Below are 70,865 nucleotides of genomic sequence, written 5' to 3'. Positions count from 1 at the left end.
TTGTTTCTTGGAACTTTGACATCTTCGTCAGCTTTTAGGAACGCGCTTCGTGACTTTGGACAGTTGTTTTCCAAACGCACTAAACAAAGTAGCAATTGGACATAATAATAACGGACACTTAGTCGAACAAATCAGCATTTATTGTGACCTGGGTTTCCTGGGAGTGTATTCTGATGAAGATTCATCAAGTAAGGAAACACTTTATCAATGTATATTCTGGTTTCTGTTTACTCCAAAATGGCAGCTAATTTGACTATTGTTCTGAGCCGCCGTCTCGATTATTGCATGGTTTGCTTTTTCCGTAAAGTTTTGAAATCTGACACAGGTGGTTGCATTAAGGAGAGATATCTATAATTCCATGTGTTAACTTGTATTAATACTCGACATTTATGATGAGTATTTCTGTTGAAACGATGTGGCATGCAAATATCCTGGATGTTTTTGGAACTAGTGAATGTAACCCGCAATGTAAACTCAGATTTATTTATATAATCAATATGAACTTATCAAACAAAAACATAAGCATGTATTGTGTACATGACGCCTATGAATGCATCTGATGAAGTATCATCAAAGGTTGTGATTAATTTTATCTCTATTTGTGCTTTTTTGTGCTCCTATCTTTGGCTGGAAAAATGTCTTTGCTTACTGTGGGTTTGATGTGACCTACCATAATCGTTTGTGGTGCTTTCGGCTGAAAAGCAAATTTGAAATCGGACACGTTGGTGGGATTAAACAAGATTACTTTGTATAAAAACACATGTATGCCTGAGGATTTTAATTATGATTTCTGTTTTTGAATTGGCGCCCTGCACTTTCACTGGCTGTTGTCATATCGATCCCGTTACCAGGATTGCAGCCCTAAGAAGTTTTAAACAGCCACCACTACATTGAGTGGGCTGCCCACATACGACTCATCTCCAGCCACTTTAATAATGGAAAATGTAATGTAAAAATGTATCATAGCCACTTAACAATGCCATTAATATAATTTTACATAGCCTACATTACTCATCCATATGTATATACTGTACTCTATAACCATCTACTGCATCTTGCCTGTGCCGTTCTGTACAGTCACTCATTCATATATTTTTATGTACTATTCTTCCATCCCTTTACACGTGTGTGTTTAAGGTAGTTGTTGTGAAATTGTAGGTTAGAATTACCGTTGGTTATTACTGCATTGTCGGAATAGAAGACAAGCATTTCGCTACACTCGCATTAACATCTGCTACCATGTGTATGTGACAATAAAATTGATTTGAACTTTGGGAATACCCATTTTTTTTGCACTCTAGTGCAGTAGGAACTGTTTTCAACAGCATTGCAAACACAAATGTGTGGTTAATTTGACATACTTTTACTTTGAATGTTGTTATTATTTATACCAGTATGTCTTTAGAAAGTTTATACCAATACTGGTATGTTGAAAGCTATTGTGTGAGCTATATTTAAAGAAAAATACACTATCACTACAATTCTTGTAGGGTCTGTAGAATCTAATTTGGTGTTCATTTCATGGGGACTGTGGTCTAAAATAACCAGCAGCACCTTCTACTCCACCCATTCCATTCAATCCAATGCAATACATTGTGATATGAAGTACATATTGGTTTATAGAGAAAAAAGCTATTCTATGTGCCAAAGTAAAAGTGGGGTTTGGGATTATTCAGTAGGGTCCTGTAGAATCTACAGTGGCAAGAAAGAGTAGTGAACCCTTTGGATTTCTGCATAAATGTGTCATAAAATTTGATCTAATCTTCATACGGTCAAACAAGACGAACACGAGTACTGCCTACACTAATAACCACCCAATTATCATATTCATGTCTTTATTGAACACACCGTGTAAACATTCACAGTGCAGGGTGGGAAAAGTATGTGAACCCTTTGATTTAATAACTGGTTGACCCTCCTTTTTGCAGCAATAACCTCAACCAAAAATGTTTTCTAGCTGCGGATCAGACCTGCACAACAGTCAGGAGGAATTTTGGGCCATTCCTCTTTACAAAACTGTTTCAGTTCAGCAATATTATTTGGATGTTTGGTGTGAACCTCTCTCTTGAGGTCATGCCACAGCATCTCAATCGGGTTGAGGTCGGGACTATGACGGATCCACTCCAGAAGGTGTATTTTCTTCTGTTGAAGCCATTCTGTTGTTGATTTACTTCTGTGTTTTGGGTTGTTGTCCTGTTGCATCACACATAGTGTTACACTCTCCTGCAAAATGTCTTGATACACTTGGGAATTCATTTTCCCATCAATGATAGCAAGCTGTCCAGGTACTGAGGCAGAAAAGCAACCTCAAACCATGATGCTCCCTCCACCATACTTCACAGTGAGAATGAGGTTTTGATGTTGGTGTGCTGTGTCTTTTTTCCCCCCACACATAGTGTTATGTGTTCCTTCCAAACAACTCAACTGTAGATTCATCTGTCCACAGAATATTTTGTGTGGACATCCAGGTGCTCTTTTGCGAACTTCAGACGTGCAGCAATGTTTTTTTGGGACAGCAGTGGCTTCTTCCGTGGTGTCCTCCCATGAACACCATTCTTGTTTAGTGTTTTACGAATCGTAGACTCGTCAACAGAGATGTTAGCATGTTCCAGAGATTTCTGTAAGTCTTATATATTGGGTGTTATTTGAAGGGGACTGAGGTATTTGTATTCATTATGGATCCCCATTAGCTGCTGCCAAAGCAGTAACTACTCTTCCTGGGGTCCAGCAAAATTAACCTGTCTGGCGCAGGCGTTACGCTAGCGACGCACRTCGACAACATCCTGTGAAATTGCAGAGCGCCAAATTCAAAATACAGAAATAGTCATAATAAACATTCATAACAAATACAAGTGTTATACATCGGCTTAAAGATGAACTTCTTGTTAATCCAGCCGCTTTGTCAGATTTCAAAAAGGCTTTACGGCGAAAGCATACCATGCGATTATCTGAGGACAGCGCCCCGCTTACAAAAGCATACAAACATTTTACAACCAAGTAAAGGAATTACAAAAGTCAGAAATAGCAATAAAATTAATCACTTACCTTTGAAGATCTTCATATGGTTGCAGTCACAAGAGTCCCAGCAACACAATAAATGTTAGTTTCGTTCAATAAAGTCCCTCTTTATATCCCAAAAACTCAGTTTTGTTGGCGCGTTTTGTTCAGTAATCCACTGGCTCAAAGGCGGTCAAAACATGCAGACGAATACATCCTAATAGTACCGGTAAAGTTCGTTGAAACATGTCAAACGATGTTTATAATTAATCCTCAGGTTGTCAATTGTCTAAATAATCGATAATATTTTAACCGGACAATAGCATATTCAATAGAAAGAGAAAAACAACGAAGGCGCGCAATCGGTCACCGTGCGCAAACCAGCTCTGCGTTCTTCCTCAGTCCACTGAGAGAAAATTCTCATTCTTCTTCATTTTTCAGAAAACAATCCTGAAACAATGTCTAAAGACTCTTGACATCTAGTGGAAGCCATAGGAACTGCAATCTGGGTCCTAACCCATTGGAAACTCTATAGGCATTCAATTGAAAAGTACCCACATCAAAAAAAAAATCCTGGATGGATTTTTCTCAGATTTTCGCCTGCCATATCAGTTCTGTTATACTCACAGACATTATTTTAACAGTTTTCGAAAACTTTATAGTGTTTTCTATCCAATACTACCAATTATATGCATATCCTAGCTTCTGGGCCTGAGTAACAGGCAGTTTACTTTGGGAACCTCAGTCATCCAAACTTCCGAATACTGCCCCTATCCCTAAGAAGTTTTTAATTTCAATGGGATAAATCCGCACTGCTGCAACTCATCTGCCATACATCTGCTGGACTAGGCTGCCGCCTGCGTGCATGCTGGATATTTCCACTTGTACAGTGGCCTTTCAATTTACCACAGGTGGACTCCAATCAAGTTGTAGCATGTAGTCCATAGCAAAGGTCTGAATACTTTATGTAAATAAGGTATTATTTTTATATTATTTATCCATTTTAGAATAAGCTGTAACTAGGGGTTCTGAGTACTTTCGCAGGCACTGTATGTTGCTTTGCCATGTGGTCACAGAACTGAAGTAGATAAACCACTGAAGAAGTGGCTTATGTGTAGCTTTCACGCTTTGTGTTTATGGATGGCTACAAATTTTTTAACGGTAAATATAATTAATATTTTGCGTATTTAGGGTATTTGAGAAGGACATTTTCACAGGAAATGTATATATAGGCTATTTCGCTGAAAAGTTTTCATTCATTACCACATAGCTAGGTTTCCATCCAATTGGTGACAGGTTTTCATGCTAATAATCTAATACTGCATAAAAATAATATGCACATTTTCCACCAGAGATGTTCCACTGACTTGGTGATGTGTAGTCTGTCATGAATACATGCATCATAACTTATTTCATCTGTAACCTAAAAACTGCATGCTTTAGTGGAGGACCACACAACATGTCATCGCATGTCTCCAATTTACTTAGCCTGTCAGTCAAAGATGGGCATTAAAACATTTCCACTGACATTTATTTAATTTTACCGACCAAAAAATCCACCTTTTCAGGTGATTTTGTTTTTTTCAACATCTGGAAAGAAATGTTTCCATCGGTCCTGTCATGACATTTTTTATCCGACATGTAGGCCTACTTTACTCACATAAAAAGGTTGGATGGAAACTTGGTTAGTTGAGACGCAAGTTTAGGAGCCACTGCTCCTTGTTTGAGGACAAAAACGCCCGTCGGCGCCCTAGGTCTTTCTGGGTCCAGCTGCTGCTGCAGACCAGAAAGCAGCATGGGGAGTCAAATCGGCTGGTCATGGAACTACGCCTTTTTGGAGAGGAATTAAAAGGTACTTTTGACTTGACAGGGCCAGTTTGACATACTCAACAAGATAGGAGAGACAGCATTGGGTAAATGTGTACACTCATTATGTATTTACTTAATTAATAGTTGGCTGCTGATTACAAAATTGCCAATTGTAAATGAAACTATTGACATTGGAAGCTGAAATCTAACCAGCCTATAATGAGTTTGGTATAGCCTATACAAACAATACAGAAGAAACAATATTTTGCCCATAGTACATGAAACTATCAATGGTTGGAAGCTGAAATTGAATAGCCATAATTTGGTATAGCCTACAATACAATACAATGGATTAAACAATTATTTGCCAAATATTACATCAGTAATCCAGGGCAGTGTCAGAAAGGTACCGAACGGCAGGCAGCTCAGGTCAGGGCAGACAGAATGGTCAAAACTGGAAAGAACTAGAAAACAGAGACTAGCGCGAAAAGGAGTACGGGGAAAAAACACGCTGGTAGGTGACGAGACGAGACGAACTGGCAACAGACATACAGAAAACAGGTATAAATGCACAGGGATAATGGGGGAAATGGGCGACAACTAGAGGGGGTGGAGATTTGCGATGGGTCCTGAGATCCTCAAAAGGTTCTACAGCTGCAACATCGAGAGCATCCTGACCGGGTGCATCACTGCCTGGTACGGCAATTGCTCGGGCTCCGACCACAAGGCACTTCAGAGGGTAGTGCTTACGGGCCCAGTACATCACTGGGCAAAGTAGCCTGCCATCCAGGACCTCTACACCAGGCGGTGTCAGAGGAAGGCCCTAAAAATTGTCAGACCCCAGCCACCCCAGTCTTCGACTGTCTCTCTACTACCGCATGGCAACAAGGTACCGGAGTGCCAAGTCTAGGACAAAAAGGCTTCTCAACAGTTTTTACCCCCAAACCATAAGACTCCTGAACAGGTAACCAACGGTTACCCGGACTATTTGCATTGTGTGGCCCCCCCCAACCCCCTCTTTTACGCTTCTGCTACTCACTGTTCATCATATATGACATAGTCACTTTAACGATACCTACATGTACATACTACCTCAATAGGCCTGACTAACAGGTGTCTATTATAGCCTTGCTACTCTTTTTTCAAATGTCTTTTTACTGTTGTTTTTTTCTTTACTTACCCACACAAACAACCCACAGCACACACACACACACACACACACACACACACACACACACACACACACACACACACCTTCTTTTCCGCACCATTGGTTAGAGCCTGTAAGTAAATATTTCACTGTAAGGTCTACCTGTTGTATTCGGCGCACGTGACAAATAGACTTTGATTTAATTTGAGACAAGCACAAGACAGGTGAAACAGATCAGGGTGTGAAACATTTGGTCTATAAACCTTTTTTCCATAACGTTATGGAGCGAATTAAGAAGGAATTTTGATTTAACTTCTAACGACCTAAGAATCAAAATTCGGTTTTCCATTAAAYTAATAATTATTGCAGGCTAATGTGCCTAATAAAGGAATTTGAATATGTCGTAAGAGAAAATATCATTCGCCCTTAAGTAATGTTAGGCTATTTTCTGGCAATTGTGCCATTATTATGTGTAAGATGTTAAGTCTACAAACCGTTATGAAAGGCCTATTTGCGAGATTGAATTGTCGTTTCAATAAGCATAGGCTAGGCCAACAGACTAAAATGTGGGTTTATGATTGTAATTAAACTTTGCCATGGTTTGGTTAACTAGATGCAGGTAGCCTTCGGAAAGTATTCAGACCCCTTGACTTTTTACACATTTTGTTAGGTTACAGCCTTATGATAAAATTGATTTWAAAAAATGGTTTTCCTCATCAATCTACACACACTTGAGTCTTCTTGGGTATGACGCCACAAGCTTGGCACACCTGTATTTGGAGAGTTTCTCCCATTCTTCTCTGCAGATCCTCTCAAGCTCTGTCAGGWTGGATGGGGAGTGTTGCTGCACAGCTAATTTTAGGTCTCTCCACAGATGTTTGATTGGGTTAAAGTCTGGGCTCTGGCTGGGCCACTCAAGGACATTCAGAGACTTGTCCCGAAGCCACTCCTGCATTGTCTTGGCTGTGTGCTTATGGTTGTTGTCCTTTCGGAAGGTGATCCTTCGCACCAGTCTGAGGTCCCGAGTGCTCTGGAGCAGGTTTTCATCAAGGATCTCTCTGTACTTTGCTCCGTTCATCGTTCTCTCGATCCTGACTAGTTTCCCAGTCCATGCCGCTGAAAAACATCCCCAAAGCAAGATGCTGCCACCCCCATGCTTCACCCTAGGGATGGTACCAGGTTTCTTCCAGATGTGATGCTTGGCATTCAGGCCAAAGAGTAAAATCTTGGAATGTTGTTTCTCATGGTCTGAGAGTCTTTAGGTGCCTTTTGGCAAACTCCAAGTGGGCTGCCATGTGCCTTTTACTGAGGAGTGGCTTCCATCTGGCCACTCTACCATAAAGGCCTGATTGATGGACTGCTGCAGAGATGGTTGTCCTTATGGAAGGTTCTGCCATCTCCACAGAGGAACTCTGGAGCTCTATCAGAGAGACCATCAGGTTCTTGGTCACCTCCCTGACCAAGGCCCTTCTCCTCCGATTGCTCAGTTAGGCCGGGCGGCCAGCTCTAGGAAGAGTCTTGGTGGTTCCAAACTTCTTCCATTTAAGAATTATGGAGACCACTGTGTTCTTGGGGACATTCAATGCTGCAGAAATGTTTTGGTACCCTCCCCCAGATCTGTGCCTCGACACAATCCTGTCTCGGAGCTCTAAATCAAATCAAATTTTATTTGTCACATACACATGGTTAGCAGATGTTAATGCGAGTGTAGCGAAATGCTTGTGCTTCTAGTTCCGACCATGCAGTAATATCTAACAAGTAATCTAACAATTTCACAACAACTACCTTATACACACAAGTGTAAAGGAATGAATAAGAACATGTACAGAAAAATATATATGGATGAGCGATGGCCGAWRGGCATAGGCAAGATGCAGTAGATGGTATAGAGTACAGTATATACATATGAGATGATGTAAGCATTATATAAAGTGACATAGTTTAAAGTGAGTAGTGATACATTTATTACATCCAATCTTTAATTATTAAAGTGGCTAGAGATTGAGTCAGTATGTTCGCAGCAGCCACTCAATGTTAGTGATGGKTGTTTAACAGTCTGATGGCCTTGAGATAGAAGCTGTTTTTCAGTCTCTCGGTCCCAGCTTTGATGCACCTGTACTGACCTCGCCTTCTGGATGATAGCAGGGTGAACAGGCAGTGGCTCGGGTGGTTGTTGTCCTTGATGATCTTTTTGGCCTTCCTGTGACATTGGGTGGTGTAGGTGTCCTGGAGAGCAGGTAGTTTGTGGGCGGAGCAGTTGCCGTACCAGGCGGTGTTTTTGGTGACAAGCCAAATTTCTTCAGCCTCCTGAGGTTGAAGAGGCGGTGTTGCGCCTTCTTCACCACGCTGTCTGTGTGGGTGGACCATTTCAGTTTGTCCGTGATGTGTAAGCCGAGGAACTTAAAACTTTCCACCTTCTCCACAACTGTTCCGTCGATGTGGATAGGGGGGTGCTCCCTCTGCTGTTTCCTGAAGTCCACGATCATCTCCTTTGTTTTGTTGATGTTGAGTGTGAGGTTATTTTCCCGACACCACACTCCGAGGGCCCTAACCTCCTCCCTGTAGGCCGTCTCGTCGTCGTTGATAATCAGGCCTACCACTGTAGTGTCGTCTGCAAACGTGATGATTGAGTTGGAGGCGTGCATGCCACAAAGTCATGGGTGAACAGGGAGTACAGGAGTACGGACAATTCCTTCGACCTCATGGCTTGGTTTTTGCTCTGACATGCACTCTCAATTGTGGGACATTATATAGACAGGTGTTTGCCTTTCCAAATCATGTCCAATCAATTTAATTTACCACAGGTGAACTCCAATCAAGTTGTAGAAACATCTAAAGGATGATCAATGGAAACAAGATGCACCCGAGCTCAATTTCGAGTCTCATAGCAAAGGGTCTGAATACTTATGTAAATAAGGTATTTCATTTATTCTGTTTATTTTTTGGCAAAAATTCCAATATCTGTTTTTGCTTTGTCATTATGGGGTATTGTGTGTAAATTGCTAAAGATTTCTTATTTTTTTAATCCATTTTAGAATAAGGCTGTAACCGAACAAAATGTGGAAAAAGTCAATTGGTCTGAATACTTTCCGAAGTAATTTCAGATAGCCTACAGTAAGTAGCCTTGGTAAAATGAACAATTTCGCAGCTTGCTTAGTTCAAATTGACGGACTCATTTATTCAACATGAACWGCGAGGCGATTTCAAGGTAAGAAACACTTCCGTTGCCCAACAGCCTACTYGAATAGGCTACTAAGGATGGGGTCGTAATTTCAAATCACTGGATCAAATATTAAAATGTGGATATGAACTGAATCGGCCTAAGCTTGTCAACAACAACCAGGTTGTTGTTTTTTTACCTGTAGCCTAATCTGATTGACTGTTACCTTCAATCTAATGCATTCGAACAACAGCTGATCGGCAATTGCAATAGAACTGTGACCATGATCACAATTGATAACTTCCCATTTCATTAACTTAACATGGCCAGTAATAATTGCATAATAACACAAGGCTAAAACAACAATACACTGAAGTTATAGGCTAATTGATGGCCACCAGATGCAAATGTATCATTCTCCACATTTAATATCAGTTTCATTGAGGACTTTTCCCCATAACAGAAGCACTTGAGGGAGTTCCATAACTTCCATTTRAAATGTCCATTTCATGCGTAAAACCTTTTGCTTGATATGGTTTTCCATAAGCAAAGTCGACATTAGAATGCAAATTAAACCCCCTCCAAGCGAATTTAGCCTAAATTCGTTTTCCTGTGCATTGTCACCATTATTTCTTGAGTTCTAGAGCGTTAATATGTTTTATGGAAAAAGGGTTGGAAATATGTGTCTCCATAATGACAATCTTAATAACCTACCCACAACTGGTAAAAAGTTGTTACTACATGCTTGTATGCTGCTCTGTCTCCTTTCACTCACTAGACTCACTTACGTGTACTGTATGGGGGGTGATAGAGGCCTAAATTCAGCCTAGGCAACAGTACCACCGTGTGGCTGTTGCCTACCATTGAACATCTGACTGACATAAAATGATACCAACGCCTTACTAACGTCTGCGTGACGCCTGCATGTTAATTAAAGTCATAAGGTGCATAGTTTATATTTATATTAATTCAATCTAAACCATAAATGTTAGAAACTTACCGTTTTCCCCAATATACATTACTTTTACCCATTTTATAAGAGAATCACTGAAAGTGAAAAATCCAGGCATTTATAAATAAAATCCAGTCTTACTTTATCAAATTCCTTTTCAAAATCTCTATAAATACCAGGCCTGGCTTCTTAGATGTTTCGTGATGTTCTATTATTTCTAGTAGTTATAGTATATTATCTCCAATGTATCATCCATGTAAAAAAAAACAGTCTGATCAGGAAGAACAATACCTGGTAAAAAACCTTTTAATTCTGAGTGCTATGCACTTCGCTAGTATTTTTGCATTGAAGTGTAAGGGGCCTCCAGTTTTTTAGATAGACTGGATCTTTATATTTGCCATCTGGGTCTTGTTTAATTAATAGTGAAATCAGTCCTTCCTGCTGATTACCTGACAGACTACCATTTCTATAGGAGTATTTAAAACAATCTAATAATGGAGATTTTAGTATATCAAAAAAGGCTTGATATAACTCTACCGGTATGCCATCAAGCCCTGACTGAAAGGATTTAATAGCCTCAAAAAGTTATTTATCTATAATTTGGCCTTCGCACTGATCTTTCTGTACATTTGTTAATTTTCCAATTGTTGTATTATTTGGAAAGAATTCCTTACTGTAATCTACATTCAGTGGGAGAAGATGAGTTGGAAAAGAGAACATCTGCTTAAAATATGCWAATTATTTTTGTTAGCATTCCTGTGTTGGAGATTCAGGAAGAATTTTGTGCATTTTTCTCCATATTCCATCCAGTTTGCTTTATTTTTGTAATAGATTACATTAGATCGTTCTTGAATAAGTTCCTCAAGTTCTTTTAGTTATTTATTTTGTATCTCTGGAGTATTGTTTATTTGCTACGTACCTGTACTATTAGTTCATGGATTTCCCTTGTTAGTCTTGTCTCTTTAGCCAGAAACGTATTTTTTATTATTGATGAATATTGAATTGAATGACCTCTGAAGGTACATTTAAAAGGTATCCCAAACAAGTAGTGGATTTTCTGTTCCTATATTATACTGGGAAAATGCAGTTATATATTATTTTGTCTTAGTGAAAAATAAGTTGTCCTCCAGTAAACTTTGATAAAATTTCCAATATCCCCGTCCACGAGGAAATTCTATAAGAGTTATGTGAAGGCCAATTAGATGATAATCCGATCGCATTCTGTCTCCTATTGAAACTTTTTTAACCTTTGATGCAAGAGCGAAAGAGACAAGAATGTAGTCAAGATGATTGATTTCCTTAAAAGGGCACGGTGATGATAGTTTGTAGAGTGATTTCATTTACAGTCCATTGAAGTACTTAACACTGTGTTATAGTCTCCTACCATAATGATTTGATAATTTGTTGCCTGTAGGTTCAATAAATTGGTATAAATATTTGAAGAAGTATGGATCATCCTGATTTTGACCATATACTGTAGATTAAGGAAGCAGGGAGTTTAGTGTCACGTGTCATTTCCGGTCAAACTTGCAGACTTGTTTACGTGCTGCTGTGCGTTTTGTTGCTAACCTTACTTTGCTACGACAACTTTACGGTGTTTACTTTTAATTACGTTTATATTTTTAGTTTTTCCCTCACTCAACTTTTTTTTCATTCAACTTTTTCACTCCGGACGCTTTATCTGGACATGGTTCGTCAGGACCTCCACCAGCCGAAGCTAAGTAGTAACATTAACATGATGCCTTCTAATTGCAGTCGCTGTACTCATAATATACAGGAGAACYATGTGTCGGCATCAAGTAATTGTCTCTGGCCCCCTCCCAGTTAGGGAGAGTGATGAGCTCTACAGCAGAGTCTCACAACTCAATCGCTGGTTGAAAACTGTTTTCTGCCCCTCCCAAAATATAGAATTTGTACATAATTGGCCCTCTTTCTGGGACTCACCCACAAACAGGACCAAGCCTGACCTGTTGAGGAGTGACGGACTCCATCCTAGCTGGAGGGGTGCTCTCATCTTATCTATGAACATAGACAGGGCTCGAACTCCCCTAGCTCCACAATGAAATAGGGTGCAGGCCAGGCAGCAGGCTGTTAGCCAGCCTGCCAGCTTAGTGGAGTGTACCACTAGCACAGTCAGTGTAGTCAGCTCAGCTATCCCCATTGAGACCGTGTCTGTGCCTCGATCTAGGTTGGGCAAAACTAAACATGGCGGTGTTRGCCTTAGCAATCTTACTAGCATAAAGACCTCCTCCATTTCTGCCATTATTTAAAGAGATTGTGATACCTCACATCTCAAAATAGGAATACTTAATGTTAGATCCKTCACTTCCAAGGCAGTTATAGTCAATGAACTAATCCCTGATCATAATCTTGATGTGATTGGCCTGACTGAAACATGGCTTAAGCCTGTAGAATTTACTGTGTTAAATGAGGCCTCACCTCCTGGTTACACTAGTGACCATATCCCCCGCGCATCCCGCAAATGCGGAGGTGTTGCTAACATTTACGATAGCAAATTTCAATTTACAAAAAAKCCCAGAGGTTTTCGTCTTTTGAGCTTCTAGTCATGAAATCTATGCAGCCTGCTCAGACCTCCTGGACCATATACAGCGTTCCTCACTGAGTTCCCTGAATTCCTATCGGACCTTGTAGTCATAGCAGATACTATTCTAATTTTTGGTGACTTTAATATTCACATGGAAAAGTCCACAGACCCACTCCAAAAGGCTTTCGGAGCCATCATCGACTCAGTGGGTTTTGTCCAACATGTRTCRGGACCTACTCACTGCCACAGTCATACTCTGGACCTAGTTTTGTCCCATGGAATAAATGTTGTGGATCTTAATGTTTTTCCTCATAATCCTGGACTATRGGACKACCATTRTATTARGTTTGCAATCSCAACAAATAATCTGCTCAGACCCCAACCAAGGAMCATCAAAAGTCYTGCTATAAATTCTCAGACAACCCAAAGATTCCTTGATGCCCTTCCAGACTCCCTCTGCCTACCCAAGGACGTCAGAGGACAAAAATCAGTTAACCACCTAACTGAGGAACTCAATTTAACCTTGCACAATGCAGTCGCACCCCTAAAAACTAAAAACATTTGTCATAAGAAACTAGCTCCCTGGTATACAGAAAATACCCGAGCTCTGAAGCAAGCTTCCAGAAAATTGGAACGGAATTTGCGCCACACCAAACTGGAAGTCTTCCGACTATCTTGGAAAGACAGTACCGTACAGTATCGAAGAGCCCTCACTGCAACTCGATCATCCTATTTTTCCAACTTAATTGAGGAAAATAAGAACAATCCGAAATTTATTTTTGATACTGTCGCAAAGCTAACTAAAAAGCAGCATTCCCCAAGAGAAGATGGCTTTCACTTCAGCAGTAATAAATTCATGAACTTCTTTGAGGAAAAGACCATGATCATTAGAAAGCAAATTACGTACTCCTCTTTAAATCTGAATATTCCTCCAAAGCTCAGTTATCCTGAGTCTGCGCAACTCTGCCAGGACCTAGGATCAAGGGAGACACTCAAGTGTTTTAGTACTATATCTCTTGACACAATGATGAAAATAATCATGGCCTCTAAACCTTCAAGCTGCATACTGGACCCTATTCCAACTAAACTACTGAAAGAGCTGCTTCCTGTGCTTGGCCCTCCTATGTTAAACATAATAAATGGCTCTCTATCCACCGGATGTGTACCAAACTCACTAAAAGTGGCAGTAATAAAGCCTCTCTTGAAAAGGTCAAACCTTGACCCAGAAAATATTTAAAAAACGAATCGGCCTATATCGAATCTCCCATTCCTCTCAAGGAAGACAAACAATGTATACGAAATGCTTCGGTCTGGTTTTAGACCCCATCATAGCACTGAGACTGCACTTGTGAAGGTGGTAAATTACCTTTTAATTGTGTCAGACCGAGGCTCTGCATCTGTTCTCATGCTCCTAGACCTTCCGTGCTGCTTTTGATACCATRGATCACCACATTTTTTTGGAGAGATTGGAAACCCAAATTGGTCTACACGGACAAGTTCTGGCCTGGTTTAGATCTTATCTGTCGGAAAGATATCAGTTTGTCTCTGTGGATGGTTTGTCCTCTGACAAATCAACTGTAAATTTCGGTGTTCCTCAAGGTTCCGTTTTAGGACCACTATTGTTTTCACGGTGAAGCCCCAAAATTGCCCTCGCTGGAAGCCTGTGTTTCAGACATAAGGAAGTAGATGGCTGCAAACGTTCTACTTTTAAACTCGTACAAAACAGAGATGCTTGTTCTAGGTCCCAAGAAAGAAAGAGATCTTCTGATGAATCTGACAATTAATCTTGATGGTTGTACTGTCGTCTCAAATAAAACTGTGAAGGACCTCGGCGTTACTCTGGACCCTGATCTCTCTTTTGACGAACATATCAAGACTGTTTCAAGGACAGCTTTTTTCCATCAACCCAACATTGCAAAAATCAGACATTTTCTGTCAAAAAATGATGCAGAAAAATTAATCCATGCTTTTGTTACTTCTAGGTTAGACTACTGCAATTGTAACAGTATAACTTTAGTACGTCCCCTCGCCCCGACCTCGGGCGCGAACCAGGGACCCTCTGCACACATCAACAAKTGACACCCACGAAGCGTCGTTACCCATCGCTCCACAAAAGCCGCGGCCCTTGCAGAGCAAGGGGCAACACTACTTCTAGGTTTCAGAGCAAGTGACGTAACTGWTTGAAACGCTACTAGCGCGTACCCGCTAACTAGCTAGCCATTTCACATCCGTTACACAATGCTCTACTTTCCGGGCTACCCGGATAAAGCACTAAATAAGCTTCAGTTAGTGCTAAATACGGCTGCTAGAATCCTGACTAGAACAAAAAAAAATGATCATATTACTCCAGTGCTAGCCTCCCTACATTGGCTTCCTGTTAAGGCAAGGGCTGATTTCAAGGTTTTACTGCTAACCTACAAAGCATTACATGGTGTAAGAAGTGCGTATCTGGTGGCAGGGAAGTCAGACGCAGGAGAGCAGAACTTGATTATAGCTGGAGCAGTTTAATAGTAAAACCAACGGCATAAGAAATACAAAGTATGGGCACAATAACCCGACGCGCACCAGTCAAACAAAATGTGCACAAGCACTTACAATAAACAATACCACACAAAGACATGGGGGGAATAGAGGGTTAAATACACCACACATAATGAGGGAAATGAGAACCAGGTGTGTGGGAAAATGAGACAAAACAAATGAAAATAAAAAATGGATCGGCGATGGCTAGAAGACCGTCGACGTCGACCGCCGAACACTGCCCGAACAAGGAGAGGCATCGACTTCGGCAGAAGTCGTGACACATGGGCTTGCTCCTACCTATCTTTACGATTTCGTCCTGCCGTACATACCTACACGTACGCTACGGTCACAAGACGCAGGCCTCCTAATTGTCCTAGAATTTTCTAAGCAAACAGCTGGAGGCAGGGCTTTCTCCTATAGAGTTCCATTTTTATGGAATGGTCTGCCTACCCATGTGAGAGAAGCACGTCGGTCTCAACCTTTAAGTCTTTACTGAAGACTCATCTCTTCAGTAGGTCCTATGATTGAGTGTAGTCTGGCCAGGAGTGTAAAGGTGAACGGAAAGGCTCTGGAGCAACGAACCGCCCTTGCTGTCCTGCCTGGCCGGTTCCCCTCTCTCCACTGGGATTCTCTGCCTCTAACCCTATTACAGGGGCTGAGTCACTGGCTTACTGGTGCTCTTCCATGCCGTCCCTAGGAGGGGTGCATCACTTGAGTGGGCTGAGTCACTGACGTGGTCTTCTGTCTGGGTTGACGCCCCCCCCCCCCCCCCTTGGGTTGTGCCGTGGCGGAGATCTTTGTGAGCTATACTCGGCCTTGTCTCAGGATGGTAAGTTGGTGGTTGAAGATATCCTTATAGTGGGGTGGGGGCTGTGCTTTGGCAAAGTGGGTGGGGTTATATCCTGCCTGTTTGGCCCTGTCCGGGGGTATCACCGGATGGGGCCACAGTGTCTCCTGACCCCTCCTGTCTCAGCCTCCAGTATTTATGCTGCAGTAGTTTGTGTCGGGGGGGCTAGGGTCAGTCTGTTATATCTGGAGTATTTCTCCTGTCTTATCCTGTGTCCTGTGTGAATTGAAGTATGCTCTCTCTAATTCTCTCTTTCCCTCTCTCGGAGGACCTGAACCCTAGGAACATGCCTCAGGACTGCCTGGCATGATGACTCCTTGCTGTCCCCAGTTCACCTGGCCGTGCTGCTGCTCCAGTTTAAACTGTTCTGCCTGCGGCAACTGACATTTACTCCTGAGGTGCTGACCTGTTGCACCCTCGACAACTACTGTGATTATTATTATTTGACCATGCTGGTCATTAATGAACATTTMAACATCTTGGCCATGTTCTGTTATAATCTCCAACCGGCACAGCCAGAAGAGGACTGGCCACCCCTCATAGCCTGGTTCTTCTCTAGGTTTCGGCCTTTCTAGGGAGTTTTTCCTAGCCACCATGCTTCTACACCTGCATTGCTTGCTGTTTGGGGTTTTAGGCTGGTTTCGGTACTGCACTTTGAGATATCAACTGATCTAAGAAGGGCTATATAAATACATTTGATTTGATTAATGAGCCAAATCTCTTTTTCATCCACTTTCATATTCAAAAATATCCACCTTCCTTGCGAATCATTCCTAACTATTTGCACATTCAGATCAACATTTTTTCCACGCAACTTCATCTAAGGATGTAGAGTGAGTTTCTTGTAAACAGGATATGTTATATACCTTTCCTTTTAGCCACGTAAAGACTGATCTTTTTTTATAATCTGCTAAATCGTTACAATTATAGCTGGCTATACTTATTCACCCCTTACCATAACTAGATCATATTCTCAGTCTAAATTTGCCATAATTAGTGCTTGTAAAGTTACTGCCATCAGAGGTATTATGACGGTCAAAACTAGAGCTTTCAAATGTCKGATATTTTGGATTCAAGAAATAGGTTCTTGCAATATGTTTTATTCCCTTGCCTGTTTGCCTGTGAGCCAATGCCACAGATGTTAGAAAATTGAGACAAGATATTATGTGTGTAGTAAACCTGAGTAAGTTTATGTGTATGATATTGGATGTGATTTAGTGTGTGTGTACGATATCTGTATAAGAGTAAGACTATAATGTCTGATGTACAAAAAAATAATAACCCCGCCAATATGCATGGTTGAGTGTCTATGTGTGTAACATGTAGTGCGTATAGTCTTAATATTCATGATGATAATTGTAATCCATATCGTATCACCATCATAGTTGCATCATAACTACATTTAACATAATTGAAAAACACATCCCAGCATTTCCACAGCAATTGACATTTCACATGATCATGAAAGAGACTTTGCATTACTATAGATACAGCTTCACTACAGTACAAATGTATCCTGTACAATGTGTTACTATTTCTTTTTTTCGTAACCTGATGTCCCTGTAGAATTTAGTACAGCCACGGTGTTATGGAGCTGTCTCATTTTGCGATGATCGGTCGGGGACCCTTGGTCTTGTCGCTCCGAGCTCCAAGTCTGTGTACACGGTGGAATGCAACCTTGTTTACAGTCTCTAGAGGAAGTTGAGGCGGATTGCATGAACTCTCTGATCGCGCCCTCTGGATTATTGGATGCCTCCTCAGGAATCCCAGAAAATATTAGATTTTCACGCATGCTACGGCTTTGTATGTCTATTAGCGACTCCTTCATCAACCTGTTTTCCCTGAGTAGACAATCCATTTTAGAATCGTGGATTTTTACCTTGGCTGCGAGTGCCTTGTTCTCTTCTTGGAGCGTGAGAATTTCACTCTGGCTAAACTCCCCCTCAGCCCTGCTACCTTCTCACACAACTTTTCCAGTGTTGCATGGATTCCATGGATTAAACAGACACTTAAACTAACACATGACATGTGTCGGGTTTACACAACGTGAAAGCTTGATGTACACGTAGATGTCATGTAGACGTTAAGGCATTCATGGTGATATCTTTCATAATAAACTTACACAAACTGACGTGTCAGTGCCACGTTACACGACGTGAACACTATGTCAACATGACATGAACGTGGCGTGAACGCGTCGGCAGTTTGACGCCTTAGAACAAAACTTCTCCATTGACAGTCCATGTTAATTCATGACGGTATTTTACGTCGCTAGGAAGATGTTAGGTGACTTAGTGAGAGGTATCAGTAGCTTCACTAGGTTGAATTCTGGCCTGAATCACTCCCCATAAGTACGTGGTAAATTGCAGCATGTCGCTCCTGCCGCCCATAGTGGCTCGCTTGTGGGTGTGCTGGCACCATATAGCAGTACGTTCGATTTTGCGTGAAGAATTTGGCATAGCAAGTTTCAATGAAGGTCTGGTTATTAAATGGGTAAATAGTTTAATCCATTCTCTATTTCATGAATTTATTCACTGGTAAATATTCTCTAAACCAATCTGGTGACAAACAAACTTGTTTCCAATCGTCCACATGGCTGGGAAAACCTATTCAAGTAAGTAAATACTACAGTGCAGGCTAACTCAAATGAGTGGCTAACATAGCTAGCTAGCTATCTAGCCAACCTTACCTAATGTATAGCTAGCTAGCTAGCTAGCTAAGTGAATTAAATATCACCAGCTACCTAACTTCATATTAGCTAACTATCTTGATCTATTTATCATTGTAAAAAACAAACTCCAAATGCATTTGTAGGTAGCTAGCTAACAGCCATGGAGGAGGGTGAAAGGATAGGAGCCCCAACTGTCAAAGGGACAGAGTAGCCTATTCTGGATAGGCCAGGTACTTTTGTGTAATATCAGTCCCTAGAAGTGAGGCCAGAGATAATAGTAACATCATATCCAATGCTGTCTAATTTAAGTATCATGTTTTCTGTCCTCAGACACAGAGAGCTGTGAAAGACTGTCTGCACATGAAGAGGTACCAATGAAGAGTGATGGTTCTCGGTCCTGGTCCTGGGGACTCAAAGGGGTGCACATTTTTGTTTTTGCATTAGCACTACAAATCAAATCAAATTGTATTTGTCACATGCGCCGAATCCAACAGTTGTAGACCTTACAGTGAAATGCTTACTTACAAGCCTTTAACCAACAATGCTTTAAGTTTTAAGAAAGAAAATTGAAATAAGTATTAAAACTTCTTCAGGATCGGTTGGTCCCCCACGGGACGGTTGAGCTAACATAGCCTAATGCGATTAGCATGAGGTTGTAAGTAACAAGAACATTTCCCAGGACATAGACATATCTGTAATGGGCAGAAAGCTTAAATTCTTGTTAATCTAACTGCACTGTCCAATTTACAGTAGTTATTACAGTGAAATAATACCATGCTATTGTTTGAGGAGAGTGTACAGTTATTAACTTGAAAAGTTATTAATAAACCAATTAGGCACATTTGGGCAGTCTTGAAGCAAAATTTTGAACAAAAATGCAATGATTCATTGGATCAGTCTAAAATGTTGCYCATACYCTGCTGCCATCTAGTGGCCAAAATCTAAATTGCAACTGGGCTGGAATAATACATTATGGCCTTTCGCTTGCATTTCAAAGATGATGGTACAATTATTTTATTTTTAAACAGTTGTTTTTTTCTTTGTATTTTTTTTTTTACCAGAAGTGTTATATTCTCCTACATTCATTTCACATTTCCACAAACTTCAAAGTGTTTCCTTTCAAATGGTATCAAGAATATGCATATCCTTTCTTCAATGCCTGAGCTACCGGCAGTTAGATTTGGGTATTTCATTTTAGGTGAAAATTGAAAGAAAAAAAGGGCGGATCCTTTTAAGTAAAATATAGGATATAGAAAATAAAAGTAACAAATAATTAAACAGTAGCAGTAAAATAACAAGCGAGGCTATATTCAGGGGGTACCAGTACAGAGTCAATATGCGGGGGTACCGGTTAGTCGAGGTAATTGAGGTAATATGTACATGTAGGTAGAGTTAAAGTGACTATGCATAGATTATAAACAGAGAGTAGCAGCAGCGTAAAAGAGGGGTCTGAGTAGCCATTTGATTACCTGTTCAGGAGTCTTATGGCTTGGGGGTAGAAGCTGTTAAGCCTTTTGGACCTAGACATGGCGCTCCGGTACCGCTTGCCGTGCGTTTAGCAGAGAGAACAGTCAATGACTAGGGTGGCTGGGGTCTTTGACAATTTTTAGGGCCTTCCTCTGACACCGCCTGGTATGTAGGTCCTGGATGGCAGGACGTACTGGGCCATACGCACTACTGGGCCGTACGATGTACTGGGCCTTATGCACTACCCTCTGTAGTGCCTTGTGGTCGGAGGTCGAGCAGTTGCCATACCGGGCAGTGATGCAACCAGTCAGGATGCTCTCGATGGGGCAGCTGTAGATCCTTCTGAGGACCCATGCCAAATCATTTCAGTCTCCTGAGGGGGAATAGGCTTTGTCGTGCCCTCTTCATGACTGTCTTAGTGTGTTTGAACCATGATAGTTTGTTGGTGATGTGGACACCAAGGAATTTGAAGCTGTCAACCTGTTCCACTACAGCCACGTCGATGAGAATGGGGGCGTGCTCGGTCCTCCTTTTCCTGTAGTCCACAATCATCTCCTTTGTCTTGATCACGTTGAGGGAGAGGTTGTTGTCATGACACCACACGGCCAGGTCTCTGACCTCCTCCCTATAGGCTGTCTCATCGTTGTCGGTGATCAGGCTTACCGCTGTTGTGTCGTCGGCAAACTTGATGATGGTGTTGGAGTCGTGCCTGGCCTTGCATTCATGAGTGAACAGGGAGTACAGGACGGGACTGAGCACGCACCCCTGAAAGGCCCCCGTGTTGAGGATCAGCGTGGCGGATGTGTTGTTCCCTACCCTTACTACCTGGGGGTGGCCCGTCAGGAAGTCCAACACCTAATCAAATGGCTACCCAGACTATTTGCATTGACCCCCCCTCCCCTCTTTTACACCACTGCTACTCTCTGTTGTTATCATCTATGCATAGTCACTTTATTAAGTCTACCTACATATTACCTCAACTAACCGGTGTCCCCGGACATTGATCCTGTACTGGTACCCCCCTATATATAGTATCGCTATTGTTATTTTACTGCTGCTCTTCAATTACTTGTTACTATTGTAGCGACCCGCACAGACAGCTGTGTGTTATGTGTTAGGCTAGTAGGTGGTTGTGTTGTACTGACCAGTACCCAGTGTTCGCAGGGTCCGACATGTCAATCAACCTGCTATCTGCCAATCACGGGAATGCCTGGAATGTTCTGATGCCGGGCATCCTGGCGGTTGGCGGAGTGGCGTGGAGGGGGGTTGGGCAGGGGGATGGAGCATTGGAAGTTAAGACCAGGTTTCGCTTTTGTTCTCCCTCTTACGTCTGGGCTTCACAAGAGAAGGTCACGATTGGCTTGTGGGTTATCTGTCATTTATTTGGCGTGTGCTACGGCCCAAACAGTAGCCTGTGTAAAGTTGGTTTAATAAACCGTCAATTCGCAAACTCAAGCCTCTGTCTGGACAATTGTTCATTTATGATCTAGTCAGGTCATTACACTATTATTTCTTATTCTTATCCATATTTTTTTAAACTGCATTGTTGGTTAGGGGCTCGTAAGTAAGCATTTCACTGTAAGACCTGTTGTATTCGGCACATGTGACTAATACAATTTGATTTGATTTAAATGTGACCAATACAATTTGATTTGATAGAATGCCAAGAGTGTGCAAAGCTGTCATTGAAGCAAAGGGTGGCTACTTTCAAGAATCTCAAATACAAAAATATATATTTTGATTTGTTGAACACTATATTGGTTACTACATGATTCCATGTGTTATTTCATAGTTTTGATGTCTTCACTATTATTCAACAATGTATAAAATTGTGAAAATAAAGAAAAACGCTGGAATGAGTGTGTGTCTAAACGTTTGACGGGTACTGTTTATGTTGAAGAAATTGCCATAGCGGTGCAATTTAGAAGTAGCACAAAAACCCGCAACTCGCGACCAATAGATTTTCAATAGACACCCCCGACATCGTTTTCAAAGTAGCCCAATTTCAGGAAAACTGCGGACATGTATGCTTGTCAGGTCTTGAACGCCCTCACTCTATTCCATCGACACAGGCATAGAAGCACTCTTTCTTCCTTTAGCTCTCTCCCTCTCCCTCTCTCGCTCTGAGAAACTAATGGGGGAAGATTGCAAAATCAATAGACAACCCTGAGTGTGGTTTGAATTGCGACAATTGCGTAATATGTACCATACGGCAACGTGATTACGCAAAATGTGTGCACGCTGTGTCTCTCTATGAGGGAAATGAATGGTTTCTGTATGCGTTTTGGATAAACACCGAAAATAAGTTCTGTGGTAATAACAGGCTTAGGATATCTTACACGTTTTGTTCTATGACATCATATTCATCAGCTAACGTCACTTATTGTACATTTTGACGAATGTATGTAATAATAAAATAAAACTAATCACAAAGGCTTCATAATTCATTAAGGTCATGTTAACAGACTTTTATGTCAGAAAAAACGCATAGGATATCCTAAGCCTGTGTTAACCTCGAAACTTATGTTCAGTGTGTATTGCAAAACCCTATTCTTTCCCAATAGGGATGGCTGAACGAACCAGAGCTAACTCATTTCCGGGATTTAGGACTACAACTATAGTGAAAAAAAATATATAGTGGTGAGTGGTTTCTGAAACATAATTCGAATTGTTTTCGTAAATTCCTTTTTGTATTTGAATATAAGCACAATACAAATTGACATTGATTAAAATGTAATATTTTGAATGCGTTATCCACAATGTAAACGTAAGGTCTCATCATACTAACGTGACGTCATCATTTGTGCTGCAGGCAGAATACTCGTCGCACATAAAGGAAATTTGTCAACATACATGTCGACGAGAAGTTATGGCGGAATTAAATCGAAGTCTTCAAGAATATCTGGCTCAGTCTAAAGGTGGAGCCAAGACGATATCTCAGTCCAGCTCAAGTACGACCATAGATATCGAATCCACTTCAGTAGCTGGGAGCTGGTTCGGTAGCTGGTCGAGCCCGTTCTCTGGCTCCAGCAGTCGCGGCGGAGGTTCGACAGGCCAAGGGTTGGGCAGCGGCTATTCCTGGCCGTGGTCTACGGAGCCAGACCCATGTCTTCCGGGAATGAGTCGCTCGCAACGACTGGTCGCTTTCGGAGTGTGTATTGGGTTCTCAGCGTTGTGCTTTGGACTGTCCGCCCTGTACGCACCCTTGTTGCTGTTGTATGCGCGCAAATTTGCCCTTCTCTGGTCGCTCGGCTCTCTTTTCGCGATTCTGGGAGCAGCGATACTGCGGGGACCCAGCAAGCTCATAGCGAGGCCGACTCCCAGCGCGTTGGTGTATCTGTGCTCTATTGGATGTACACTTTATGCAGCGCTCAGCCTTCACAGCACCATACTCACCGCCATCGGAGCCATTGTCCAGGTTGCCGTAATCGTTGGGTACATCGTCTCTTTGCTGCCGGGCGGTAGCGCAGGAATTCGATTCATGGGAGGGATGGCAGTGTCTGCTATCAAAAGGACTGTCACGGGTAAAACGATGCCAATTTAACCACCACTTCAATTAATCCGAACGGACTTTTGCCCTCTGTTGTGAATAGGACTGAATGACTAGCTTGCTTAGAGTGCACTAGCAAAACCAAGTCATAATGTGGCCCATGACAATGGTGTTAATTCCTTGTTTTCTCTTGTAATTTACTTCTGATGGACCAACATGCCCAGTAATATCAGAATAAGACTCAAATGGAACAGACCAGCAGAGAACTATGAAGCCTCATGTCTTTTTTTCCCAACTAATAAAATGTACAATCTTATCATGGAATGTCTTCTCTATCCTGAACCAAGGGATAGATTATTGGCCTAGAGTGGATGAAATACTTGGTGCAGGACCAAAAGTGCTAAATCAAGCGTATTTCTAAAACCGTAGGCTATTTGAAAGTCTGTATTCAGGTCTGGCTAATTTCAAATGCATATTTCCTGTCTTTCCTTGAGGTTTTACTTATCCAAACATGTCAGATAATGCATCCTGACTTCCTCCTTTTTAGGTAATCACTTATTGAGAGTATCCAAAAAGGCTATGTATGAAGTTCTGATTTAATATAGCCCTTTAGATTGGCAATATGCTTACGAGTCATTGCAATGGTGTCTGAATTAACAGTTAATGTGATAACGTGGGCACTACGTGACCTGCTGAAGTCTACGGAACACCAGTGTATACTACTAGCCTGGTCCCAGATGTGTTTAATGTCTTGACTTCTATGGTCATTGCCACTCCAAACCAGGGAGATGGCAAGACCGATCTAGGACCAGGCTAAGGGTGTACAAGTACACACTCTTCCTCCACCTCCCCACACTGTCATTGCACAAAGAATGAAAGACCAGAAACGAGGGTGACATTTTGCACACATTTCTATTATAGTCTCATACAAAAAAATGGACAAAAGCAATATGACAATCTCATGACAAACTGTACATTTAGAAAGAGAGGAAGGCCGCCTCGATATTCAGGGGAGCCCGGCGATGAGACAGTGATTCTTCTTCTCTCCATTATTGGACATTTAAAAATGAACTTAAATAAATGGAGCCGAGGACTTGGGGGGAATAACACATTCAACGCCCTGTTCTGTTTGTTAACTACCAGTGACAAACAGGACTGCTGACCATCCCAAATGGCACCCTATTCCCTATATAGTGCACTACTTTTGACCATACCCCTATGGGCCGTGTTAAAAAGTAGTGCACTATATAGGGAATAGGGTGCCATTTGGGATGCACTCTTATAGCCGAGGACCAAATCCTCTCCTGGAATAATGAATCTTGAAACGGTGGGCATTTTCAGTGTGGCGCAACAGCCTCTGAACATTTTCAGATATAAATGTAATGTACAGAGTGGACATGGTTCTCTATTCTCCCCAAAACAAACAAAAGTTGTCTGATCTGTACATTGTATTCCTATCGGCAAAGTTCAATGTGTCCAACTGCGTAAGATCCTGGACTCTTTCTATTATGTGTGGTTGGTACAGTACATGTAGAAAAGAGAAACTATGGGCAGTTCACATTATCACATGAAGTGTGTCCAGGGGTTTATTCAGGAGGGTGCAGCATTACAAAACATTAAGACAGAAATATGTTGAGAACAGACAACTCTTTCTAATGCAGAATGAGGAATCCTACCAATGCCTGTCTGCAATGTTCTAAATGTTGCACCCTCCTGAATAAACCCCAGGTTTCTTGCAATGCTTTGTTCAAACCACACTGACAAAAACCATTCTGTTATGTGGCCCATGTCTGAACTTGGAATGGAAACCTTGACCAATCAGTGATTGCTTCAGCTTGTCGTGTCCAATCAGGCCACTAGACAACACCTGCAGCGACCAATCAGGATGAGTATGGCAAAGAGCCATAGGGCGGAATCTGTCGTCTAAAGGATCCAAATGTAAAGATAGCAACTCGTCCATCCCYTAGTGAGAGACCTGAGGCTTTCGACACATACAGCAATAAAGGCCCTTTCCCACTCCACGAGGCCCCTATACACACAGTAAACAATCCATCCTCCAGCCTTACAAGCAGGCCTGAAGAGGTGTAGTCTGAGCCCAGAGATGATCCACTGATCTGGGGGACAGGAGGTGGCGGTAGTGGTTGTGTATCTCTTTTTGGTCCCTGTCCTCTTTGCAGGGGGGGGGGGGGGGAATAGGAGGGAAAAGGGGATGGGGAGGTAAGAGAGTGGAGGTTTGGTGGGGAGCAGGTAGGTCGATTGGTAGTGAGTTGTTCCTTCGGTCCTACCGGCCACGCCCTCCTCCCCTGGGGGCCCCGCGGGGCGCCCCCCTCCAGCCCCCTCTGCCGCCGCGGGTCGAGGGGCCGTAGCCGCCTTCCTCTCTCTGGGGCGGTCGGCCTGGAGAGAGCAGAGGGAAAAGACTAGGGTTGGACTCCGTTCCATTTCAAATTAGGACATAAAACCACTTAACCCTAATACCAACAAAGAATGACATGCAAAGACAGATTATAGAAGTCTCAATACAGTGCATTCAGAAAGTATTCAGACCCCTTGACTTTTTCCACATTTTGTTACGTTAGTCTTATTCTAAAATGTTTTTTTTCTTTCTTTATCCCCCTCAATCTACACACAATACACCATAATGATAAAGCAAAAACAGGTTATACATTTTTCCAAACTAAACTGAAATATACATAGGTATTCAGACCCTTTACTCAGTACTTTGTTGAAGCACCTTTGGCAGTGATTACAGCTTCGAGTCTTGGGTATGACGCTACAAGCTTGGCGACCTGTATTTGGGGAGTTTCTCTCATTCTCTGCAGATCCTCTCAAGCTCTGTCAGGTTGGATGGGGAGCATCGCTACAGAGCTATTTTCAGGTCTCTCCAAAGGTGTTAGATTGGGTTCAAGTCCGGGCTCTGGCTGGACCACTCAAGGACATTCAGAGACTTGTCCCAAAGCCACTCCTGCGTTGTCTTGGCTGTGTGCTTAGGGTCGTTGTCCTGTTGGAAGGTGAACCTTCACCCTAGTCTGAGGTCCTGAGCGCTCTGGAGCAGTTTTTCATCAAGTATCTCTCTGTACTTTGCTCCGTTAATCTTTTCCTTTTCAGCGCCAGTCCCTGCCGCTGAAAAACATGCCCACAGCATGATGCTGCCACCACGCTTCATCGTAGGGATGGTGCCAGGTATCCTCCAGACGTGACACTTGGCATTCAGGCAAAAGAGTTCAATCTTGGTTTCATCAGACCAGAGAATGTTGTTTCTCATGGTCAGAGTCCTTTAGGTTACTTTAGGCGGACTCCAAGTGGGCTGTCATGTGCCTTTTACTGGAGGAGTGGCTTCCGTCTGGCCACTACCATAAATGCCTGATTGGTGGAGTGCTGCAGAGATGGTTGTCCTTCTAGAAGGTTCTCCCATCTCCACAGAAGAAATCGAGCTCTCTGTCACCATCGGGTTCTTGGTCACCTCCTGTCCAATTGCTCAGTTTGGCCAGGTGGACAGCTCTAGGAAGTCCCGAATTTCTTCCATTTAAGAATGATGGAGGCCACTGTGTTCTTGGGGACCTTCAATGCTGCAGACATTTGTTGGTACCCTTCCCCAGATCTGTACCTCGACACAATCCGGTCTCGGAGCTCTTTAGACATTTCCTTCGACTTCATGGCTTGGTTTTTGCTCTGACATGCACTGTTAACTGTGGGACCTTATATAGACAGGTGTGTGCCTTTCCAAATCATGTCCAATCAATTGAATTTACCACAGGTGGACTCCAATCAAGTTGTGGAAACATCTCAAGGATGATCAATGGAAACAGGATACACCTGAGCTCAATTTCAAGTCTCATAGTAAAGGGTCTGAATACTTATGTAAATAAGATAATTATTTTATTTTTTATACATTTCTAAAAAGCTTTCATTATGGGGTATTGTGTGTAGATTTTTCTTTAGTTAATCCATTTTAGAATAAGGCTGTAACATTTTTGTTTTTTTATTTCACCTTTATTTAACTAGGTAGGCCAGTTGAGAACAAGTTCTCATTTACAACTGTGACCTGGCCAAGATAAAGCAAAGCAGTGCGACACAAACAACACAGAGTTACACATGGAATAAACAAACATAGAAAAAATAACACAATAGAAAAAGTCTATATACAGTATGTGCAAATGAGGTAAGATTAGGGAGTAAGCAATAGTGGCGAAATAATTACAATTTAGCAATTAAACCCTGAAGTGATAGATGTACAGAAGATGAATGTGCATAACATAAATGTGGAAAATTTCAAGGGGTCTGGATACTTTCCGAATGCACTGTATAATGTAAGAGAAATAAAGAGACATGGTGGGCTAGGCTAGTAGTTCAAAGTCTCCATGACATGACAAGTAATGGATATATGACTCACAGCCTTAGCATCAGTCATTGTCACACAAACACAAATACCCCCCAACCCCTCTCCCCTGTATACCTGTTGTCCTGTCCTCTACCCCTGCTCCCGGGGAGTCTTGGTCTCCGGTGCCCGGGCCGTCGTGCCACGGGCGTTTGCGTGGGGGCAGCGAGGCCATGTCCATGCCCTGCAGGGAGGAGGAGCGCTCACGGCTGGCAGGGGACGGGCTGTCGTGCGGCGGGCCGTGCTCGGAGCGCTGGCCTTCTCTGTAAGCCTCGTGACCTGGGAGCACACAGGCACACACAGGAGCACACACACACACACACACACACACACACACACACACACACACACACAGAAGCACACACACGCAATTACATGAACACAGTAATTTCCCAACAGGGTCAACATGGGGGAGATGTGGATAAAACGGACACTATTACTCACACTACTTGTGGCACTATTTATTTCATAACCTGGCGCTGAGCTGTCAAAATGAACCCCTAAAAAATGAATTCCTTAGTAGTGTCGCACTAAAAATCCTCTGGGGCTGCCATATACATTGACTAGTCCTTTCACTACCTTGAACGTGTACATTACGTGGAGTGAGACTGGCTGCTAGCCATGATTTCTGTAAGGGTTAGCCTACTATGCTATTATTTCCTTATGGCTAGCGTTGGGAGCTGTTGGCCTGCCACGCAACCCTGGTTCGATAAGACAGCCCCTTTACCTTGATCTTGCCCGCCCTCCCAGGCCTCCTGACTTCTGCCTCCCTCATAGTGTGGGGGGAACTCATCAGGGGTGGGGAGCAAGCCCTGGCGTCCACCTCCACCACCTCCTGAGGTAACAACCGAGGGATGAATGAAAGATAGGACCCATAGATTGATGGACAGATACAGACAGACGAGAAAGAGGTAAAGAGAGAACTAGATGAGGACAGAGACAGATCATAAAAGAGGGACAGACAACACAAACTCAGCTGGTCTCACCTCCTCCTCTGGGTGGGCCCCCTCCTCGGGGGGGTCTCCCCCTCCCACCGCTGTCCCAACCTCCGGCCATCTCATTTGAGGTGTCAAAGTTCTCTTCCGGCCCACCAAACTCATCAGGGAACCCCCTCCCCCCAGGGCGACCCTGTCCAACCCCTCTGTACCTGCACAGAAAAGAGACGCCGTTTGAGTGGCGATACAGAACGCCCGTTGAAACATCCACGCTCCACTGTCCATGCTTTACCCTTTTTTTCGAAAAAAGGAGAGGTTCACACTTCAGGACACTAAGTAAAGGCTATAAAACAAATCACATACGATTGTGCTTACTCTCAGCAGTGTGATATGTGATACTGCAACTGCCAGTCCAAATACATGATTCAAAACAGAATCTCAGCTGCTGTTTTTAGAGGAAACATCCACTAAGAAGATAACTTGGGCAATCCAACGTGCGTTAAAAAGCAGTGCACTAGACAGCCGACAATGCGCCTTTTAAATTCATTTTCCCCAGACGTTTGCAGAGATTGCATTCAGGGTGAGCTATGCACATGTCGGCTCAAGCGTAAATTACCTTTAAAAAGTCTGTTATAATGCGCTGCTCTATAATGTGACTTGGATTGAATCCTGGCCTTGGTATGCATAATGTCTGTGTTCTAGCTTTCACAGTGTATTTTGACAGTAACGTAGTTAGTAGGAAAGTTGGTCTGCGGGTTTGTAGACGAGTTTGTAGGAAGGCTAGGTTGCCAGTTAGGACAGTTTGTGAGTTAGTAGAAAAGCTGGTTGGCGAGTTAGTAGGAAAGCTAGGTGGCGAGCTGGTAGGCAAGTTAGTCAGTGAGTTAGTAGGAAAGTTAGACCCACGTGTCGTCTGAATCCTGGCCATGCCTTGGTGGAGGCAGTCTGTCTCTCTGCCTCTGGTCAAACTCCTCTCCTGGACTCACATAACCACCAAACCTGACATGCACACACGCACATAAGCCGATAGTTTGAGCAACCCGAGGCAGAAGCAACCTATAGATCCACTAATATAGTAAGTTAAGGGTCAGAGCAAAGGTAGGTTTGAAAGACGAAAGTTGGGGTTAAGATGAGAATGATGAAAAAGTAGGTGAGAGGTGAGATTTAAGGTGTAGAGGTACAGGTAAACACTATGAGAGCTAAGGTGAGATTTTAAGTAAGTATAAAGATGTAGGTTAGAGAGCCGTAGAGGTGGCGGCACAGACGTTAAGTAAAGACAGACGCGAGGTTAAAGGTCACAACCGAAAAGCAAGGTAAGCTCACCTGTCGTCCCTGCGGCCTCGGAACTCTCCCCCATCACGGGGGAATCTTTCCTCAGAAGAGCCCCAGTTTCCCCCATTCCCCCCTCCTCCCCCTTGCCCTCCTCCTCCCCCTCCCCTCCTCCTCCTCTGTGGCCTCCCTGGTATTCCTGGCTGGACCCTTCTCCAGCTCTCCTCCCCCGTCCGTGGAAGTCCTGGCCACCTTCATTGAAGTCGTTGGATCGGCGCCCCTGCTGAGAGTCTCCCCAGTAAAACACAGAGCCCTGGTCAGGGCCCCCAGGGCCACCCTGCCCCTGGCCCCCAGGTGGAGGACCCATGTGGTGGTTAGGAGGCCCTCGGGTATCTCCTTGGAGAATCGGAGACATCAAAAACAGAGGGCACATACTGAAATGTAAGTCAGACAAAACAAAAGCTCTTTCAATGGGGAAACGCCATTGAGAATGCTTTTTAGTCCAGGACTAGGCTTAATCTGTGTCTGGGAAACCAGCCCCAGTGTTTATGCCAGTAAGTATCAACTGTATTTTTTCTACAGTATGTGTTTTGAAAAGTCATCATCCTTGGTTACTTCAGTAATGTTTACATACCGTTTTATCCACTTTACATGTATATACTGTATTTTAGTCATGCTCATCCTCTATAACTACTGCTGTACACACCTTTACTATTCATATGCTGTCTTTACGCACCATTATATGTAAAATTTGCCAAAAAATAAGAAACGTCCTCTCACTGTCCTCTCTGTTATTTTCAGCAAACTTAACATGTGTAAATATTTCTATTAACATAAGAATCAACAACTGAGACAAACTGAAATAGTTCACAGACATGTGACTAAAGAAATTGAATAAATGTGTCCCTGAACAAGGGGGGGGGGGGTCAAAATCAAAAGTGACAGTCAGTATCTGGTGTGGCCACCAGCTTACATTAAGTACTGCAATGCATCTCCTCCTCATGGACTGCACCAGATTTGCCCAGTTCTTGCTGTGAGATGTTACCCCACTCTCCACCAAGGCACCTGCAAGTTTCCCGACACTTTCTGGGGGGAATGGCCCTAGCCCTCACCCTCCGACCAAAAGGCACCAGACGTGCACATGGGATTGAAGATCCGGGGTCTTCGCTGGCCATGGCAGAACACTGACATTCCTGTCTTGCAGGAAATGCGCACAGAACGAGCAGTATGGCTGGTGGCATTGTCATGCTGGAGGGTCATGTCAGGATGAGCCTGCAGGAAGGGTACCACATGAGGGAGGAGGATGTCTTCCCTGTAAGCACAGCGTTGAGAATTGCCCTGCAATGACAACACGCTCAGTCCGATGATAGTGACACACTGCTGCCCAGACCATGACGGACCCTCCACTTCCAAATCAATTCCTGCTTCAGGGTACAGGCCTCGGTGTAACGCTCATTCCTTTGACGATAAACGCGAATCCGACCACACCCTGGCTAGACAAACCGCAGACTCGTCAGTCAAGAGAATTTGCAGTCCTGTCTGGTCCACGCCGACGGTGGGTTTGTGCCCATAGGCGACGGTGGTTGTGCCCATAGGCGACGGTGAGGTTGTGCCCATAGGCGACGGTGAGTTTGTGCCCATAGGAGCAAAATGTTTTTGCCGTGGATGTCTGGTGAGGACCTGCCTTTAACAACAGGCCTGACAAGCCCTCAGTCCAGCCTCTCTCAGCCTATTGCGACAGTCTGAGCACTGATGGAGGCATTGTGGCGTTACCTGGTGTAACTTGGGCAGTTTGTTGTTTCCAATCCTGTACCTGTCCCGCAGGTGTGATGTTCGGATGTACCGATCCTGTGCAAGTGTTGTTACACGTGGTCTGCCACTGCGAGGACGATCAGCTGTCCGTCCTGTAGCGCTGTCTTAGGCGTCTATTGCAATTTATTGCAATTTATTGCCCTGGCCACATCTGCGGTCCTCATGCCTCCTTGCAGCATGCCTAAGGCACATTCACGCAGATGAGCAGGGACTCTGGGCGTCTTTCTTTTGGTGTTTTTCAGTCAGTAGAAATGCCTCTTTTAGTGTCCTAAGTTTTCATAACTGTGACCTTAATTGCCTACCATCTGTAAGCTGTTAGTGTCTTAACGACCGTTCCACAGGTGCATGTTCATTAATTGTTTATGGTTCATTGAACAAGCATGGGAAACCTGCCTAGAAGTCCAGCATCCTGGAGTCGCCTCTTCACTGTTGACGTTGAGACTGGTGTTTTGCGGCTACTATTTAATGAAGCTGCCAGTTGAGGACTTGTGAGGCGTCTGTTTCTCAAACTAGACACTCTAATGTACTTGTCCTCTTGCTCTGTTGTGCACCGGGGCCTCCCACTCTTTCTATTCTGGTTAGAGCCAGTTTGCGCTGTTCTGTGAAGGGAGTAATACACAGCGTTGTTTCCAGCTACAATAGTCATTTACAACATTAACAATGTCTACACTGTGTTTCTGATCAATTTGATGTTATTTTAATGGACAAAAAAAAGAATTACATTTCTGTGTGTGTGTGACCCCAAACTTGTGTGTGTGTGACCCCAAACTTTTAAACGGTAGTGTATATATACATACACACACACACACACACATAAAATACAAACGCCACATACTTCTGCCTCCACTCTTCTGGGAAAGCTTTCCACTAGTTGTTGGAACATTGCTGCGGGGACGTGCTTCCATTCAGCCACAAGACCATTAGAGAGGTTGGGCACTGATGTTGGGCAATTAGGCCTGGCTCGCAGTCAGCATTCCAATTCATCCCCAAAGGTGTTTGATGGAGTTGAGGTCAGGGCTCTGTGCAGGCCATTCAAGTTCTTCCACACAGATCTCAACAAACCATTTCTGTATGGACCTCACTTTTTTCAAGGAGGCATTGTCATGCTGAAAAAGGAAAGGGCCTTCCCCAAACTGTCATTGCATGCTAATTTCCCTTCACTGGAACTAAGGGGCCTAGCTCGAACCATGAAAAAACACCCGCAGACCATTATTCCTCCACCAACAAACTTTACAGTTGGCACTATGCATTGGGGCAGGTAGCGTTCTSCTGATATCTGCCAAACCCAGATTTGTCRGTGGGACTGCCAGATGGTGAAGCGTGATTCATCACTCCAGAAAACGCATTTCCACTGCTCCAGAGCCAACGCTTGGCATTGTGCATCGTGATCTTAGGCTTGTGTGCAGCTGCTCGGCCATGGCTCCATTTCATGAAGCTCACAAAGAACAGTTCTTGTGCCGATGTTGCTTCCAGAGGCAGTTTGGAAATTGGTAGTGAGTGTTGCAACTGAGGAGAGACAATTTTTACGCGCTACAGCACACGGTGTTCCCGTTCTGTGAGCTTGTGTGACTAGGCCACTTCACGGCTGAGCTAGGCTTGTGTGCAGCTGCTCGGCCATGGCTCCATTTCATGAAGCTCACAAAGAACAGTTCTTGTGCCGATGTTGCTTCCAGAGGCAGTTTGGAAATTGGTAGTGAGTGTTGCAACTGAGGAGAGACAATTTTTACGCGCTACAGCACACGGTGTTCCCGTTCTGTGAGCTTGTGTGACTAGGCCACTTCACGGCTGAGCCGTTGTTGCTCCTAAACGTTTCCACTTCACAATAACAGCACATACAGTTGACCCGGGCAGCTCTAGCAGGGCAGAAATTTGACAAACTGACTGGTGGCATCCTATGACGCTGCCACGTTGAATGTCACTGAGCTCTTCAGTACGGGCCATCCTACTGCCAATGTTTATCTATGGAGATTGCATGGCTGTGCACTCGATTTTATAAACCTGTCAGCAACGGGTGTGGCTGAAATAATTTCAATAATAAATTCCATTAATTTCAAGGGTTGTTCAAATACTTTTGGCCATGTAGTGTATTTATATTCCGGTTTCTGACATTGCTCATTCTGATATTTCTTCATTTCAGATTTTTTTTCTGGATTATGTGTATATAGTTTATTTTTTACTGCTAGGTATTACTGCACTGTTGGAGATAGAAACACAAGCATTTCGCTGCAACTCCTATAARATCTGCAAATCTGTGTAAGCGACCAAAAATCGTTGATTTTATCTTAGACTCATGAGAATTTGTGTTCACCTACCTTTGCCATTGGGTCCTTGCTGTCCCATCCCATGCATCATGGGGCCAGTGTTTTGTCCCACCTGTGTGAAGTGTTGTTTTTAGGATTTGAGACTTTTTGTAAACAACACAAAGGGGCGTTTCAATAAGCATTGAATTGAACCATCTTGGATCATTTCATATTGCACACAAACAGCCCTACTGCTTAAATATTGAATTTGAACTCAATGTAGCTAGCAAGTTGGCTAACCAACAAGACAATGTTGCTACAATTTCCCCAGATTAACATTTACCTCTTTAGATTCAACAAAAGCTCTTGCCACATTCTTATGAAATTAGCATACCTTCATATTTCTGACATTTATTTTGTTTTACAGCTAGTTTGACAATCTCACCTGGTGCTGCATGTAGGATGGAGGCCCCTGCATGTTGCCTGGTGGGCCCTGCATATTGCCTGGGGGTCCTTGCATGTTTCCAGAGGGGCCCTGCATGTTCCCGGGAGGTCCTTGCATGTTACCCGGTGGGGGCCCGTGCATCCCACCTGGGGGTGGCCCCTGCATGTTGCCCATCCCATGCATGCCCCCCATGCTTGGCATGTTGCCGTGTGTCCTGGGAGGGTTCTGCATGGGAGGCCCCATCCCCACCCCGCCCTGCATGGGCCCCTGTGGGCCCATCATATTCCCCTGAGGGGGCATCATGCCCCCCTGTGGTGGAGGCCCCTGGCCTCGAGGAGGGGGCCCCATCATTCCTCCTGGTGGGGGGCCCTGCATGTTTCCGGGGGGGCCCTGCATCCCTCTGGGTCCGGGAGGCATGCCGTGAGGCCCCTGGGGGCCCATGTTTCTGTGGGGGCCGGGGTGCCTCTGCATGCCTTGGGGCCCATGGTCAGGGGGACCCATCATGCCCTGAGGAGGCCCCTGGTGGTGCTGGGACCCTGGAGGGGGGCCCATCTGGCCCGGACGCATGAACGGAGCCTGCATGACGCCAGGGCCCATGGGGGGCCCCATGTTGTGGGGCATCTGCTGAGGGGGCATGGACTGGGGGAAGCCCTGAGGAGGTGGGGGCATGGTTCCTCCCTGACCAGGGAAAGGTGGCATGGGTCCTTGTGGACCTCCCGGGGGAGGCATGTTCCCATCCATCTGATTCATACGGTCCATCTTCATTTGCTGGGGAAAATGATTCAGCCTATCATACCTGATTCAGCGTATCGTTTAAAGGGATAGTTCACGTTAAATCTATATCTGAGTAAAATTACACTTCCCTTCAGTTGTGTGTCTGAAGGCCCATGTTGAAATAATCCATAATAATCTACTCTATTATTTATTTCTAATAATCTATTATTTTCGTCAGATTTCATGAATGGAAACAGCCGAGCTGGAACGTCCTCAAAAACACTAGCGTCGATACTCGCAAGAACCTGTCCATGTTTTCTTTCCCACGAGAATGTTATTTTTGCAATAAAATTCACATTTTTTAATGCTCTGATACTTCTTATGTTCACGGGTCAGTTTTGTTCACATCTGGAAAGCAATACAGGTCTAAGAGCCTGACCCAGGGGATGACGTCTTCACTGGAAGATGCATACAGATGCTCTGTGCTGTGGCTACGTGAGGACATAGTTCCAGTTCTGAGTAACCAAATTCCAGCAATTATTTCAGCAGTATGCACYTAAAAAAAATCCCTGCTACCTCCAACTGCCAAACTTAGTTTGAAGTGTTTTTTAGGGAGTTTCGGCTTGTAGTGCAGCTTTGCTAACATCGGTCCGGCCGGTTCCGTTCATGAAATCTGACAACGCTAGCCAGAAGTAAATAATGGATTATTGTGGATTTTGTCACCATGGGCCTTCAGACACAACTCAAGGCCCAAATATAGATTTTGCATGAACTATCCTTTTAATCTGAAACAAATGCCTGTAYCTGCACTGCAGGGCTAGGTTTGTTGACCATTGACCTAAAATGCATTTCTCTTGCAATCGCTCATTCATGTTACACATTTTTGTCACTGACACTTTTGTCACATTTTTGTTGTTTCAAAGAGGACCTCTCACCTCTAGCATCATCGGGTTGGTGTTGGTCTTCCCATCCATTTTCTTCTCATCCATCCTTTCTTTCTTCTCTCCTCCCGGTGGCACGAGAGGCACCTTATTATCCGCCCAGGCCTGAAGGAAGGAAAGGGGGAGGAGACAAAGGAAGGGAGAAAGAGMGAGAAATGTCACGGAGCAAATACTCTAATTTACTCACAACAGACCCGTCTTGCTTCGTTTTTCTTGCTTCTTGTATACAAAACTGACTCAAGACTAAGTTACCTGTTGGAATTGGGCAGGGATGGGTTTGGCGTAGGGGACCTTCTTCTGTGGCACTTTCTTCTGGTCTTTCTGTAAAATCTCCTCAATCCCCCAATCCAGACCTGGGATGCTCATCTCCTCCTCGGCTGCAGTCTCTTTATCTTGAGAAAATCAGACAACGTTACCCATAGTCCACCAATCTACCACTCCAACCTTGCTGGAACTGTATAGACCGTGGAAGTCACAGCCCATTGCTGCAACTTTATTAGAGCTAATTCAACTACAAAACTAAACCTTAACCCCCCCCCAAACCATCTCTTTGACTTAGACGAGACAAGGAATTGTTTGAGAAGTGTGAATGTGTGTACGTGTGTGTCCTCACCGCTTGCCTCTTGTTCCATGGCAGCTTTGAGCTGATCGGGGATCCCCATGCCAGGAATGGCAGCTAAGCTGTTTGGCTCCATGTCATCTGGAAAACAAACAGACCCAGAACTACAAGTCAAATGGTGACACCATGTAACCTTGACCGGACACGTTAAAAAACTTTTTTTCTACATGACTTCAAACACCCACTATAGAAAACATTCTTTAAGGTGATCAACATGTGTCCTCCAAATTCTGCCAAATATTTCTGTTTTTAACTAGATAGTTCAGTCCTTCAGTTTGTTATTGAGGGTGAATACAAGGCTTTCCAATTGATAGCTATACATTTCTTTGCAGCAATAAGACCTAGATTACAAAACTTTCTAGACAAAAATGAAATGATAGCACAATACTGTACATTATCCCAAAATGACCATGCAATAAGAGTTCCTTTTTGCATCTCCAACAGAGATGTGACATTTCTGGGTGCATTACATGCATTCTGGCAGGAGTGCATGAAATGTCCTGTGAATGATCTTAAATTGCAGTAGTTTATGTCTTATGAGCAGGTATGAGCATTTTCACATATCTGTGACCAATGGTTCTCCTCAGTTTTCCATTGTTTCCTTCTAGGTTCTGAACCATCAGCTAGAGTTTCAATCAACCCGTGATATAACTTGGCAATCAACTTCTTTGGCGTAGCAGCTTCTCTCAGGATTGTTTCTATGCTAGATGCCTTCAGTTCATCCAGATTCTGTTGAAGCGATTGTACTTAAAGAAATCAGCCTTGGATAAGCCAACTCTTTCTTGTAATTGATTGAATGACAGTAGAGATCCATCATAGTACATGTTCAAAAGTCATGATGCCACTTTGGTGCCAGGACTGAAAGGTTTTGTCACAAAACACTAGAGGTAAGGTGGGGTTATTCCAAATAGGGGTGCCTGGCAATATTGGTTATTTTCACCTCATGAATTTATATGAATTCTCCCAAACACAAATGGAATTGAGAATCATTGGATTGTCCGTTTCTGTCTTCCACGCCTTGGACCTGAAGTATTGAATCTATTTTAGATCATAAGGTGTAACATTTATGGCTTAGATAATCATCCATGCACAAGGATAATCTGCTGTCTATTGCTTAGTGAACACAGTTGTGCAGCCCAGTAATCGAGTACCACAGTATGAGTCATAATATCCATAAAACCTAGCGGTCAAACAAGGAAATTGTTCCAATAATTTRCCCACCATACATTTTTCCCATAGGGGATTTTAGAAACACTTAAAAATAAGGGCTGTGTTACGTGTAGGCTTACCCTGGCGTGACGTTTTGATAACCGTGTAAATCTCTCTAGGACAAGYTGAGTTATCAATATATTCGCCTGTATTTACCCCCCAAAAATCAAACGCTAATTAGCTGCTAATGTGGCCATCAAAGAACTACAAATGCCATGTTGATCTGGCATTTGACTGCCGAATCGAGGCAAAGGTAAGAATGTCTGGATTAACTATCTAATGTTAGCGAAATTGTAATAAATAAACTGGTGAAATTTAATTCAATTGACAATTCTGTGAACTGTCTTGTGCAAGTTTTAAATTTACACAATAACTGTTAGCAAAGGTGTCTGCTAAAGACGACGTGCAGGAGCTTGCAGGGATTTGTAGTCTTGCATGTTGTCTACTTTGATGCTAATTAGCATTTTGTAAATAGAGCCGAACATATTGATAAAAGTCACCTTGTCCTATAGAGATTTACATGGTTATCAAAACATTATGCCATGGTAAGCCTACACTAAACACATTCCTTATTTTAAGTGATTCTAAAATTCCCTACGGGAAAAATGAATTGTGGAAAAAAGATTGGAACAATTTCCCTGTTATGACACATCCACTGTGGGGCTCTATACACAGACAAATTCAAAACACACACACACACAGCATACATACTTACACCTCACACAAAATATTCCTACACATCATACCGTATTCCACTCCATCCTCTGACATCCCAGGTAACAAATTCAGATTGTATCTGTCCCTCATCTTGTCCCCTGGCCGATTCCTCGTCCAGAATTTACTGAAAGGGATATAAATCACGCAGGAAACACTTCAAAGCACACCAGAACAGACATCCAAAATAACAATAATTTGTCCTATTTCACACGTGTGTATTATACTCATGTGTGAATTGGAAATGTMTTTTTTTGCATATCCCAACTACCGTGAGACACCCTTGGAGAGTGGGGTCCGGGCATGGTTTATTATCAACGGCGACCCTGGAGCAATTAGGATTAAGTGCCTTGCACAAGGGCACAGACAATTTTTCACCTGGTCGGCTCATGATTTTGAACTAGAGACCTTTAGGTTAATGGCCCCACGCTCTAAGCCTAGGCTATCTGCCACTCTCGCAACACATTCAGTATGCGGCCAATGTGGAAATCAAACCCAAAACCTACCAACAGAGCCTTTAGCAAACCATGGGACAATAGAAATATGGGAGAAAGGTCTATCAATAGGGGTGTGCAAGACAAGACAATTCAAGAATCATGTCGGCTCCGATATGATACAGGAACGATACGTTTAAGTTCAAAATGATTAGTTGAGATTCGATGCACTAACATTTGTTGCATTAAGACATGAGTTTTCCATTCTAAATGAAGGCCTACCCCTCGCTGGACAGCGCGGGAAGCTGTGCACCGCGCGTAGAAATGTTACAAAGGATAATGACAGCTATTGGGGGTGGCTCGGCATGCAAGATGACTTGTAGATCCATTACTGTCATACACAGTTACACATAGGAAAGGGCGCCCCAGTTCAGTCAGAAAAGACTCAAATAATTTTTGGAAGGGGAAAAGAAAGTAATGCGAGTAAAAAACATTAGTGAACCGGTGGTTTGTAAAGTTAATAGTTTTTCTGACCGATACATGCCACATTTGGATCAGTTAAGAGTCCCACYGACCAACGTGCTCGTATCTTAAACATTTGAACCGGATTCCGATCTATATCAGTTTATTGTTACACCCTCATCTTTCAACCTTATGAACAATTCCATTTAGTCTTGSTTCCCRGTCTACACTGAACAAAAATATAAAACGCAACAAGTGTTGGTCCCATGTTTCATGAGCTGAAATAGAAAATCCAGGGAAATGTTCCATATTCACAAAAAGCTTGTTTCTCTAAAATGTTGTYCACAAATGTTTACATCCCTGTTAGTGAGCATTTCTCTTRAACAAGGGTAATCCATCCACCTGACAGGTGTGGCATATAAAGAAGCTGATTAAACAGCATGATCATTAGACAGGTGCACCTTGTGCTGGGGACAATAAAAGGCCACTCTAAAATGTGCAGTTTTGTCAAACAACAAGTTGAGGGACCGTACAATTGGCCTGCTGACTGTAGGAATGTCCACCGGAGCTGTTACCAGATAATTGAATGTTCATTTCTCGACTATAAGCCTCCTCCAACGTCATTTTGAGAATTTCGCAGTATGTCCAACCAGCCTCATAACCGCAGACCAAGTGTATGGCATCATGTGAGCGAGCGGTTTTCTGATGWCAACGTTGTGGTGGCGGTGGGGTTATGGTATGGGCAGACATAAGCTACATACAACAAACACAATTGCATTTTATCAARGGCAATTTGAATGCACAAAAATAACGTGATGAGATCCTGAGGCCCATTGTAATGCCATTCATTTGCCGGCATCACCTAATTTTTCAGCATGATAATGTACGGCCCCATGATGCAAAGATCTGTACACAATTCCTGGAAGCTGAACATTTCCTAGTTATTCCATGGCTTCCAGACTTCCAGACAGACATGTCACCCATTGAGAATGTTTTGGATGCTCTGGATCGACATGTACGACAGTGTGTTCCAGTTCTCGCCAATATCCAGCAACTTCGCACAGCCATTGAAGTGGAGTTGGACAACATTCCAAAATCAACAGCCTGATCAACTGTATGCCAAGGCGATGTGTCGCGCCTCATGAGGCAAATGGTGGTCACACCATTTGTTGCGTTGKTATTTTTGTTCAGTATACACTCTGGTATGGGTGGAGAGTTAGTGTACGCCAAATTGTTGTGATTCTCTAGGTCTTGTGTATACAGTGCATTCGGAAAGTATTCAGACCCCTTGAGTTTTCCATACTTTATTATGTTACAGCCTTACTCAAAAATGTATTACATTGTTTTTCCCCCCCTCAATCTACATATACTACAAAATGACAAAGCAAAAAGTTTAGAAAGTTTAGAAATTTTATCAAATGTATTTAAAATAAAAAGCTGAAATATCACTTTAACGTAAGTATTCAGACCCTTTACTCAGTAATTTGTTTTAGCATCTTTGGCAACGATTACATGCTTGAATCTTCTTGGGTATGACGCTACAAGCTTGGCACACCTGTATTTGGGGAGTTACTCCCATTCTTCTCTGCAGATCCTCTCAAACTGTGTCAAGTTTGATGGGGAGCGTCGCTGCACAGATACTTTTGGTCTCTCCAGAGATGTTCGATCGGGTTCAAGTCTGGGGTCTAACTGGGCTTCTCAAGGACATTCAGAGACTTGTCCCTAAGCCACTCCTGCGTTGTCTTGGCTGTGTGCTGAGGGTCGTTGTCCTGTTGGAAGGTGAACCTTCGCCCCAGTCTGAAGTCCTGAGTGCTCTGGAGCCGGTTTTCATCAAGGATCTCTTTGTACTTTGCTCGGTTCCTCATTCCCTCGATCCTTACTAGTCTCCCAGTCCCTACCGCTGAAAAACATCCCCACAGCATGATGCTGCCACCACCATGCTTCACGTAGGGATGGTGCKAGGTTTCCTCCAGACGTGACGCTTGGCAATCAGGCCAAAGAGTTCAATCTTGGTTTCATCTGAACAGAGAATCTTGTCTCTCATTGTCTGAGAGTCCTTTAAGGTACCTTTTGGCAAATGTTTACTGAGGAGTGGCTTCTGTCTGGCCACTCTACCATAAAGYCATGATTGTTGGAGTGCTGCAGAGATGGTTGTCCTTCTGGAAGGTTCTCCCATCTCCACTCTGGAGCTTTGTCACAATAACCATCGGGTTCTTGGTCACCTACCTGTCCAAGGCCCTTTTCCCCCAACTGCTCAGTTTGGCCTGGGCGGCCTGCTCTAGGTAGAGTCTGGTGGTTCCAAACTTCTTCCATTGAAGAATGATGGAGGCCATTGTGTTCTTGGGGACCTTCAATGCTGCAGACATGTGTTGGTACCCTTCCCCAGATCTGTGCCTCAACAAAATCCTGTCTCGGAGCTCTACAGACAATTCCTTCGCCCACATGGCTTGGTTTTTGCCCTGACATGCACTGTCAACTGTGGYACCTTATATAGACAGGTGTGTGCCTTTGCAAATCCTGTCTTATCAAACATCTCAAGGATGATCAATTGAAACAGGATGCACCTGAGCTCAAATTTCAAGTCTCATAGCAAAGGGTCTGAATACTAATGTAAATAAGGTATCTATTTACTATTTTTAATACATTTACAGAAATGTATAAAAACCTGTTTTCGCTTTGTCATTATGGGGTTTTGTGTATAGATTGAGGAAAAATGTTGTATTTAATTCAATTTTATAATAAGGCTCTAATGTAACAAAACGTGGAAAACGTCAAGGGGACTGAATACTTTCCGAATGCACTGTATGCAACTTGTAGGCTTACCTGGTGTGGTCGTTGGATCCCGAGCAGAGGATGTGCCCGAGCGGGTGCCACGCCAGGCTCCATATCATGCCCTCATGGGCCATCTCCATTCCGCCCACCTCCTTCTCCACACTGACAGAAAGCACAGTAGGAATAAATCATAAGAGCGGGATGTGACATGAAACGGTCATAATTGGTAATGAACCCAGTCCTTTGTAACAAGTCTAATGTCATGAATACAGGTTTTGTGTAGGAATTATTCACTTTCAGAGGTATCCTGACTACATTTATGAGCATTGCCTCTTACACACGATTAATGCTTGCAATCATACATTTTTTACTTTGTTCATTGAAATGACAGTCCGACAAAGGAATCAAGACTCTGGCAAGTGATTGGTAGAGGAAACGAGGTCCTGTGTGTCGATTTCAGGGTTGAGCTGTCACTCTTACCCTACGTTCCAGAAGAGGAGGGATCCGTCTGAGCCTCCGCTGGCGAACAGGCCCTCGTGGACAGGGTGCCACGCTACAGCTGGAGACAGGAGACAAAGGGTTAACACACATATTTCACTAACATAAGTTTAATGTCTCAAACTCAGGATCACCACAAAAATAAAGTGGTCTGTCAACTCAAGGAGTTTCTCCTGCACCAGTAAAAACGATAGAGGACGTATTCACACCCTTGACAGAYCACAGCAGAAACAATCCATGGACACACACATGCATACACAGGGTAAATAAACTAAGCAACATTTGGCATCATAACATTCCTCTAACTACAGCAGAGGCCATTTGCTGAACTAGGTGCTAAATGGAATAGGCCAAGTCAAGTCAGTCAAGACAAAGCATACCTGTGGCCTCTTTCTTGTGGCCCCGGAACACCTGCAGCTCCTCCTTGAGGTTGCGGATGTCAAAGAGTTTACACAGGTGGTCGCGGGACGCTGTCAGCAGCCAGTTACCGTTCAGGTTCCACTTCACCTCCATCACCGTGTTCTTATGGGCGTGACTGACGGAGAGGTAGGGTGTATATCAGAGCCATCACAGTACAGATCAGCTTGGCACAGTAGTGTAAAAAGGGTATACGTGTCTTTCTATCCTCCAAGTTGCCTCAAGCAACTTGGAGCAACAAAGGATTGAACTTTTACAGCTCCCTTTACCATCAGTCATCTACTGAGAAACTACACAGTAACAACAATTTTAACAAGAAAGCACAAATTGTTATGGAGAAGTACCACATTTTGTTAGATAATTTCTCAGGCGGCTCTGGGTTTTGGGGATGAGGTGCTTTATGCCACTTTCCGCTGCCTTTGAGTAAAACTCACAGTGTGGCCAAACTCTGTCCGGTCTTGGGATCCCAGAATTTTATTGGCTGCTGGCTATCTTTGCTCCCAGAAACCACCAGGCCTTTAGTGGGATGCCAGTCCACGCACTTCACGTCAGCTCCGTGACCTGTGGAGGAAGAACACCTTTAGTATCTGTAGGTGTGTGTCAGAGGCAAAAGGACAGYACAAATATACAATCGTTCACTTGTATGTGAATGTAAGAGATGGTGCGGTCTACGGGTGTGTGTGACAAAGACTGTGTGCTTAGGGGAGTCACTCAATTCCACCCTCYCTCACTGTGGGGTGAGTAAACATAAAACTTGGGGAATATACTTGTACCAATGCACATACATTATTATTAAAATAGTAGATGTGGTAGCAGACCAAATCCAAAGTAATTACACATACCGGAAGATTGCAAAGTGTGTGTGTGTATGCCAAGAGAGAGCAAAAGAAGTGAACAAACGTAATTGAGACACCAACAAGGTTTAACAATGTGTACATTTGTGTGTGAAGAGATACATGAGTGTACAAACCATTGGTGATAACATGACTGGTTGACCTTGTAAAAATTTGGAACAAATTAACTAAGCCAATTCCTCTGGGTGTTAGGCACTCAACAATTTTACCTTTTGATTCTACAAGTAGTAAGTAAGTAAGTCCTTCTTCAGGTCTACATAAGCACTACATGACACCAAATAAACGTTGCCTTTGTTTTACCTGATATTGCTATGTGCAGTTTAACATTCTACAAACAAATATGTTGGGATTTATGACAGTTTACATCAAGTGAGTTTGAGCAGTGCATTCTTGCGTGTAACCCCTTCAGCCTAAATATTTACGTGAAAGCACACACAGGGGTTCCATTTCAAGAATATGTGCACAGGTAGATATATGCTTGTGATAATGTACCATGTAAAAACAAAACATGGTGAAGGAGTGAGAAGACAATTCACTTTGTCTGGCTTTAAAATGGGTGCAGATTGACTGTGTGTGTGTGTGTGTGTGTGTGTGTGTGTGTGTGTGTATGTGTGTGTGTGTGTGTATAAATCATCTGCACACTAGAGATTGGATACCCTGCGATTCAGCATCCTCACAGTCTAAGACACATCTTAGATAATCATGGCTTGACACATTCCACATTCCAACTAGCTTAGATTGACAGCTTTTAAAAACATGTTCCAACTTAACTCTAAATTATACAAATACAAGTTACATTGAAAATAATGTCCTCAGTCTGCTGGGTCCTTCGTACCGGTGTTCATGTTTGAATCAACTCCATCTCACATAACACAAATGCTTTGTGGTTCCCTTACTAAACCAGAATAAGATCAGGGGGAGGGGAGGTACTTGCTAGATTAACTTTAGTTAAAAGCTGCTAATTTTGCCTTTTGACTATATAGTAAAATAGTACTAAATCCATTTTTACCTAGAAGTGCASKAAGGCATTTCTGCTGTAAAAGCACATTATTTTAATAAGAACATAAGACAAATGGGTAAATTGATAGCAACATCACCAATCAATTMATTAAAGTGGAAACAAAACTAASGGAGTAGTGAAATAAACTCAGCAAAAAAAGAAACGTCCCTTTTTCAGGACCCTGTCTTTCGAAGATAATTCGTAAAAATCCAAATAACTTCACAGATCTTCATTGTAAAGGGTTTTAAACACTGTTTCCCATGCTTGTTCAATGAACCGTAAACAATTAATGAACATGCACCTGTGGAACGACCGTTAAGACACTAACAGCTTACACACGGTAGGCAATTAAGGTCACAGTTATAAAAACTTAGGACACTAAAGAGGCCTTTCTACTGACTCTGAAAAACACCAAAAGAAAGWTGCCCAGGGTCCCTGCTCATCTGTGTGAACGTGCCTTAGGCATGCTGCAAGGAGGCATGAGGACTGCAGATGTGGCCAGGGCAATAAATTGCAATGTCAGTACTGTGAGACGCCTAAGACAGCGCTACAGGGAGACAGGACGGACAGCTGATCGTCCTCGCTATGGCAGACCACGTGTAACAACACCTGCACAGGATCGGTACATCCGAACATCACACCTGCGGGACAGGTACGGGATGGCAACAACAACTGCCCAAGTTACACCAGGAACGCACAATCRCTCCATCAGTGCTCAGACTGTCCGCAATAGGCTGAGAGAGGCTGGACTGAGGGCTTGTAGGCCTGTTGTAAGGCAGGTCCTCACCAGACATCACCGGCAACAACGTCGCCTATGGGCACAAACCCACCAGGGGTGGACCAGACAGGACTGGTAAAAAGTGCTCTTCACTGACGAGTTGTGGTTTTGTCTTACTAGGGGTGATGGTCGGATTCACGTTTATCGMCGAAGGAATGAGCGTTACACCGAGGCCTGTACTTTGGAGCGGGATTGATTTGGAGSTGGCGGGTCCGTCATGGTCTGGGGCGGTGTGTCACAGCATCATCGGACTGAGCTTGTCGTCATTGCAGGCAATCGCAACGCTGTGCATTACAGGGAAGACATCCTCCTCCCTCATGTGGRACCCTTCCTGCAGGCTCATCCTGACATGACSCTCCAMRATGACAATGCCACCAGCCAWACTGCTCGTTCRGTGCGCGATTTCCGSCAAGACAGGAATGTCAGTGTCAGCGAAGAGCCCGGATCTCAATCCCATTGAGCACGTCTGGGACCTGTTGGATCYGAGGCTGACGGCGAGGGCCATTCCCCCCAGAAATGTCCGGGAACTTGCAGGTGCCTTGGTGGAAGAGTGGGGTAACATCTCACAGCAAGAACTGSCAAATCTGGTGCAATCCATGAGGAGGAGATGCACRGCAGTACTTATTGCAGCTGGTGGCCACACCAGATACTGACTGTTACTTTTGATTTTGACCACCCCTTTGTTCAGGGACACATTACTCCATTTCTGTTAGTCACATGTCTGTGGAACTATTTCAGTTTGTCTCAGTTGTTGAATCTTATGTTCATACAAATATTTACACATGTTAAGTTTGCTGAAAATAAACGCAGTTGACAGTGAGAGGACGTTTCTTTTTTTGCTGAGTGTATATAAATTAAAAGTCAATTCACTCAAGATTTGCACAAATCTGAGTGTCTCTCTAGTTTTGGTACACAAGGCTTCTCAATACCCACAAATCAAAACAACCGTTGTCAACCAACGGTAATGCATTAGGTTATATTCAAAATATCAGGGTGTCTACTAGAGGAAAAAGAAACGGCAAACTTGTTAAGTAAAAGTAAAACTCTGCATTTATTCTTCAATGAGCACAGAAAAGTTTAGTTTATTGAAAGGCTAAAAAAAACAAAAGCAAGACAAACTGGTTTCAAGTAGGCTAAGTGATCATTTATGCATTATTCTTCAATGAGCACAGTAAAAATTCTTTTGTTTCAAAATAAATAAAGCAAGCAAAAGGGCCTTAACCGAAGTCGGACGACAAGTAAACTTGCACACACGGTACAGAATCTGTGAATAAGCCAATTGCAGATTAGGCCTAAACATTCTGCATGGCCTGTGAATAGTTAAAGTACACAAATTGTCAGACTGCAACTGTGAACATATTAGCATAATACTAAAACAAGATGTTTGCTTTATTCATACTTGGCTGAAAGCATTTTATTCAATTCGCACAAGGATGCAAACATGCACTACAATGAATTACCCCCAATCCCTTCGCTAGTCTGAGAACCTGTCTAACTTCCTCTCACTCCTTGTACTCCGTGTCATGTGACAAAGACAAACTACACAGAGTACAAGGAGTGGAARGTAATAGCTGAACACAGACCGGCAACAAGGCTATCCCTTCCCAGCAATTATTAAAAGAAAGCAAAGCATGTTATCAAGGAGGACWGTTTTTTCCTGACTAGGGTGTTTATGCAACAAAGACTTGATGTCTTGATGTGACTGTGAATCATGCTGAACCATCCTGATCCTAACATAGGAAACACTACAGAAAACACACCAAACCGTGTACTCTTATGATGTACTAATATACAAGGAGGTGGGACGCTGAAAACCAGTTCCTGTGGATATAGTATACCATCACTAATAAATCCTGCTCAGCCTACAGTGCATTAGGAAAGGATTTTCCACATTTTGTTACGATACAGCCTTATTCTAAAATGCATTAAATGGGGTTCCCGCTCATCAACCTACACACAATAATGACAATGCAAACACAGGTCTTGAGAAATGTTTGCAAATTTATACAAAATAAAAAAACGGAAATATCACATTTACATAAGTATTCAGACCTTTTACTCAGTACTTTGTTGAAGCACCTTTGGCAGCGATTACAGCCTTGAATCTTCTGGGGTATGACGCTACAAGCTTTTCCCATTCTTCTCTGCAGATCAGGTTGGATGGGGAGCGACGCTGCACAGCTATATTTAGATCTCTCCAGGGATGTTCGATTGGGTTCAAGTCCGGGCCACTCAAGGACATTAAGACTTGTCCCGGAAGCCACTCCTGCGTTGTCTTGGCTGTGTGCTTACGGTCATTGTATAGTTGGAAGGTGAACCTTTGCCCCAGTCTGAGGTCCTGAGTGCTCTGGAACAGGTTTTTATCAAGGATCTCTCTGTACTTTGCTCCGTTCCTCTTTCCCTCGATCCTGACTAGTCTCCCAGTCCCTGCTGCTGAAAAACATCCCCACAACATGATACTGCCACCACCATGCTTCACCGTAGGGATGGTGCCAGGTTTCCTCCAGAAGTGACGATTGGCATTGAGGCCAAAGAGTTCAATCTTGGTTTCATCAAACCAGAGAATCTTGTTTGGCAAACGCCAAGCGGGCTGTCATGTGCCTTTTACTGAGGAGTGGCTTCTGTCTGGRCACTCTACCATAAAGGCCTGATTGGTGGAGTGCTGCAGAGATGGTTGTCCTTCTAGAAGGTTCTCCCAATCTCCGCAGAGGAACTCTAGAGCTCCGTCAGAGTGACCATCGGGTTCTCGGTCACCTCCCTGACCAAGGGGATTCTCCCCCGATTGCTCAGTTCGGCCGGGCAGCCAGCTCTTGGAAGAGTCTTGGTMGTTCCAAACTTCTTCCATTTAAGAATGATGAAGGCCACTGTGTTCTTGGGGACCTTCAATGCTGCAGAAATTTTTTGGTATCCTTCCCCAGACCRGTGCCTCGACATAATCCAGTCTCGAACTCTACGGACAATTCCTTCGACCTCACGGCTTGGTTTTTGATCTGACATGCACTGTCAACTGTGGGACTTTATATAGACAGGTGTGTGCCTTTCCAAATTATGTCCATTCAATTTAATTTACCACAGGTGGACTCCAATCAAGTTGTAGAAACATCCCAAGGATGATCAATGGAAACAAAATGCACGTGAGCTCAATTTCAAGTCTTATAGCAAAGGGTCTGAATACTTACGTAAATAAGGTCAGTTTTTATTTTTATACATTTGCAAACATTTCTAAAAACCTATTTTCGCTTTGTTATTATGGGGTGTTATGTGGAGATTGATGGAAAAAAGTATTTAATCCATTTTAGAATAAGGCTGCAGCGTAACAAAATGTGGAAAAAGTCAAGGGGTCTGAATACTTTCCGTATGCACTGTAGTAGTGCATGTAATGGTGTTGAAAGATGAACAATAAAGGGGAAGTTCAGTATTGTACACCTTAATGTAAGATAGTTGCTCATGAAAGTAGTCGATAGGCCAGTACAAAATGTAATCCACGGTTTCTTTATACAGTAACTTCAGCTAACTTTAGCCATCGTTATCTAAAAATCTAAATGGGAGTGGTTACATGCGGTTCCWGGAAATATTTTTTTTCTCTCTCAAATCACCTTTAAGTAACATGAAACCAAATTATTAAGCTATCTGGCCATTCCATTTTTAACGGGGGCCCCATTACTCCCATTGATTTTTAGCTGGCTGTGGCAAAAGTTACCTCAAGTTTGTGGTAGCTGTTAAAAGKAATATATATAAATAAATAAATGAACCATGGATTAGTTTCTCCTGGCCRATAGACTACTTCAGGGGAAGAACCATGAAACAAAAAGCAATATTAAGGAAAACATTAAGAAACCATCTAACATTAAGGTGCAAAATATGAACTTCCATTTTAAACTTCTAGCTAGCTAGAAGAAAAGACGCAGCTGTTCATTACTGCAGATAGTGGTGTGAACTGTAACTGCAGCTTCAAAAACCTWGCTATGGTTTATCTAACGCCATAAGTATGGTGTATCAAAAATAATAAACATGAAATAAATATGCTAATGATAGCATGCTAAACGTCAATGCTTCCGTACTGCAGAGCCCAAAGTATTTCACTAATTCAAAAACGATTGGAATAATAACCTGTTACTAACCAACGTCACCACGTAAAATACATTGTGTACGACATATATGTTTGGAAACTGAACTAGCTTTAGCCTTTATAGCTACATTATATAAAATACAATTAAGTCAATGCTCATGCAACGTGCCTAGTTGGTGTTAGGCTAGGCCTACCTGTACAATCACCAAGGTTTGTGTTCATGGATGGTTCAGACTTATGGTTACAGTAAAGGTACATGTTGCGGTGCAGTCACCTAAAAGTGTCTGCAGGAGTGTCTTTTTCGGGGGGGGGGGGATGAGTCAGTGTTCAGTGGCGTGTATCAATGAGGTACAGCTGTATGTGTATTCAACAGAAAACATACCTCTGAGAATTCTCTCCTCGTGACAGCGTAGAAAGTCCCAGATGCGTACGGTTCCGTCATCAGAGCAAGTGGCAAATTTATTATCCGTAGGTGAGAAACTGAAGACAGAGTGAGGCAGGAAGAGAATCAACAATGCAGGAAGACAGTTGGGCTCCCAGGGTTTACAACAGGGTCAAATCCTAGTACAACTTAGTACAGTACAACCACTTAGGGGGGCATRTCCCGGGCACAACAGCAACCTCTCCCATCAAGCTGTGTAGTGGCAATTTAACAAAATTCACAAAACTTGACCGGACCAGTAATGGAAACTCAATACAAATACTATTTCATTCAACAGTCTTTCCCCACAACTAACATGTTGAGTCAATACACTAGCACCTATCTACCCAAAATGAAACACCTACACTATATATACAAAAGTATGTGGACACCCCTTCAAATGAGTGGATTCGGCTATTTCAGCCACGCCCGTGGCTGACCGGTGTATAAAATCGAGCACACAGCCATGCAATTTCTATAGACAAACATTGGCAGTAGAATGGCCTTAAGAGCTCAGTGACTTAACGTGGCACCGTCATAAGATGCCACCTTTCCAACAAGTCAGCTGATCATATTTCTGCCCTGCTAGAGCTGTCCCGGTCAACTGTAAGTGCTGTTATTGTGAAGTGGAAACGTCTTGGAGCAACAACGGATCAGCCACGAAGTGGTAGACCACACAAGCTCACAGAACAGGAAAGCCAAGTGCTGAAGCGCGTAAAAATCGTCTGTTCTCGGTTGCAACACTCACTACCGACTTCCAAACTGCCTCTGGAACCAACGTCTGCACAAGAACTGCTCGACGGGAACATCATGAAATGTGTTTCCATGGCAGAGCAGCCGCACACAAGCCTAAGAACACCATGTGCAGAGCCAAGCGTCGGCTGGAGAGGTGTAAAGTTTGCCGCCAATGGACTCTGGAGCAGTGGAAACGCCTTCTCTGGAGTGATGAATCACGCTTCACCATCTGGCAGTCCGACGGACGAATCTGGGTTTGGCAGATGCCAGGAGAGCGCTACCTTCCCCAATGCATAGTGCCAACTGTAAAGTTTGGTGGAGGAAGAATAATGATCTGGGGCTGTTTTTCATGGTTTGGGCTAGGCCCCTTATTTCTAGTGAAGGGAAATCTTAAAGCTATACAATGACATTCTAGACAATTCTGTGCTTCCAACTTTGTGGCAACAGTTTGGGGGAAGGCCCTTTACCGCTTCAGCATGACAATGCCCTCGTGCACAAAGCAAGGTCCATACAGAAATGGTTTTTTGAGATCGGTGTGGAAGAACTTGACTGGCCTGCACAGAGCCCTGACCTCAACCCCATTGAACACCTTTGGTATGAATTGGAATGCCGACAGAGCCAGGCCTAATCGCCCAACATCAGTGTTCGACCTTACTAATGGTCTTGTGGCTGAATGGAAGCAACGTCTATTGGTTCCAARGTCTATTGGAAAGCCTTCCCAGAAGAGTGAAGGCTGTTATYYCAGCAAAGGGGAGACCAACTCCATATTAATGCTTGATTTTGGAATGAGATGTTCGATGAGCAGGTGTCCACATAAATATGTATAACAATAAAAATGAAAAACACACAATCAGGTCTCAACTGTAACCCAAAAGCAAGCTTCACACTAGACCCAAGTTAAATTAATCTCTCAGTTTACACAAGCATTACCATCTATACTCCACCACAAATTACCAATACCTACAATAAGTGCATTTGTCTAGGCCTTACACGAAAGCAACAGTAAGCAAGCCAGCTAAAAATCAAATTCTGTTGAAATTCAAAATGAAATCTAAAACCTACCCTTCTTATCAACATGCACGATATCTGCAAGCGATTCATGATCTTCAACAACTCTTAGTCAGTCCCATTGCGGTCCTTACCCACCTCTATTCCTATTCCCGTCAGTGTTTACAGACGGAGGTGATCAGAAAGGTGAAGCCAATATGGCGAACGCTCCGCCTTGCCCTCCACTAGACCTTGTGAAACGGCCACAACGCATGAACTAAATCAGATTTGTGCACACAAACAAGTAGAAGCTAGGGGGAAATGTAACTCGGATGTCTAGTGTGAGATTACAGAGCAGTAGTATTTGACCAACTGGACTTCTGTAGAGATATGTTTTGTGGATCAAGCAATATACACTTTACAAAATGATGGAAATGATAAGCGGTGGCACCATATTATTTCCAGATTTGCTTAGGCCTAGGTCTGAAAACAGACAAACTGATTTATTTTTTTACAGCGTCATGAGGTAGTGCATTCCTGTTAGTCAATCAGATAATATGGCTRCATCTGTAGTTGGAGCAACAGTTGTAACATGGTGATGAACTAACATACTAGAGCCCCCCTGACCACCCAGCCTATAGGCCCAAACTTGACTCATACCAACAGCAAAGACAGCCTACACCTGACATAAGACACCTGAGGAACTTCTTGACTAGTTCCCTAATTGCAATCTTCAGTTTCGGAGCATAGCCATCAATGCTTGTATGATGGCAGTGCCCTTTTCCTCCTGTCACAATTTCCTCAGGGCTATGGCCACAGCCCTGAGACGCTTTATTTTCAATTGGTCCTGGAGATTCAATGCACGTTAAACATTAACAAGACAGTAAAAGTGTCTCACAAACATTAACAGTCAAAGAAAATAAGTGGTGGCATTGAGAAATGATGTATTCAACAGTGAAGCTTTAAGTTGTTTTAGGTCAGAGATAAACCCAGCATAAAACCCTATTCATGATCTTTATTGAATATTTTCGTAAAGCTCCATGAAGGCAACCACCCCCAAAGGTAGAAATATACACAATGGCAACCTTTTATTCAATAAATCCCTCTAACTCCACCGCCCCATTCAATGTAGATATTAAAGCTGCAATATGTAACTTTTTGGCTGACCCAACCAAATGCACATAGAAAAGTGTGTCATAGATCTGTCACTCATTGAAAGCAAGTCTAAGAAGCGGTAGATTTGTTCTATGTGCACTATTTCTATACTTCCCGTTCTTAAGTTTCGTTTTGTACACAAGCTTCAAACAGCTGAAAATGCAATATTTCACAGCGGTTTAGATGGTACAATGATTCTCTACACTATACTTGCTTGTTTTGTCACAAACTGACAATTAGTCTAACTATTCGAATTTTAGCAACGAAACAATGGCAGAGCGATTTCTGCATAGTGCATCTTTAACTTTGAATATACCAGGGTTATTGGGGTGGTGGGAAGGTGGGTGGTCAAAGCGACCTTGTGGGTAGCATAAGTGAAGGATGATAGCCAACTGCTCTAAACCCAGAGGAAATTTGGTTGCGTGTTCAACAGAAATAAAGTCTTTATTCAAGAAGCTATGGGGTCACTTGTGGATGTGGGTTTTGTTACTGGGATAAATTAAAAACGGGAAACAACATGGGGGTGGCAATATTGGTGGATTCAAAAGGTGGGAATTGTAGATATGCATTTGCCTACATCTCAAAAAACTTCAAACCAACCATGGGACTGTGGTACAGTGTGTGTATGGAGACCCTATGTGTGTCCATAAGAGGGATAATACTGTCCCCTTGTGTAAGTGCGCCACATTCAAAACTCCCTATGCAGCAACGTCAAGTGCAACCTCTCCAACTTTATTCGGTATTACTCTGTCCCTCTGGGCTCATCTATATAAACCAGTAGTCTTTTAACGTGCGCCAATACCTTTTGAATATAGATATAGATCAACACTTTATTTAACAACACCGTGAAAATCAACCTTTTCTGTACATAGTAGTTATGTATAGAAAAAATCAAGATACACAACTCATCGTGAGCCACAGGCAATGATGATGGCAAGAAGAAGAGATCAGTGCAGTGTTGCGACAGCACAGACGTACAATTATCAACCATTTTCAGGGGAAACAGCAATAACAACAGTAATAGGCTGGGGTTAACTACAGAAAATGGTAGATTGTGTATAGACCTGGCCTCTCTAATCGCCTCCTTGTGAGCCTGGAACATCTTGACGTTGTTCATGTTGGACTGCCAGTACTTGACGTAGCCGCCGTGGTCAGCCGTCAGCATCCACATGTCGTTGTGAGACCAGGTCATGGCCCGCACGGGGCTGTCATGGGCCTGAGGGGTGTAGAGAGACAGACGCAGTCAGAGAGAGCACTAGGACCAAAAAACACAGGTCTGGAGACACATTTCTAGAAGACGGTGGATATACAGCTGACATTTCTTGTGGTTCCAAGAGGTGATTCGCTAACCCCATGCCTAACCTTAAACTTATTTTTTTAAGAAAGTGTATTCAGGCGGCGGAGCCAAAAGGTTAAGTTCATTGTAAAGTGTTGTAGGAGGGTGGATTCAATGTTCACCTGTAAGATGGTCTCAAAGTTGAAGGTGAGTCCGTTCCACAAGGTGAACTCTCCACTGGAGGCTCCTGTGACAAGTCGCCTCCCCTCAGGAGTCCACTATGAACGAGGGATGGAGGAGACATGAGAGAAAGGGAGGCAAAAATAGGTAAGAAAAGGAAGAGAGTGAGACTGAACTTAGTAATCATATTCTGAAGTGCCCATTTATATTCTGCAGAAAACTCATTTCCTGCTGGGGCCAAGGGTGTGGGTTTTGGCTTATCCCTTGTACTTGATTGATCAATTAAGTGCAAGAGCTATGTTTCCATAAACGTATCCCAWWTTTTTTTTGCKGACATTTAAAAAGTTTGCATAGAAAATAGATGCAACAAATGGCTGCTACGTTGCATTTCCATTGAACTGTTGTGTCGATAAAAACAGCTTAACGTAATGACAAAACACCCCACACAAAAAAAGTCAGCTAAAACCTTGAGTGTCGAATAAAAAGGAAGTGGTTGAAGTGTTTCCAAACTTGCACATTAGTGACTGCCCTCCCACCTAACTGTTTCATGTCTCAGGTAGCCCACAAAAGCCAGCATGGACACAATGCAAGAATTGACTAATATTTGCCATATTCTAATCATTCTCATGTGCCAACGTATCGCCACGGTCCGTACCACGGTGTAACTTGCCCTCCCCGGGGCACAACTGAGCAAGAGGACAAGTACATTAGAGTGTCTAGTTTGAGAAACAGACGCCTCACAAGTCCTCAACTAGCAGGTTCATTAAATAGTATCCGCAGAACACCAGGATCAATGTCAACAGTGAAGAGGCGACTCCGGGATGCTGGCCTTCTAGGAAGAGTTCCTCTTTCTAGTGTCTGTGTTCTTTTGCCCATCTTTTTCTTTTCTTTTTATTGGCCAGTCTGAGATARGCCACTTCACTGTTGACGTTGAGACTGGTGTTTGCGGGTACTATTTAATGAAGCTGCCAGTTGATGACTTGAGGCGTCTGTTTCTAAAACTAGACATTCTAATGTACTTGTCCTCTTGCTCAGTTGTGCACTGGGGCCTCCCACTCCACTTTCTATTCTGGTTAGAGCCAGTTTGCGCTGTTCTGTGAAGGGAGTAGTACACAGCGTTGTACGAGATCTTCAGTTTCTTGGAAATTTCTCGCATGGAATAGCCTTCATTTCGCAGAACAAAAATAGACTGACGAGTTACAGAAGAAAGATCCTTTGTTTCTGGCCATTTTGAACCTGTAATAGAACCCACAAATTCTGATGCTCCAGATACTCAACTATTCTAAATAAGGACAGTTTTATTGCTTCTTTAAAATCAGAACAACAATTTTCAGCTATGCTAACATATTTGCAAAAGGGTTTTCTAATGATCAATTAGACTTTTCAAATTATAAACTTGGATTAGCTAACACAACGTGCCATTGGAACACAGGAGTGATGGTTGCTGATAATGGGCCTCTGTACACCTATGTAGATATTTCATTAAAAATCAGCCGTTTCCAGCTACAATAGTCATTTWCAACATTAACAATGTCCACACTGTATTTCTGATCAATTTGATGTTATTTTAAATGGGATTTTTTTTGCTTTTCTTTCAAAAACAAGGACATTTCTAAGTGACCCCCAACTTTGAACGGTAGTGTATGTTTTAGCACGATGTTCCAAATGCTTGTATCGCAAGAATCAAGGTATTTTTCTTTGTGTGTCTTCTTGGTCTCGTTTCCTTCGCTCCTTCTGAGCTGTGTGCACCTTCCCCCTCGCACAGACACCAAGCCCCTCCCCCCGACACTCACAAAAAAGGGACGAAAGATCACTTCTTCCTCTCTGACAACAAGCAGTTTCAACTCGCTATTTGCATTTAAGGTATGTCCCAACATGTAACCTTTGTAACYATACCCTTTTTATGTCTCAACTCCCAAAATGCACAACAGAGCAGTCCCTACTAAGACATGAGTATCAAGAATTAACACGATTGTGGAAAATAAACGCTCAGTTTGTCGCCTGCGGCATTGCGGTACCACGCATTGGTAGCACCACTTTAGCCACAGGCTTATGTGCAAGCCGTCTAGTCTGTTTTAAATAAACACGCATTGAGCATTAAAAAATGCATTTGTATAAGGAATTAGCAACTCGTTCACATTCTGAGAAATAAGCATCTTCTTATCCATGTAGCTAGGCCACTTGAGTTCACGACTAAAAGGGAACGGGCTGTGCTGTTCAAACAGTTGGAGACGGACAGGAGGGTGCATTCATAACAGTTCAACTGTTCTACCTTGTTAGCACGCAAATAGATACAAGTTGGCTAGACTTCAAACATAAAGGATTAGCTGGCTACTCACTAGCAGRGGGCTTGTGCTTGAGAGATTGTTTATGAGACCTGTATACATTTTCTACAATGCCTGCTACCAGAAGTTGGTCATTATTAGTGGATGTGCAATGTGCATGGTTCTATTTACATTTGTAAAAAGGGCATTTTCYTAGACAGACTTGAAAGCCAGATCAGTGATTATTYCAACAAAGCAGGTAATCTATTTTGATCAAATAATTAAATGATTAGTGGGTCTAATGGTTGAAGGCTTATATTTAGCTTAGGTATAATTTTACAAGTCTTCATTGGATAATTCCAGACTGTTTGAAATGCAGTGTATTGATGTTTACTTGTGCAACAAAGCGAATTTCTTTAAATCGGGCTCTACAGGTCATTCASAACATTTTGTTACGTTACAGCCTTATTCTCAAATTTAAATATTTGTCTCTCATTTATCTACACACAATACCCCATAATGACAAAGCGAAAAAAGGTTTTTAGCTTAGCAAATAAAATATTTKAAAAAAGAAAAGATACCTAAATTCAATTGATTGAACATGATTTGGAAAGGCACACACCTGTCTATGTAAGATCCCACAGTTGACAGTGCATGTCAGAGCAAAAACCAAGCCAGGAGGTCAGAGGAATTGTCRYTAGKGCTCCGAGACAGGATTGTGTCGAGGCACAGATCTGGGGAAGGGTATCAAAAAATGTCTGCAGCATTGAAGGTCCCCAAGAACAAAGTGGCCTCAATCATTCTAAAATGATGTTCCTCTGTGGAGYTGGGAGAACCTTCCAGAAGGACCACCATCTCTGCAGCACTCCACCAATCAGGCCTTTATGGGAAAGTGGCCAGACAGAAGCCACTCCTCAGTGAAAGAGGCACATYACAGCCTGCTTGGAGTTTGCCAAAAGGCAACAGAAGGACTCTCAYACCATGAAAAACAAGATTRTCTGGTCTGATGAAACCAAGATTGAACTCTTTGGTCTGAATGCCAAGCGTCACGTCTGGAAGAAACCTGGCACCATCCCTATGGTGAAGCATGGTGGTGGCAGCATCACGCTGTGGGGATTTTTTTCATTGTCAGGGACTGGGAGACTAGTCAAGATCGAGGGAAAGATGAACAGAGTGAAGTACAGAGAYATCCTTGATGAAAACCTGCTCAGGACCTCAGACTGGAGCGAAAGTTGACCTTCCAACAGGAAAACGACCCTACACAGGAGTGGCTTCGGCACAAGTCTCTGAATGTCCTTGAGTGGCCCAGCCGGAGCCAGGGCATGAACCCAATCGAACATCTCTGGAGACCGGAAATAGCTGTGCAGCGACACTTCCCATCCAACCTGACAAAGCTTGAGAGGATCTGCAGAGAAGAGTGGGAGAATCTCCCCAAATACAAGTGTGACAAGCTRGTAGCGTCATACCCAAGAAGATTCGAGGCTGTAGTCATTGCCAAAGGTGCTTCAACACAGTACTGCGTAAAGAGTCTGAATACTTATGTAAACGTGATATCATTTTTTTGTTCTAAAAACCTGTTCGTGCTTAGTCATTATGGGTATTGTGTGTAGATTGATGAAAAAATATATACATTAATCAATTTTAGAAAAGGATGTAACGTAACAAAATGTGGAAAAAGGCAAGGGGACTGAATACTTTCCGAATGCACTGTATATTGTGAATTTCCCATTAGTAAAAATATATATTTTTTAAATTAAAATTYAAGCTTTTTAGGCCTTATAGCCCAGCCCTAATTCAGAGGTGAAACTTGCATTGGAAGGTGAAACTTGCATTCAGCCAACCAGAAAAGTAAGGCGAAGATATTCAGGCATTCTTGAAAGCGAGGACAATCCTTCTCCAGCAAATAAACATTTTTATAGTTGAAAAATAATTTGATTTAGCAAGCAGTAGGCATTTAATTTAAAATGTGGACTGGAGCTTTATAGATACCGCGCGTACCTTCAAAACTATTCGGCAATCATTTATTTTTTTAAAACAGTTTCCATCATTTGTCGCAGTGAAGAAAGTCAGACAAAATAAAATCCATCCACTGAACAGAAGAACTTTGTCCATCTTTAGAACATTTCTCCTATAGCTGCCTTTTCCATTACACATGCCGCAATGTTTTTTTGCAACATTGCTTTTGTCTATGGAAACCTGCCTAATGATTYGTTAGGAACTCCCTTCACCTGGTTGTCTAGGTCTTAAATTGGACACAAAATGAACAGAAATAAAAACCAGATGACACASAGCCCTCCAGGAATTGAGTGACACCCCTGCACTATGGGCTTCACATGGTCTCAGAAAAATACGAGCAGTCTGCCCTGAACAAGTGCAGGAAAGTGTGAGAGAAAAGAAACTTACCCTTATGACAAAGACAGGGCACTTCACTTTGTTCGTGGAAGTTCGGACAAACTTTGTGGTAACTGCATTCATGGGGTTACTCAAGATGCCCACAGGAGGAACCAGCTACAAGAGCCAGAGGAATAAAGGGAGATGACAGAGAAAAATACACACATTTCAGCATATTGTCTACAAATGGGTACAACATTTATCAGATCTAGGCAGGAACAAGAACTTGCTAACACGCGGACACAGATTCATTGATAGCATATTTTCTTCTTAGATTACGGACACCAGGAGGTCAAAAATCCCAGTTTTAACTGTAAATCATAAGCCTAGTATCTGTCCATACTTACATCATTGTAGCATCCTGCATCTGGTTGGATGGCACGGAAATCTCTGTGGTCTCGCTGCCACAAACGATTCTGCAGTCAAGAAAAAGAGAGCATTTAAGGAACCATGAAAAAAAATGGACAAAGGTCTTTGCATTTAAATACATTTCAGCCAAATACATACAGTTCAATCGGAAAGTATTCAGTCCCCTTTACTTTTTCCACATTTTGTTATGTTATAGCCTTATTCTACAATGGATTAAATAAAACATTTRCCTCAATCTACACACAACGACAAAGCGAAAACAGGTTTAGACATTTTTGCTAATGCATTAAAAATAACAGAAATACKTTTCCATAAGTATTCAGCCCCTTTGCTATAAGACTCGAAATTGAGCTCAGGTGCATCCTGTTTCCATTGATCGTCCTWGAGATGTTTCTACAACTTGGAGTCCACCTGKGGTAAATTKAATTGATTGGACATGATTTGAGTGGTGCAATCGGCTCCCGAGAGMCGCAGCAGTCTAAGGCACTGCATCTCAGTGCAAGAGGCTTCAGTACAGTCCCTGGTTCGAATCCAGGCTGTATCGCATTTGGCCATAATTGGGAGTCCCATAGGGCGGCGTACAATTGGCTCAGAGTCGTCCYGGTTTGGCCAGGGTAGGCCGTCATTGAAAATAAGAATTTGTTCCTATCTGACTTGCCTAGTTAAATAAAGGTTACATTTAAAACCAAGCCATGATGTCGAAGGTAGATCTCCGAGACATGATTGTGTCTAAGCACAGATCTGTGTAAGGAAAATGTCTGTAACATTGAAGGTCCCCAAGAACACAGGGGCATCTACCATTCTTAAAAAGAAGAAGTTTGGAACCACCAAGACCCTTCCTAGAGCTGGCCGCCCGGCCAAACTGAGCAATCGGGGGAGAAGGGCCTTCGTCTGGGAGATGACCAAGAACCGAATGGTCACTGTCAGAGCTCCAGAGTTTCTCTGTGGAGATGGGAGAACCTTCCAGAAGGACAACCATCTCTGCAGCACTCCAAAAATCAGGCCTTTATGGGAAAGTGGCCAGACGGAAGCCCCTCAGTAGAAGGCATATGACAACCTGCTTGGAGTTTTCCAAAAGGCACCTATTYGACTCTCAGACCATGAGAAATAAGATTCTCTGGTCTGATGAAACCAAGACTGAACTCTTTGGCCTCAACGACACGTCTAGTGGAAACCTGGCACCATCCCTACAGTGAAGCATGGGGGTGGCAGCATCATGCTGTGGGGATMTTTTTCAGCGGCAGAGACTGGGAGACTAGTCAGGTTTGAGGGAAAGATGCACAAAGTAAAGTACAGAGAGATCCTTGATGAAAACCTGTTCCAGAGCACTCAGGACAGACTGGGGCGAAGGTTCYCCTTCCAACAGGACAGCGACCCTAAGCACACAGCCAAGACAACGCAGGAGTGGCTTRGGGACAAGTCTCAATGTCCTTGAGTGGCCAAGCCAGAGCCCAGACTTGAACCCGATCGACCATTTKAGGAGACCTAAAAACAGCTGTGCAGCAACGCTCCCCATCCAACCTGACAGAGCTAGAGAGGATCTGCAGAGAAGAGTGGGAAAAACTCCCCAAATACAGGTYTGCCAAGCCTGTAGCGTCATAGCCAAGAAGACTCGAGGCTGTAATAGCTGCCAAAGGTGCTTCAACAAAGTACTGAGTGAAGGGTCTCAATACTAAGTAAATTTAAAAATTAATTATTATAAATTAGCTGATTTTATTTTTACATAAACAGTTCTTGCTTTGTCATTATAGGGTATTGTGTGTAGATTGGTTAGGGGATTTTTATTTTATTTTTATTTTTTTAAATCGATTTTAGAATAAGGCTGTAACAAAACATGGAACAAGTCTAGGGATCTGAATACTTTCCAAATGCACTGTACATACGTGGGAGTGATTGCTCAAGTACAGCTCTCCACGTTCATTGTCATGTCTGCGTGTGGATATTAGAAACTGGCCGTGTCTGAATAGCCGTACTTGCATTCTAAATAGTAGTAATGTTGGGTACGGGCAAAAATTAAGCTTTTATAACATTTAGAAAATGTAGTATCCGTTAAATGCCAGGATGTCATACTCATTTTGGCTRTTCATATAGTWWAATTTGCTGCACACTATTGAGGAAGAGAAACGTCAATGAAGACAGTTGTCAGCGCATGCTCCGAGTACGCGTCCAGGTAATCCGTCTGGCCCTGCGACCTTGTGAATGTCGACCTGTTTAAAGGTCTTACTCACATCGGCTATGGACAGCGTGATCACTTAGTCCCCTGGACCAGGTGGTGCTCTCATGCATGGTTCCATGTTTGCCTCGAAGCGAGCATAGAAGGAATTCAGCTCGTTTGGTAGGGTCGCGTCACTGGGCAGCTTGTGGCTGGGTTTCCCTTTGTAATTTGTGAGTTTGCAAGCCCTGCTTTGCAAGCCCTGCCCTGCCACATCCAATGAGCCAAAGAGCGTCAGAGAAGTTGTAGCAGGATTCGATCTTTCATAATATTTGTCAAACATTACCAGCATTTAGCCTATATTTATGWAATTAAAAGTCTTATTAAAGTTAGGCTACATTTTCTGTCACCTACCTCATGTCAGCATCGGTTTGGACATGACGCTGTAAGCCAATATCACCTGCATATTACCTATTCTTTGACATCCAGGCTTTATTTATTTATTTATATATATATATATATATAAGGCCTACATGAAAAACAGATTTGAATATTATTCCAATATTGGCCTTTGATCAGAATAAATAGTTTGATAGTGATGTGTATTTATTTTATTTTTTGTCTGATTGTTATTTTACTTGTCTTGGAAAATAGGACAAGCGTTAATGTTGAGCRCTGAGCTGCTATCCAATGCAGCGCCATTAATCTGTGCACAAAGTCCAYTTTCTCTAGAAACACGCCTGTGCTTTGGTAGCTGGAAAAAGGTTGTTCATTGAGTGGGTCACAAGAGAACCCAAAAGTTTGGTCACAAAATAACTGATGCTTCATGTCACGTCCATTACCTCCAGGTGTCTAATGACCGAGGGGTTGTAGTCGATGGTCTTGCGGTTGACAGCCTTACGCATGCGCTTGCCGTCGAAGGTGAGCTGCTGCATGGCCTGCTGCTGGGCGAAGTCGGGGCGCTTGTAGAAGAGCTGCCGTGGTGCCTGGTGCTGGAACCGCGGCATGTGGAAGAACCGTGGCGGGGAGCTGGTGTCCGTCGCCATGGTCAATCTGCTGCTCCTTTAAACCTGGGGAGAGATGGAAGATGGGGGCGGAGGTGAGAGGCAATTGATCGGTTGGTTGAAAAGTAATGTGTCATGAGTACAGAGAAAATGCTAAACACAATATTCTCACAAAACACTTGGGCAGTGCTTCTTCAAAATATAACGTACTAAATCTATTTTGAAAGGGCATCAAAGCCATCTCATCYGGTCTAACAGGTTTGTGCAGCCATTATTTAGGAGATTAATTATACTGTAACTACAGATGACAAATTCAGCTTRGGCCCATGTAACTGATTAGGCATGGAATTTGCAACATTCCTCTACCAAGAAGCTTTATCATCACCAACACCCACAATATACAATTCTCAGAACAGTCAACTTATAAGTAGATGCTGTCTAATTGCAGAGTTCTGTCTTTTCAAAAAACAAGGCATGACACCTCCCCTGACTGGACAGGCACAGCTGAAACTGCGAACATACACCACAGGTGGGAAGTGATCACAGTTTTAGACAAATCTAGGATCAGCCGATCCAACCCCAAATTCTAACAACCTTAAAGTAGGCCTATTTACTGGGGCCGGGATGATACCCATTAGTATCGTGGCAAGAAAACAAACAAAGCAGATATGAACTTATTTAGGAAATCAGCCCTAATGTTGGAAACAAACATGTTGTCATCCAGAGTCACATTTATTTAAATTTTCCAAGCTATAGCACAATATTTCACATACAGCAGGTTCTTAAAGAATCAAAGAGTTGTGTGCTTCGTGTTTTCACTTTTGTCATGGGCCTACTATTTAGGTCAATAAAAACATCTGACCCTGGACTAGCAGTGACTGATGTAAATCAGTTCAGATGAGTTCTAGTTTGGTGAGCTTGCAAATATGGGCAAGTCCAAATTAATGAGTGTCAAAAGGGGTGTTGTTGCAACAGGTTTCCAGACTTTCTTTGCCCGTCTCTCATAACAAGAGACATAGGAAACAAACAAAAAAACATGGCTTCAGTCATACCATCTTGCAAACATCAATTATAGGTTTCATTTAAACTTTGTTCTGGCATACTATCGTGCACAAGCGTATTAATCTATACATTGAACCTAGGTGTACAGCAAACCTGCCATGAACACAATTCAAACTAAGAACGCAACAGTCAGTCTACGCTATTGCACCGTGACATTCATGTATGCCGCATGTAAGCAGTACCTGAGTGAGCTTTGAGCACCCCACTTTCCACACAAACTCAGTTTAGGCAAATTAGCCTATGTAGAGGCCTACTAGAGCAACAACATTCAGTACTGTACACACATTTGCAGAAAACATCTCAATGACGTCAAAGAAAACACTCCCGGCTGCCTTCTGCCTTTTACACACAGCATAGGCAGAAGGCTGGGTTTACATAAAGGAAAATGACCAGAAACATAAAAACACAAACATATCCTACAACTAGATGTGATACTAATATGTTTATCATCAAAGAGTGGGACCACTTATATTAATTGGGCAATGAAGCAATATCCCAACATGCTCTGGTCCCACACTGTAGCCAACTCCTTTATCAATGTCATACATGTTATGTCATACCTGTTTAGCATGAAACGTGTTTGGCATGACAATGACACAGTTGCCTAAAGAACAAACAAACTGTATCACAAGGCTAATCAAAATGCATTTCATTACACTTTCACATGTAAATAACTAAATGAGCAGACATTTTACATAATGTGGTAATAAAAATAGAACCCACTGGCAGTAATACCCTTTATCAAACGTTAAGCTCAGAAACTTCACAAAATGACTCGTATCAAATAGGCTACAGTTGACAAAATGGTTTCATGTCATTCTTTTCAATACATCAACATTTTCCCAACATGTGTCCATAATATAATCCACTTTATTTTGTGCATAAGGACAGTCCATTATAACCAGGACACTAGTGAGGAAATATGCAGTGATTCGGTGTGCAATTGTTCCTTGTTGGATTTGTATAATTGACAACTTTAAAAGTAAGCGATAAAACAGTTTAATTGACAAACATAACTCACTAGCTACCTTGTGAGGGCAACATATGCAACTATTCAAACAACTTTATTTGTACCCCTAGCCCGGGTCCAAAATATAGCTTACTGGGATGAGTGTCCAAAGCCAGCATGGTTGGGAGGTAGCTAGCTAACGTTAACTGGAATCAACTTAAGCTAATTGATTAGCTAACTAAAGTTACCCGAAACGTTATTATGTCCAGAGTCAGAGAGGTAGCTAATTACCAGTAGTTAACTAAGGTTGGTTAGCTATTGGTTACTAAGACAGCTAGCTAAATGTATAAGCTAGCTGGCTACTGTTTCTGTTCTATGAGTCTGAATTTCTTGCCGCGGTAACGTTATCTAGCTAGCAGCACACGAGGTTTCTATGCTAGTTAGCTAACCAGCTAATGCTAGCTAGCGCACAGTAGATCCTGGCAACCAGTGATCGGTTGATTAGCTAAGTTAACGTGAAGTTACACTGGCTGGTTTGGTTGTTATCCAAGTTGTTGACCAACTGCAATAGTTAAGACCCCAATAGTATTTTATTTGTGGGAAACTAAGCCTAAAGTTAGCTAACTAGTTAAGTTGATGTCAACAAGCCATTAACGTTACTAGTCTTGGAAATGGACGAGGTGGTGGCTAGCCAGCTAACGTTAACGCTTGCTAGCCAATTCTTAGCTAACACGCTAACGTAGGTCAATATGAATAACAAAGAAAAACGTTAGTTAGCTGCCAAACTATTAAGGGATTAGTTTACAGCGTATGGATGGATAGTAAGCTATTTCAAGGTTTGTGTCTAACACGAAAATAGACTTCACAATCCGTTCCTCTTCAAATTGATGTTTTGTTCCTGACTTGACAACGTAATTAAATGGCGCCCGGTGGAAGTCGTCTTTACAACAACAACGCGATGCTTAGAAACTCACCAACAATATCCAATGCAGAGTTATCTAGCTATGGATAACTAGATTCTTCTCAGATATACTCTTTTTGAGAATCATAAGCGCCTCAAAGTTTATTGAAAATGTATCGGTTTGTCACTTCTCGTGTTTAGCCACCTACGCCGGCCTCCATTTCGGCGCTTTCTCCTCGTTCAGCTTCTATTTTTTTTCAACATGACTGACTACATTACGCCTGCGGTGGGAGTTTCACACGTCATCACGTAATTAGGGTACTGGTACTACTACTACAACTAATAATAATAATAATAATAATAATAACAATAAGGGGATTCGATCATCTGGACCGGGCGCCCGGGTAGGCGTCTATTGCACCGGCGCCCTTACAAAAAAATATTGCAGTTTTAAAATCTGCAGTAACGGCAGTCAACTGTGATATTTTGGACGCATTAATCGCAGTTGAACCGCAGTTATACTGCAAAATTACTGAAGTAAAAAAAAAATGTTATTTTGGACGCAGCATACTGCAGTTATACTGCACTCTTATTGCAATCGTTTTCCTCAAGGGTAAAAAGTTGATTAAATTTTTTTTCAACATGACTGACTACATTAAGCCTGCAGTTAGAGATTCCTAATGTCATCACATAATTATGGTACTGTTACTACTACAAATAATAATAAGGGCATTCAATTTATTGCGAGTGTAGCGAAATGCTTGTGCTTCTAGTTCCGACAGTGCAGCAATATCTAACAAGTAATATCTAACAATTCCACAACAAATACCTAATARACACAAATCTAAGTAAAGGAAAGGAATAAGAAAATATTAATATAAATACATGGATGAACAATGGCAGAGCGGCATAGGCTAAGATGCAATAGATAGTATGGAATACAGTATATACATATGAGATGAGTAATGCAAGATAAACTCAGCAAAAAAAGAAACGTCCTCTCACTGTCAAGTGCGTTTATTTTCAGCAAACTTAACATGTGTAAATATTTGTATTAACATTCAACCTCCAAATCGATCCCGCTCCCAAGTACAGGCCTCGGTGTAACGCTCATTCCTTCGACGATAAACGCGAATCCGACCATCCCCTCTGGTGAGACAAAACCACGACTCGTCAGTGAAGAGCACTTTTTACCAGTCCTGTCTGGTCCACCCCATAGGATGTCTGGTGAGGACCTGCCTTACAACAGCCCTACAAGCCCTCAGTCCAGCCTCTCTCAGCCTATTGTGGACAGTCTGAGCACTGATGGAGGGATTGTGCGTTCCTGGTGTAACTCGTGCAGTTGTTGTTGCCATCCTGTACCTGTCCCGCAGGTGTGATGTTCGGATGTACCGATCCTGTGCAGGTGTTGTTACACGTGGTTTGCCACTGCGAGGACGATCAGCTGTCCGTCCTGTCTCCCTGTAGCGCTGTCTTAGGCGTCTCACAGTACTGACATTGCAATTTATTGCCCTGGGCACATCTGCAGTCCTCATGCCTCCTTGCAGCATGCCTAAGGCACGTTCACGCAGATGAGCAGGGACCCTGGGCATCTTTCTTTTGGTGTTTTTCAGAGTCTTTAGTGTACTAAGTTTTCATAACTGTGACCTTAATTGTCTACCGTCTGTAAGCTGTTAGTGTCTTAACGGCCGTTCCACAGGTGCATGTTCATTAATTGTTTATGGTTCAATGAACAAGCATGGGAAACAGTGTTTAAATCCTTTACAATGAAGATCTGTGAAGTTATTGGGATTTTTACGAATTATCTTTGAAAGACAGGGTCCTGAAAAAGGGACGTTTATTTTTTTTGCTGAGTTTTATATAATCATTATTAAAGTGACTGGTGTTCCATTTATTAAAGTGGCTAATGATTTCAAGTCTGTATGTAGGCAGCAGCCAGTCTGTGATGGCTGTTTAACAGTCTGATGGCCTGGAGAAAGAAGCTGTTTTTCAGTCTCTCGGTCCCAGCTTTGATGCACCTGTACTGACCTCGCCTTCTGGATGGTAGCGGGGTGAACAGGCAGTGGCTCGGGTGGTTGTTGTCCTTGATGGTCTTTTTGGCATTCCTGTGACATCGGGTGCTGTAGGTGTCCTGGAGGGTAGGTAGTTTGTCCCCAATGAAGCGTTGGCAAGCCAAATTTCTTCAGCCTCATGAGGTTGCGCCTTCTTCACCACCCTGTCTGTGTGGGTGGACCATTTCAGTTTGTCAGTGATGTGTACGCCAAATCAACTGTGTTTTTTTCGACGCAGTAATTGCAGAATAACTGAAGTTAGACTGCAAAATTACTGCAGTAAAAAAACAGTGTTATTTTGGATGAAGTATTTGCAGCATACTGCAGTTATAATGCACTCTAACTGCATTTATACTGCACACTGACTGCAATCTATTTTCGCGAGGCGGAAAAGTTGATTCCATTCGTTTTGGAACCAGGTTCCCTGTTCAAAGCCCATGGCGAAGTCGTCTCAAAACAAAAATGACGTAAGCATGTGGAGTAATGAGTAGGATTTTGTGTTTTCACATGCAAAAGGGTTTGCTTTTGATATAAACGCTTAATCTGCCATCCCAATGAAAACTAGTTTAAAAATTCAAATTCAATATATTTTATGTGTTTGTATGTTTCTGGACAATGCACCATAATGCCTTGTTGACAACATGACTGAGTGGTGCAGAGAGGTTACTGTTGATTAGGGAAGGGCATTCCTCCCTCATCGCTTTTGCTGTTCATGTCACAAGCCATAGACCAGTGCCCCGCGGCTCAGCATAATCCAATCCGCCCACTGTAAAGTAGAAATGTCCCAATGTATAAAGGTTATTTTGTGGCCATGTTTTTAAACCCGAAACCATTTTTTTGCATAAACCTATACAACAACCTAGCTGTACTCTTTGAAGATATAATTTTACAGCGCTTGGTTACTAGCCTCTTCATTCATCTCTTTCTCTCTCTCTCGCTCCCTCGCCCTCAGCTAAATATACCTACAGACAACTGAGATCGGTGCGTCTCTTTTCCTCTCTCTCGCCACACGTGTTGGCCCACCAGACTCTTCGCGCATTTGGGTGGAAGTGTCTGGGAACTAAATTAAATCAAACACAACTGAGAACACACATAGACTTCATAGAACAGTGAAAACAGTTTTATGTGTAGGGCAGACTAAAACAACTGACACACATACAGACACACATATATGGAGGTTGAGATGTGCGTGTCCTGGTGAAAGGAGAGGAAGGTTATGTTTTTCGGGATGTTCTTCCTCAGAGAGAGCAGCAGGCTAGAGCCCTCACACACTAACCCCTTCAGAGAGGACAGAGGGTACAACACAGTCCGCCTTCTCACTTCATACACATAGACAGACAGACAGATAGACAGAAAGAAAGAAAGAAAGACAGATAAATACTGTAAGCTATGGATGGGCTGGAGTAGGCATCAGGCAATTGCTGAGTCAGTCAGAGTTTCACCTCCAAAGTCCAGTGATGATGAAGCAGGAGGATAGGGTGGTGGTGACACAGCAAACAGGACAGCTGCACAGACTGGCACCAAGTCTGTGTGTGTGCATGTCTCTGAATCAATGAGATTCTTATTAGTTCATAGGATTTCAGTGAATTTATGATTGTGGAATACTGGTGTGTTTATGGTCATAATGAATTGTATTACTCATYTGTTTTCCATCACACATAACCAGCTTCAAATGTGTCCTTTTTTTGTATAGTTCATATCCCCCACTGTGTGAATTTATACTCTTTTAATTTATATAATTCAATCTCCTCTCTAATCTACTCTTCAGATGTGTGTGTGTTGTGCATATGTGTGTGGGTGCACACTGCATGATCACCACACTAAAAATGACCACCTACTCTATTAAATCTAACCCCAGCACTTCACATAGAATATCAATCACTGTGGATCCTTCGAACGTGAACAAACTGGTGTTAGGACCCAGGGAGTGCCTGACCGTGGACCTGCCTACCCCCTACAATAAATATAGCTTGCTATTGGGACAGAGTCAGATGGCCAGAGCTGACCGACATGACAACCCCCACATGCCATAGCCTGAAGGAGAGACAGTTTCCCTATGAAGAGTGTGTGTTGCAGTAAGAGAGCAAGTGCGTAGACGGTTTTTCGTGAGTGTATGTATGTTTGTGGAATGGATGAATGTCACCTTAAGTGTGATTGGATGTGTTTATATTGTCATTAGGGGGTGCACGAGAAAAGTGTGAATCTACTTGTGTGCAGTGTGTGTAGTGTGAGAATGTCACTGTGAAGTGTTTGTGGGAAAGATACAAGTCGAAAGTGTTGTACGCAAGTGCATGTATGTACGTGAAATAGGAGAAAGTAAAGTTGACATTGGTGCGAGTGAGTGTGTGAGCGCAGCGCAGGGTTAGTTAGCAAAGGTRGACGTGTCACCAGGGTCAAAGGTCATCCGTCGAAAATGCTCCAGCCGCAGCTCCAGCTGTGCAAGGTCACCAACGCGCTGTTCATCAGCAACGCACGCTCGGCCTGCACTGACGACCTCATCCAGCAGGAGGCAGTGACGCTGTGCATCAACGTGTCCAAGCAGCAGCCCTTCCCCGAGTCGTCACGCATCGCTGCGCTGCGTGTGCCCGTCTACGACGACCCCAGTGAGGACCTTTACCGCTACTTTGATAGCTGTGCAGACGCTATCCGGGACGAGGCATCCAAGGGAGGTCACACCGTCGTCTATTGCAAGAACGGCCGCAGCCGCTCGGCCACCATCTGCGTGGCGTACCTCATGAAGTACCGCAAGCTCTCATTGGCTGAGGCGTTTACGGTAGGTGARAAACAAGAGGGAGGGAGGAGT

The 70,865-nt window shown here is 43.0% G+C and overlaps 3 protein-coding genes across 4 annotated transcripts in view; 2 read left to right on the top strand and 1 right to left on the bottom strand.

Moving 5' to 3' along the window:
• Positions 1-22,680: 22,680 nt before the first annotated feature.
• Positions 22,681-23,927, top strand: sft2d3 (SFT2 domain containing 3). The gene is made up of 2 exons (XM_023977556.2): positions 22,681-22,761; positions 22,934-23,927. Exon 2 carries the CDS (start codon positions 22,991-22,993, stop codon positions 23,663-23,665), a length of 675 nt encoding a protein of 224 aa, XP_023833324.1. The 5' UTR covers positions 22,681-22,761; positions 22,934-22,990; the 3' UTR covers positions 23,666-23,927.
• A 577-nt stretch (positions 23,928-24,504) lies between these two features.
• On the bottom strand, positions 24,505-66,279 carry wdr33 (WD repeat domain 33). The gene is given in 24 exon segments (XM_023977640.2): positions 24,505-26,005; positions 28,065-28,265; positions 28,714-28,821; positions 28,973-29,133; positions 29,825-29,917; positions 30,242-30,356; positions 30,359-30,583; positions 34,312-34,372; positions 34,685-35,452; positions 36,334-36,444; positions 36,592-36,731; positions 36,953-37,039; positions 38,914-39,008; positions 42,601-42,711; positions 43,030-43,108; positions 43,428-43,582; positions 43,899-44,025; positions 50,548-50,645; positions 54,528-54,679; positions 54,922-55,017; positions 59,587-59,691; positions 59,922-59,990; positions 62,938-63,165; positions 66,085-66,279. Coding segments are annotated over 23 exon segments (3,474 nt in total). The 5' UTR covers positions 63,142-63,165; positions 66,085-66,279; the 3' UTR covers positions 24,505-25,892.
• Positions 66,280-70,382: 4,103 nt separating this feature from the next.
• Positions 70,383-70,865, top strand: part of dusp28 (dual specificity phosphatase 28) — a 6,110-nt gene continuing 5,627 nt past the window's right edge. For both annotated transcript variants that reach the window (XM_023976780.2, XM_023976781.2), the window contains exon 1: positions 70,383-70,835. In XM_023976780.2, the coding sequence (XP_023832548.1) occupies positions 70,476-70,835 (360 nt within the window). In that variant the 5' untranslated portion in view covers positions 70,383-70,475. The remainder of the gene's footprint in view (positions 70,836-70,865) is intronic.

This window comes from Salvelinus sp. IW2-2015, linkage group LG32, assembly GCF_002910315.2.
Source record: "Salvelinus sp. IW2-2015 linkage group LG32, ASM291031v2, whole genome shotgun sequence".
Taxonomy (NCBI): domain Eukaryota; kingdom Metazoa; phylum Chordata; class Actinopteri; order Salmoniformes; family Salmonidae; genus Salvelinus; species Salvelinus sp. IW2-2015.
This window is presented reverse-complemented; position numbering and strand designations above follow the sequence as displayed.

Coding starts and splice junctions, on each gene's coding strand:
- sft2d3 (XM_023977556.2), top strand. CDS start 22,991: ATGGCGGAATTAAATCGAAGTCTTCAAGAATATCTGGCTCAGTCTAAA.